General features: G+C 39.2%; 1 protein-coding gene across 4 annotated transcripts; it reads right to left on the reverse strand.

The window, feature by feature from the left end:
- Positions 1 to 31323: 31323 nt before the first annotated feature.
- mlxip (MLX interacting protein) lies at positions 31324 to 58140 on the reverse strand. 4 transcript variants are annotated; one of them, XM_060884392.1, is made up of 17 exons: positions 57570 to 58140; positions 56101 to 56207; positions 55920 to 56005; positions 55475 to 55564; positions 55204 to 55239; positions 54305 to 54551; positions 54103 to 54192; positions 53154 to 53254; positions 52290 to 52770; positions 42084 to 42184; positions 41894 to 42002; positions 40464 to 40579; positions 40037 to 40144; positions 38495 to 38622; positions 34509 to 34632; positions 33643 to 33772; positions 31324 to 32414 (listed from the first exon to the last, which is right to left on the reverse strand). In XM_060884392.1, exons 1-17 carry the CDS (start codon positions 57875 to 57877, stop codon positions 32293 to 32295), a joined length of 2484 nt encoding a protein of 827 aa, XP_060740375.1. In that variant the 5' UTR covers positions 57878 to 58140; the 3' UTR covers positions 31324 to 32292. The 4 variants fall into 4 exon arrangements, with proteins under 4 accessions (XP_060740375.1, XP_060740374.1, XP_060740372.1 ...); XM_060884391.1 differs by having other exon boundaries at positions 42090 to 42184; positions 55204 to 55245; positions 57570 to 58139; XM_060884389.1 differs by having other exon boundaries at positions 55204 to 55245; positions 57570 to 58139.
- Positions 58141 to 60948: the final 2808 nt, after the last annotated feature.

Here is a 60948-nt window from a genome sequence, read left to right on the forward strand (position 1 = left end):
CGCAGTAGTGTGTAATATATACAGATGATTTGATGACTGACAGTCCTGATAATGCAGTACTTATGATAAGAAGCAGGGAATATAATTATGGTGGGTTGTTGATCAGGGTGATTGCTTGTGAAAAGAAACTGTTCCTGTGTCTGGCAGTTTTGGTTAACAAAGTTCTGTAGCGCCTGCAAGAAGCGAGGAGCTGAAAGAGGTTATGTCCAGGGTGTGAAGGGTCAGTAGTAATTTTCCCTGCCCGGTTTCTGGTTCTTGTGTCGTACAAGTCCTGGAGAGTGGGCAGGGCGACGCCAATTATTTTTTCTGCTGTTCTGACCGTGCGTTGCAGTCTGTTTCTGTCCTGTTTTGTTGCTGCAGCAAACCAGATGGTGATGGATGTGCACAGGACAGATCCTATGACTGCAGTGTAGAACAGCATCAACAGCTCCTGTGGCAGACCATAATTCCTTAATTGACGTAGAAAGTACATCCTCTGCTGGGCCTTTTTGATGATATTTTGTCTCTTTTGAAAATCAAATATCTTTTGATTTTTGATATTTTGATGTATTGTCTCTTGTATTGCACTCCCATTTCAGGTCTTGGGAAATGGTAGTGCCCAGAAACTTGAAGGCCTCCACAGATGACACCGGCCTGTTGGATATTGTGAGGGGGAGTAGTGTTGAGGGGTCTTTCCTAAAGTCCACTATCATATCCACAGTTTTGCAGGTGTTTAGATCCAGACTGTTCTGACTGCACCATAGCACCAGTCACTTCACCTCCTGTCGGTATGCAGATTCATCGCCATCTTGGATGAGACCAGTGAGACCCATCTTGGATCTGCAAATTTCAGGAGTTTAACAGTTTGGTCACTTGAAGTGCAGTCATTAGTGTAGAGGGAGAAGGACACATCCCTGTGGAGCGCCATTGCTGATTGTCCGAATGCTGGAGGTGACACCTCCCAGTCTCACCTGTTGTTTTCTGTCTGTCAGGAAGCTGGTGATCCACTGACAAATGGAAGGGGGTATAGTGAGCCTTAGGAGTTTGGAGTGGAGAATTTCCGGAATTGTATTAAAAGCCGAATTAAAGTCAACAAAGAGAATCCGGGCGTATGTTCCTGGGCAGTCCAGGTGTTGCAGAATGTAGTGCAGTCCAATGTTGACTGCGTCGTCCACTGATCTGTTTGCACGGTAGGCAAACTGTAGGGGATCCAGCATCTGTTCTGTGACAGACTTTAGGTGAAGAGGAGAGTTTTTTTTTGTGGAGAGTTTAAAGCAGGAGGGGACTTCACACAGCTCCAGAGATCTGTTGAAGATATGGGTGAAAATAGGAGCCAGTTGATCAGCACATGCTTTGAGACAGGAGGGGGCTTTCCTTGTCTTCTGTCTCTGAAAGAGCCGATTCACATCCTCTTCACAAATCGTGAGTGCAACTTGAGTGCTGGGAGGAGTTGTTAATGGGGTTCCCAAAGGTGTGATGTCAGTCAGTGTGCTGGGTTGGATGGGAGGTGTGAAGGCGCTGTTCTCAAACCTGCAGTAGAAGGTGTTGAGGTCATCAGCCAGGTCTTTATTTGCTTCAGAGGGAGATGGGGGGTGACTCTTGTAGTTTGTGATGTCTTGCAGGCCTTTCCACACTGACGCAGGGTTGTTTTCTGAAAACCTGCTTTTAAGCTTTTCAGAGTAGCTTCTTTTGGCTACTCTAATCTCCTTTGTCAATAGGTTCCTGGCCTTCTAATTCAGAATTTTGTTTCCCCCTCTGTAGGCATCTTCTCTTTTCTCTTTTTAAGTGGAAAATGTAATTCAATATAAGAATAAATCGTTAATATATTTATTTTGCTTCAATAGATTTTCTATTGTTAAAGTTTCTATACAAATCATGTATAATGTTTGCCTTTTTCTTTTGAAAGGTGCCAATATTTTTTTTCTTGCTCATTGGTTGATCACAGTACACAGTACTGAATACACTGTACTGAATACACAGTACTGAATATTGAATACACAGTACTAAATACACAGTACTGAATACACAGTACTGAATACTGAATACACACTACTGAATACATGGTACTGAATATTGAATACACAGTACATTAAATGTTGAATAAAACTGGCTGTATTAGGCTATTAAACACATAACACCAATGAGAAAATGACTGAATATATTTATTTAGGATTTGTCCATATGTTCACTGTGTATACAGGGGAAATAATTTCATGAGTTTATGACTTCATAAATTTTGAATTGTAGCAGTTTTCCAATCTTTTGTACTTCAGGGCAGGATGTGATGGATTTGGATGTTGCATCAAGAGAGTAACATGAGCAGTAACCTAACTGCTGATTGCACATTTTACTTGTCAGCTTTTTGTGTGCAACTGTGTTAATATGGTTTTTATGACTGATTTTATGTGGAGGACCAACTTTGGTCACCTGGGTTGATGAGGATGAACATGTAACATAATATGGACTTTTATAGGCTAAACACATGGAGTGGTCATGACTCTTTTATTTGTACAGCCAGGGACAAATGTTTTGAGAGTGACACAAATATGAATTTATACAGTCTGCTGTTTTAGTGTTTTTAGATATTTTTGTCTTTTTGTTGCTATGTTATATTGAAGTATAATTACATCCATTTCCTAAGTGTTAAATTCTTTTATTGACAATTAAATTTAGCTTATGCAACGAGTCAATATTTGCAGTGTTGACTCTTTCAAGACCTCTGCAGTTCGGCCTGGCAGGCTGACAATCAACCTCTGGGCGACATCCTGCCTGATTGCAGCCCATTCTGTCAGCAAAGTGGGTGTCTTTGGGGATAAAACCAGGCCCAAATTCAGGGAAAACAGAAATACAATTTATTAACAAAAACCATAGGAAACTGAGAAGAAAAGATGAGGACCAAATGCAATGTGGAGGAAATAAATAGGCAATAAATAAATAAATAAATAAATAAATAGGCAAGTTAATAAGTCAAGTAGAAATAAGAGATTAGTGACAAGGACATTTGACACACAACACGCTGCCGGAACGAACCCTAATGTTCTGGCAGAGAATGTCCAAGAAAAGTTCTTGACATATTCTTGTATATTCTTGTATAATCAATATTTGGATTTGTCAGAATTTGTGGGTTTTTGTTTGTACACCCGCCTCTTGGGGAGTTTCCAGGCAAAATTTTGTTTTGTTCCCAGAGCAACTTGGTTATCACTTTTGCCTTATACTGGAAAAGGCATTGTTCATCACCAAACTGTTCTTGGATGGTTGGGAGAAATTGCTCTTGGAGGATGTTTTTGAACCATTCTTTATTCATGGCTGTGTTTTTAGGCAAAATTGTGAGTGAGCCCATTCCCTTGGCTGAGAAGCAACCCCACGCATGAATGGCCTCAGATGCTTTACTGTTGGGATGACACATCACAGCGCTCACCTTTTCTTCTCTAGACAAGCTTTTTTCCGGGTGCCCCAAACAATCGGAAAGGGGATTCATTCAACACTCTGGAATATATGTCAATTGCCATCATAAAAACTGAAGCAGCAGACTTTGTAAAAATTAATATTTGTGTCATTTTCAAAATATTAGGCCACGGCTATTCTAGGTTAGGAGTTGAGCACACAGAAGAAAGCTTTACTTAGAACCACATTTACATACTGCAAGAAATTTCCCTTTTCCTCACACTGCAAATGAACAAATGTGACATTTCAGATCTGCTGTTAAACACATTCATATATCAGGTTTGTTAACATGATGTGGTGAAGCTGTCTCAGGAACATTAGGATACTCAACATACAGCACACCATTATTTTACAAATCATTATTTTGATTTGATACATAGCTTTTATAATGAGCATGCCTTTGTGTATTTCAGTTCAAATTATGTTACTGATGATTCATTCAGTCTTTTTTCCTGCAAGTCTGGATCAGCGGTAGATTATATTTCCTCAGTAATCTAACATTGAATACATTAATGCTGGCTCACTAAGTTACATACTTAAGATACCATGAGTTTAAAACATTTGTTCAAAGTTACAATGAAAAAGTGTCAAAGGTGTTTTTTTTTGTTTGTTTTTTTTTAAATGCAAAAGATAAGGAAAGAAGTGCTAGTTGAAGTGTTCCCTGAATAAGTAGGTCTTCAACCGCCGCTTGAAAATAGCCAGTGACTCAGCTGTCCGGACCTCTAGGGGAAGTTCATTCCACCACCTTGGTGCCAGTACAGAGAAGAGTCTTGCCTCTTACCCTGAGAGATGGTGGAACCAATCAAGCAGTGCTGGTAGATCAGAGTGTGCGGGGTGCAGTGCGAGGAGTGATGAGGGCTTTGAGGTAAGAGGGAGCTGGTCCATTTTTGGCTTTGTAGGCCAGCATCAGTGTTTTGAATCTGATGCGTGCAGTTACCGGAAGCCAGTGGAGGGATTGCAGCAGCGGGGTGGTATGCGAAAACTTTGGCAGGTTGAAAACAAGCCGGGCAGCTGCATTTTGGATCATTTGCAGAGGACGGATTGCGTTCATAGGTAGACCTGCCAGCAGTGCATTGCAGTAATCCAGTCTAGAAATGACAAGAGACTGAACAAGTACCTGAGCAGCCTGTGTGGACAGAAATGGCCGAATCCTTCTAATGTTGTAGAGAAGAAACTGACATGAGCGAGTCACATTAGCTACATGAGAGGAAAAGGACAGTTGATTGTCCATGGTTACCCCAAGGTTACGAGCTGTGGCTGAAGGGGAGATCAGATCGTTGTGCAAGGATATAGCAAGATCATGACCTGGGGATGAATCACCTGGGATGAACAGCAGTTCAGTTTTGCTAGGATTGAGCTTTAACTGATGAGCAGTCATCCATGATGAAATTTCTGCCAGACATGCTGAGATCTGGTCAGAAGCTGTGGCATCTGAGGTTGGGAAAGAGTAGATAAGTTGTGTATCATCAGCATAGCAGTGGTAAGAGAACCCATGTGAGGAAATATCTTCACCAAGAGAGTGAGTATACAGGGAGAAAAGAAGATGACCAAGTACTGAGCCCTGTGGGACGCCAGTGGAGAGCCTGCGTGGAGCAGATGTCACTCCCCTCCATGTTACCTGATATGAGCGTCCTTCCAGGTAGGAAGCGAACCATTCCCAAGCTGATCCGCAAATCCCAAGACTCCTGAGGGTGGATAAGAGAGTCTTGTGGTTGGAACTTACAGGAACTTAGTGCCCGTCTCCAAGTCGGCACATATCAGGGTGAATTATACTGATATACTTTATAATGCTTTTATACTATATAATTGTTACTTAAACTTAATTTACTGATAGCACTAACATTAATACGAATTAAAACAATGGGAAAGCTCCTCAGACCTCAATGAGAATGAGCAAACTTCTTTATTGTGGTCAATCAGCTAACAATTCTCTAAGAGAAATTGCCAATTTGAAAGTAACAAAAGAAATCCCAAAAACCCAAAAAGAGCATCTTCATGAAGAGCATTGGCATGCAAAAACAAAAACCCTCAGGACGGTCCTGCAAAGTAACGGTTTTTTTATACATACACATTTGGCCCCAAATATTCTCCCCTATATATACGCTTCTAAGCGCCTCCTTATTGGTTCCCCTCCTCACAGGCCCGTTTTCATATCACCTTATCATTATGTCACCTTATTTACTGGAATCATCTCATATGTTTTTGTAACGTCCTGTTCCTTACAATCCCCTTGTTTTTCCTTCACCTTTCGCCCATATGCCCATTTATGGATTTTCCTCCCCTTAGTTCCCCGGGGCCCAGGTCCGGGAGCCCAGGCCTGTGACCCTGGGTCTTCGTTCACATAACAATTATGTCTAAACAACAATTTTTGTTATTGAAAAGTGTGCTCAAAAAGAGCTTCACTCCCAGGTCAAAGTTACATTTGCCTCTCAGTTTTTCCATGCCAGACATCCTGAAGATTAATCCTTCATTCAACTACAATGGGTAAGTTTCTCCTTTGCTATTTTCTTCTATACATGATTTTTAATAATTATAAGTCACTCTATGAGTCTGATTTATGTCAAAAGTTATTATGTTAAAAGAAAGCTCTTATCTATTTGTCATCTTATATTGTCACTATTGCTAAACTCTTGCTAAACTATTGCTACTATACTGTTGTCATTATTGTTAAGCTATTGCTGCTATAATGTTACTTGTGTAAAAAAACCAATGGAGTTCTTTGATGACTCCCCTAATCTGCTAACTGCTTGAATTTTGATATGATCTCATGTTATGATCTCAGCCTGTCCTTGCTCAGGCTGGGCTTGTTTACACTTATCTCAAGCTCCCGTTCCTCTATCTCCTCTAACTCCCCTTATCTCTCCTCAGATCCTTCGCGTCAGCCAGCTCATCCTGGTCGCCCCATCATGTCCTCACCTCACCATCCTCGTCCGTCTCCCTACCCAAGGCCAGTGCCCGCTGATGTCATGGCGAGCTATCGCCGCTTCCAGCTACTTCATATCACCCATGAGCTCATTACGTGTCTGGAACAGTTCTATTCTATGGCCCTGAGTCCCCTGTTTACACTCTTTCTTCTCCTGTCTGCTGAGTTACTATAATAAAGAGTGCCTCTTTTATTCATCCTCTGACTTCTGGTTAATAATATATAATATAATAATAATATAATATAATAATATAAATATATTCTCTTAAGGCCCCAGGATTTTTCACAACATCTCTCCCCCTCTGAGACTGCAAAGTCTCAGCAAAACCCAAGTTGCAGTGTTCTGGGCTACCTTGTTATCTAACCAGGACGACCACCACCCTAACACCATACTCGACAAACAAACGAAAAACAAAAACTAAAACAGAACATAAAACACATAGAACATAAATCCAAAATAAATAAAATAAAACAAAACCAAAATAAATAAAATAAAACATAAAATAAAACAAAACATAAAATCCAAAAAAACGTACCAAAGACATAAAACATCTCAGAACATAAAAACATACCCAAAAACATATAACCATCTCTCCCCCCAACAAAAGCAATGAGCACAGTAGACCACAACTCACACGTGCCCCTTCTCAAATGACATCATAAGACATGACATCTTATGGTTAATGCACAATGCTTGCGCAAGGAACTCAATTACTTTATTTACAAAATGAGGTCCATTATCTGAACTCAACTGATCTGGAATACCAAACCATACCGATAACAGGATCCATCCACAAAGAAGATTCGTTGTGCCCCTAAAAGAGGTTGGGACTCTAAATCTGGTCACGCTTTCAGGAACTTTTCAGATTCCTCTGTACAATTGTGTGGAGTCCCTTCACTCGGCAGCACCATTCTTTCGGCTGGGTTTACTGTGTTGCACCTTGCCGACAGTATTACATCATATCCTGTGCGCCTTGCATTGGTTATTACAAACGTTTGATTTGTCAATAATGCATGCAGTGCATGTGCTGTGTACCGGGTCACGGGGTGACCCATCGTAATTGTAGAAGCTTTTTGATATGCAAATGCTGCTGCTGATATAGCACGATAACATGGCGGTATGCCCTTCTCAACATTATCTAACGCTGTGCTGAAGTAGGCAATGGGCTGCTTTCCTACCCCTTGCTGTTGCTGCATTAGTACTGCCGATACAAAACCTTGTCTTTCTGACACGTATAGGTGAAATGGTTTGCTGTAATCTGGACTAGACAGCGCTAGGGCTCAGGCTAGTGTGCACTTCAACATCTCGAATGCTGCTAGTGCTTCTGGTGTCCGTGTCAGCTGTGCATTGGGTTTAGCCTGATCTGTAGCTTTTATTATGTCTCTAAGTGGTTGTACTTTTAAGGCAAAGTCGCATATCCATGGTCTACTAAACCCTGCCAAATGTGTTACGATCCCAGAAGGTATCTATGGGTATGGATGGGATGCAACAACATGAAATGATAAGGTTGGATTTTCTTTGGTGTGTACTGTATGTGGCAATCAATACAGGGGGGAGAGGGACACGAGCTGTGCCAAAACAAAGAAATAAGCAAAACAAAACCACTCTACCTTGAAATTAACCCTCTAACCTAAACTACAAAAGGAAAAGTAATGAGACAGAGCTTCAGTGTCGAACGACGCCCTAACTAACCTACACTACCTGCCCCAAACAAAACGTACAGAGGGTGGCACACGCTCCTAACCTAATGTGTCTAATACAGGAATGAGTACCTACGTGTTGCACAATGTATGTCACTTGACGTACTTACCTGTCCACTTTCCCCAATATACACAATGTCACACACAGGGCGAATGACCACTAACATACATACGCACGGTTTGAGGTCGTGGTGCATCACGTATAGCTTGTACATGAGCCGGTAATATCTTTCGTGTTGTTCATTCTAGAACTCGTCCTAAATATTCCACCTTTCTCTGGCAGAATTGTTGCTTCTCTTTACTAACCTTGTGCCCATTGTTTGCTAGGGCCTTCAGTACTGTTATTGAATCCTGTACACATTGTTCCTTTGTTTGGCTACAGATCAGTAAGTCATCAAAATACTGGACTATGAGGCTATCCATTTTTAAATTCACCAGATCTCTGGCCAGTACTTGGTTGAATATCGATGGACTTTCACAATATCCTTGGGGCAGCCTCATATAAGTATACTGTTGCCCACGATAAGTGACCACAAACAAACAAGTGCTGAGAGTCAGGGTGCAATGGAACACTGAAAAAGGCTGAACATAGATCAATTACTGTGTACCATTTTGTTCCCCCTGGAATATTTGATAACAAAGTGTGTGGATCTGGGACTACTGGAGTCTCGGCCACCACTATCTGATTGACTGGTCTCAAATCGTGGACCAATCTCCATTTGTCTGATTTAGGCTTTCTGACCGGAAAAATTGGAGTGTTGCACTGACTCCTAGTGGGGATTAAAACCCCTGCTTCTACTAACCCTTTAATAGTTGGCCCTATCCCTTCTTCCGCTTGTTTGGATAACTGGTATTGTCTTTGATTGGGTAGTGGAGCGTTGGGTCTGATTTGTATTTTTGCTAGCCCTGCTGATTTGACTAGTCTTACATCTGTTGCGTGCTTAATCCATAGTTGTTCCGGAACTTCACCTAGTGCTTTTACTACATCTTTTTCTGTTAACTCTTCCTCATCTGCTATTTGTGGCATCTGTACCTCTACTCCTACTCTTACTTGTATCTTTGTTTGCTGACTTACTAACATAGTGGTAGCTACTACCTGCTCTGTCCCTTTATAATCTATCTTTAGAAACGTTTTGTCTTCTGACATATATACCCTAGAATTTCTTGTCGTGTTCCATTTCTCTACCCTTCCTGCTTCTCTCATCATAGGCCCTAAATCTTTTGATTCAAAACCTTGCCCAATCATCAGGGAGATGTGGGAGACTGCGTCTCCAACTTGATACCATTCGTGAATCTGTTCAGGGAGTACGGCATATGTAGCTACTCCTTGCCGACCAAGTATTATGCTGTCCGTGCTGATGACATATTTTCTTCCTTCTAGTCGTTCTTCCCATAACTATGCGTATTCTTCATCTTTTCCCCCTTCATCATATTTCAGGGTACAATGCCACGGTCCTCTAGCCTCCCGGCAATCTGAGCGTATGTAGTTTAACCATGGTTTCCATTCTGAATATTCTTTCCATATTTGCGATGTATTTTTGTCTTTGACTTCCATCCAATACACTTTGTCCAGCTCTATCATTTCCTCTTCTTGGCTTACTACTAGGTATTGTCGAGCTAACATTTCTGGAAGTGTTATCCACACTCCTGTTGGCCCATAGTGTATTTTGGCTCCTAGTTTGCAGAGCACATCTCTTCCAAGAAGATTAGCTGGAGTGTCTGGGGAATAAAGTAGAGGTGCTTGCACTACTATTCCTTCTACAGTAATCCATAGTGGCTCAGTAAATCGTAGAGTCTGAGTTTTTCCTGAGAAGCCCACTGTCTTTATTGCTCTACGTGTCAGGGGAAGCTTTGCACCTTCTTTTCCAATGCTTGTAAATGTTGCTCCTGTATCAATCAGGAATGGGGCCTGTACTTCATTTCCAATTCCCACCATAATTGTTGGTTCTTGTGCAGGGTGCAGTGAGGTGGTACACTGTACCAGCTCCCCCTCTGGCTTCTCTAGGCCTCTTCACATTCCTCCTGGAGCTGGGCCCAGTGGGCTCCCTCCAGGTGGTACTGGGGCTTGTCCTTGAAACCCTGGGCCCATCCATTGGCCTGCCCAATTTCCAGCTCCTTGTGGTGTTGCTGCAGGTGCTTGTTGCATCCCTGACTGCCCTGCTCCTTGTTGAAACATTGGAGCAGGCATCTGTGCCGGCATCAGTTGTCTTCCTTGGTTTCCCACGACCCGTCCTAGTGCTCCATACTGTAAGTAGGGACAATTATATCTTATGTGACCTAGGTTATTGCAATTCCAGCAGGTTTTTCCCTGTCCTACTGCTCCCCAGGCCGGTCTCTGTGGAGGCTGTCTTCCTTGTCCTCCTCTTCCTCGACCTCTGGTTGGTCCCCATCCACGTTGTAGAGGTGCATACTGAGGATTCACAGGATAACTTATTGGGTATCCCATGGGATACTGTATCATAGTTGGGGGCAACGGCTGTGTCTGTGTCACCACCTGTGGTGCTCCTCCATCTTGGGGTGGTGCTACCTGAACTGCAGCTGGGGCGACCATTACTGCCGCCTGTTTGGTGTATTCTTTATCCTCCTTCTTCTTCTTATCGTGGCTTTCTTGTTTGTTTCTCGTCAGTTCCCCCAGTTGTGCCTTGTGCAGTTGCACCAGCAAGTTCTCTTCAGCCTTCTTTGCCTCCCTTTTCTTTTTCCTGTGAAGTTCTGTATAGTGTATCACATTTGCCTCGAAGGTGGCCCATGGCATAGTGTTCAAACCCACTACCGTCTCCAGCTGGTCTTGAACTTCTGCTGGAAGTGCCCTTTTCAACATGAGCTTGAACAGAGTCATACTTGCGGGCGTTTCATCCCACGAGGCTCCCATTTCCTCCCTCCAAGACTCCTGGAGTTTCAATATAAACTGGGCAACTCCCTCTTCTTCATCCAGCTTTAGTTTCTCCACTTTGCCCGGATCGGCTTTAGTTGGGTATGCTTCCCTTAGCTGGTCCCACAGACGGTTTCTGAATGGGCCAAAGGTTATTCCATCTGCTCTTAAGTCATTCGCTTCTTTTCCTAGCCCAGCAAGGCCGAACATTTCTATCATTTTTGCCTTCCCAACTGTCTGGCATAGGATTACCTTCAGGTCACCCAAGGCCAGACTCTGTCCCATTGTCTGTTCCTCGAACTTTGTGATCCATTTCTGTGCCCCTTCACACACACTTGGCAGTCTTTTTACTAGTCCAGTCACATCCATGAAGGTCCATGGCACATAATGTATTTGCTGCCCTTTGACTATTAGAGGATACTGTGCTGCCATCTTTGGCATTGTATATTCGTCCGGCTCGGCTGCTGCTGCTCCATGCGACTCAGGCTCATCTATCTCCCCCTCTTCGTCGCTGGAGGTTTCAGTTTCTTCTATGTCCACCTCCCTTTGTTGACTTTGAGCCTGTGACCGTGTGATCACATGTCTTCGGTCCTGTAGTAGTTTCCACTTTGCTTCATCTCTTTTGTCTCTCATGGTGGCTTGGCCCTCTTTCCTCGTTTTACTCTTTCGGTTGCTTTTGCTATCTTTTCTTCTTGTTCTTGCAACCTTTTCTCCAAGCCTTTGCATATTGCTGCTGTGGTTTCTTCTTTTTCATATTGTAGGCCTCTTATCCTTTGCTCGGCACGCTTCTGTTCTTCCTTTAGGTCTCCTCTCAACTCCTCCACCCGCATTTCCAGGTGAGATGTATGTTCTTTCAATTCCTGCACTGTCTCATCTGCCATACAACTTTGTTTCAGAGCTGCTTTAATTGCTTCGCCTTGTTCTTTGTCTGGCCATAGGTTTACCTGCTCTAGTGAGGGTAATTGCACTTCTCCATCTATCCTCACTTTCATGCTTCTGTTGCCAGGCTGAGATTTCTCGTCTTCTGGGCCCATCCCTTGGGATACTTCCTCCTCGTTTTCTGTAGCCAGGGAGGTCTGTGACTGCTGTCCAGCAGATCTTTTCACCCTTTCGTCCACCGTTTCCGCTCCTCCTTTTTCTTCCTTCTCTCGGTGGTGCTCTCCTTGTCCTCCCTGGCTTGCCCTGAGGGCCTTATTGGTGCGACTTTCCAGCTTTTTTAGGGATTCGTGCATTTTATCCATCAGTGCACTCTGTTCTTCCCACTGTATGTCCTGCATTCGCCTTCTACTTGCCCAGTAGGCCTCATCCATCCTCCTCATCCGATATTCTCTTGAGGCTGGTGTGCTGTGTGCTCGCATATATTGTGATTGGGGATGTCCTGCCAGCCATTCTGTGTTAATAGCTTCTGTCTGTTGGTGAGATAGGTGAGGATGTTCTCTCCCCCACTGGGTATTAATATCTTATATCTGATCATCCCAGTGCAACTGGTATCCACCGCCTTCGTCCATTTCCTGTTGATTTTCTTTTCCTTCTTCTTTTGTAGTCCTTCTTGGGTTTTCTGAGCCCCCCTTTTGCTCATCTTTGTGTCTTAGAGTCTCATTCTCCTCCCTCTGGCTACCTTCTTCTGAGGAAGGATGATAGGGCCCTTCATACTTGTTCTTAATATCTCCTTTTTCTGCTGAAATTTGTAATTGTAATTGTAACAGCTGGAGTAATCAGACTTTTTCCCTTCTCCATCATGCACCCCTATCTCGCCCTTGTGGCACTGTCACGTGGTACTGGATTTCTGTGTACTATTGACTATTTCAGCTGAACGTTTATTCTCTTTCTGGTAAACGTGGTTGTGCAGGAGTCCTTCTAGTATGGCTCTCAAGAGGAACAAGGCAGATATTAGGATCTCAAAGTATACGTACAAAAAGTACAACTTTTAATTCAATAGTTATACTTAAAAATGGATTAAAATCAATCAGCTACATAATCAACCAAGTATTGACCCATCCCATAATTTAATTCACTAATCAATCAGATAAATACCAGTTACTCAATTAATTAATTAATCCAATCCAGATTAAAATTAAATTGTTTCAGTCACTCGGTAATTTCTCCCAACTGGTTTATTATTCCTCATCTAACGCCTCATTTATAACATCATGTAATAGTGTGTCCTCTAGTCGGTTAGACAATGCCCCAGATTGGAAAGAAAACAATCTCTTGTTTTGGTTACACGTATCAGGGCGATTCAAGGCCTTACTGGCACAGAGTTACAGAGGCTAGAATGGAGGTTTCATTTCCACCAAAATAAGTTTGCTGTAATAAAACACTACAGTAAACATTTACATTTACATTTACAGCATTTGGCAGACGCCCTTATCCAGAGTGACGTACATAAGTGCTTAAATCTCTAACATTGAATACATTAATGCTGGCTTACTAAGTTATATACTTAAGATACCATGAGTTTAAAACATTTGTTCAAAGTTACAATGAAAGTGTCAAAGGTGTTTTTTTTTTTTTGTTTTTTTTTTGTTTTTTGTTTTTTTTTAAATGCAAAAGATAATGAAAGAAGTGCTAGTGGAAGTGTTTCCTGAATAAGTAGGTCTTCAACCGCCGCTTGAAAATAGCCAGTGACTCAGCTGTCCGGACCTCTAGGGGAAGTTCGTTCCACCACCTTGGTGCCAGTACAGAGAAGAGTTTTGTAGTATACTTGCCTCTTACCCTGAGAGATGGTGGAACCAGTCGAGCAGTGCTGGTAAATTGGAGGGTGCGGGGTGCAGTGCGAGGAGTGATGAGGGCTTTGAGGTAAGAGGGAGCTGGTCCATTTTTGGCTTTGTAGGCCAGCATCAGTGTTTTGAATCTGATACGTGCAGCTACCGGAAGCCAGTGGAGGGATTGCAGCAGCGGTGGTATGCGAGAACTTTGGCAGGTTGAAAACAAGCCGGGAAGCTGCATTTTGGATCATTTGCAGAGGAAGGATTGCGTTCATAGGTAGACCTACCAGCAGTGCATTGCAGTAATCCAGTCTAGAAATGACAAGAGACTGAACAAGTACCTGAGCAGCCTGTGTGGACAGAAATGGTCGAATCCTTCCAATGTTGTAGAGAAGAAACCGACATGAGCGAGTCACATTAGCAACATGAGAGGAAAAGGACAGTTGATTGTCCATGGTTACCCCAAGGTTGCGAGCTGTGGCTGAAGGGGAAATCAGATCGTTGTGCAAGGATATAGCAAGATCATGACCTGGGGATGAATCACCTGGGATGAAGAGTTTTGCTAGGATTAAGCTTTAACTGATGAGCAGTCATCCATGATGAAATTTCTGCCAGACATGCAGAGATCCGGTCAGAAGCTGTGGCATCTGCGGGTGGGAAAGAGAAGATAAGTTTTGTATCATCAGCATAGCAGTGGTAAGAGAACCCATGTGAGGAAATAACTTCACCAAGAGAGTGAGTATACAGGGAGAAAAGAAGAGGACCAAGTACTGAGCCTTGTGGGACGCCAGTGGAGAGTCTGCGTGGAGCAGATGTCACTCCCCTCCATGTTACCTGATATGAGCGTCCTTCCAGGTAGGAAGCGAACCATTCCCAAGCTGATCCGCAAATCCCAAGACTCCTGAGGGTGGCTAAGAGAGTCTTATGGTTGACCGTATCAAACGCTGCTGAAAGGTCAAGAAGGATAAGGATGGATGAGAGATTGGCTGATCTAGCAGCATGTAGTTTCTCAGAGACATCTAAAAGGGCTGTCTCTGTGGAATGAGCTGCTTTAAAGCCAGACTGGTTGGGGTCTTGGAGGTTGTTCTGTGAGAGATAGACAGATAGTTGATTAAAGACAATGCGTTCAAGAATTTTTGAAAGAAACGAGAGAAGTGATACCGGTCTGTAGTTACTGATGTCTGATGGATCCAGAGCAGGTTTCTTCAGGATGGGAATAACCCTTGCTCTCTTGAAGGTAGTTGGTACCTGACCAGATGCTATGGATCTATTGGCGATAGTTGTAATGAAGGGCAGAAGGTCTTGCGAGATGGTCTGGAGCAAAGTGGAAGGGAGTGGATCCAATGGGCAGGTGGTAGGATTGCAAGACTGGATGAGTTTTAGAATCTCTTCTGCTGTTACAGTTGAGAAATGTGACAACAAAGGTGTAGGGGAGTCCATACTCTGACACAAGTCATGAGCTAATGAAGAACTCAAGATCATAGCCACACGTCTTAGCTTCCAAAAAACATTTTTTTCTAAAGTCAAAGAGACCCAAGAGTGGATTTTATATGAATATTTTACACTAAGCAGTAGTATTTGCTCAAGAAAAACACGGGAAAGCTATTCTGTGTGTGTGTTCTAGGATTGCGTAATACACCTTAAGAATTGTTATCACTGGCAGCCCCCCCTGCCAGATGGCCCTTATCGCACCTCAACTGCCACACACACACAACTGCCAAACAAACGGAAGGTGTTCTGAATACAATGGAGAACCATCATTGGCCTTTATGCTGTCTATCTCTACTCTACGGGCACCTATTGGCTCATGTGGGGCCTTGTTTGATTCCTAGGAGTCTGGACTACAAATCTGACACCGAATTGTAGTTTTCTAATCCTCCAATAAAAAGTGGGAGATGAACTTCTACTTACGGTTTTCGGTCAGAACAGTGATGATTGTGAGGCGAGCAAAGTGATGTGGATAATACGGCTGAGATATTCCAATTCCCATGGATTCTTGGGAATCTATGAATATGAAAATCTATAATATTTGTTATGAAAGAAATCACTCCAGTGAGGAAAAAGGAAGAACTTAAAGGCAAGTTAACTAACTGAACTGGCGCCGCCAATTCAGGTAACGATCAACTTGATTACACTTGTACGACCACTATAAATCATATTATGCTTTGTGTGTGGGCTTAATAAATAAAACATGACCGTGTATTTAGAGGATCTAATGCTCAAAAGTTGAATCTAATGCTCAAAAGCACAATGAATTTAATGCAGCCTCATCCCCTAGCTGTGCTCGTAATACTGGGCGAAGCTGTGCGTGTCCGTGACGTTGTTACTAAGAGGAATTATAACTCAAACGCAGGATGATGATGACTGTTCTTGAATATAAAATGCAACAAAATAATTCTCTTTTCTCGTTTTACTCAGGATATTAACTGCTCTTCATGCAATCCTTTGTGTGTAGCCGTATGTGCTGAATCGTGCGTATCGTGCCATGTTCTACTGTAACAGAGTACAAGAACTTCTTTACATACGTCCGAATTTTTGAACTTACCCTTTCCACTTTTACTCCGTTATATTTCCACTAAGCATCTTCGTTACTCGTTACTACAGACTAAAACCAGACAAATGCCATAAGGGAGATTACACTGCTCCTAGACTGGATTGCATTACGCACGTCCGCACGCTCCATGGAAAAGCACAAGCGCACGCAGTGTGCACGCGCTGTCAGAGCTGGAAAGAGCGCAAAAACACCCAATCGCGGTGAAATGTCACAATTCTTGTTCCTACAGTTACAGCACAAACAAAACTTTAATGCAAACACTCCATGCAATACTTCATAAACATAATAATCATTACTCTGGTCTTTGTCTTGTCGATATTATTATTTGTTCATTTTATTTATTTATTCATTTATTTATTTATTTATTTTTTTTGATGACTACATACTGGACACACTGTGGAGACTGCACACATACATGAACTGATCTATTCAAATTTGTCTATTCTGCCCTTTTACATAATACCATAATTTTTTCTGACTATGTAGTCATATAATATAAACCTCTTACTTTAATTTCACACTGAGGCCTAAACCCTGCTCCTAGCTTGCCTAAAATCACTCTCAATCACAATCAAATTCACAATCACTGAATTTTACTTCTTATTTCTACTTCAGCTTTTTAAGTACAGTATATTTCAGATACTTTGAGACGTTTTGCTTAATTATCATTATAAAAGGTGTTATATGGTAAAATATTCTACCAAAATCTTTTTCTAGTATGATACTTGCACTTTTATTCAAGTAATGTTTTCTACTACTTTATACAATACTGGTGTCGTGCTTGCTTACCTCTGTTCTTTACTTACCCACACACCACACTTTTACTACATCAAACAGCAATCCGAATCGTCATTCGGTTCAACAATGCACATGAACGATCCATACACAGTTTACACATTACCGTGTACTCATTACGTACACTTATCACGTGTGTACTTGTTTGTTCATCGTACACTTATCACGTGTGTACTTGTTTGTTCATTTGTGCTTGTGTGTTCACGTACACTTATCACGTGTGTACTTATTTTGTGTACTTATCTATGTACACACGTACACTTATCACCGTGTACTTATATTGTGTACTTATATTGTGTACTTATATTGTGTACTTATCTATGTACACACGTACACTTATCACATACACTTATTATCCACTTATTATCATACTCAGATTATCATACGCGGATTATCATATACAGATTCTCATACACAGATTATCATACACTTAATACCGGGGGCCCCCCTTTTTTTTTTTTTTTCCCACCGTCCCTACCAAGCAGACCTGTCTCAACCAACAGCGGTATCTAGGGACTAACGCGTTTTCACCACCTGCTGTCCTGCCCCGGTCCGTGAGTTTAATAGCACTCACACCGGAGGTACGCTCCAGGAATTTTACCGTGCACTTTACCACCTGCCGTCCTGTCCCGGTCCGTGAGTTTAATAGCACTCACACCGGCGGTACGCTCCAGGAATTTTATCCAGGCCTAACCACAACATAGTACACTCATGAGATTTTTCACACACACACACACAGTCACACATCAAAACCTTATCTAGTTATGGGGCTTTCCCTTTGCTTTTTCTCATCCAGCTCTTTATCTCACCCTTAGGAGTTCTTATCTCGAGGGCGGCTGGCTGCTCTCCTTCCCAGGGCCACCCCTCCCCGCTCAGGCCACAGATTCACTATACACAGACATTTGAGTTTAACAGGCGTCTGCTTACCTTGTTATTTATGGCCGGCCTCTGTAGCCTGTCAGAGAGAGCGGTCCCGGTTCTGGAGGCAGTTCACACCATCCCTACAGAGGTCCCTTCGTGGTCACCATTAAATATGTGGGAACTTAGAGCCCGTCTCCAAGTCGGCACATATCAGGGTGAATTATACTGATATACTTTATAATGCTTTTATACTATATAATTGTTACTTAAACTTAATTTACTGATAGCACTAACATTAATACGAATTAAAACAATGGGAAAGCTCCTCAGACCTGGATGAGAATGAGCAAACTTCTTTATTGTGGTCAATCAGCTAACAATTCTCTAAGAGAAATTGCCAATTTGAAAGTAACAAAAGAAATCCCAAAAACCCAAAAAGAGCATCTTCATGAAGAGCATTGGCATGCAAAAACAAAAACCCTCAGGACGGTCCTGCAAAGTAACGTTTTTTTACACATACACATTTGGCCCCAAATATTCTCCCCTATATATACGCTTCCAAGCGCCTCCTTATTGGTTCCCCTCCTCACAGGCCCGTTTTCATATCACCTTATCATTATGTCACCTTATTTACTGGAATCATCTCATATGTTTTTCTAACGTCCTGTTCCTTACAATCCCCTTGTTTTTCCTTCACCTTTCACCCATATGCCCATTTATGGATTTTCCTCCCCTTAGTTCCCCGGGGCCCAGGTCCGGGAGCCCAGGCCTGTGACCCTGGGTCTTCGTTCACATAACAATTATGTCTAAACAACAATTTTTGTTATTGAAAAGTGTGCTCAAAAAGAGCTTCACTCCCAGGTCAAAGTTACATTTGCCTCTCAGTTTTTCCATGCCAGACGTCCTGAAGATTAATCCTTCATTCAACTACAATGGGTAAGTTTCTCCTTTGCTATTTTCTTCTATACATGATTTTTAATAATTATAAGTCACTCTATGAGTCTGATTTATGTCAAAAGTTATTAAGTTAAAAGAAAGCTCTTATCTATTTGTCATCTTATATTGTCACTATTGCTAAACTCTTGCTAAACTATTGCTGCTATACTGTTGTCATTATTGTTAAGCTATTGCTGCTATAATGTTACCTGTGTAAAAAAACCAATGGAGTTCTTTGATGACTCCCCTAATCTGCTAACTGCTTGAATTTTGATATGATCTCATGTTATGATCTCAGCCTGTCCTTGCTCAGGCTGGGCTTGTTTACACTTAACTCAAGCTCCCGTTCCTCTATCTCCTCTAACTCCCCTTATCTCCCCTCAGATCCTTCGCGTCAGCCAGCTCATCCTGGTCGCCCCATCATGTCCTCACCTCACCATCCTCGTCCGTCTCCCTACCCAAGGCCAGTGCCCGCTGATGTCATGGCGAGCTATCGCCGCTTCCAGCTACTTCATATCACCCATGAACCCATGAGTCCCCTGTTTACACTCTTTCTTCTCCTGTCTGCTGAGTTTCTATAATAAAGAGTGCCTCTTTTATTCACCCTCTGACTTCTGGTTAATAATATATAATATAATAATAATATAATATAATAATATAAATATATTCTCTTAAGGCCCCAGGATTTTTCACAACAACCGTATCAAACGCTGCTGAAAGGTCAAGGAGGATAAGGACGGATGACAGTTTGGCTGATCTAGCAGCATGTAGTTTCTCAGAGAGGGGCTGTCTCTGTGGAATGAGCTGCTTTAAAGCCAGACTGGTTGGGATCTTGGAGGTTGTTCTGTGAGAGATAGACAGACAGTTGATTATAGACAATGTGTTCAAGAATTTTTGAAAGAAACGAGAGAAGTGATACCGGTCTGTAGTTACTGATGTCTGATGGATCCAGAGCAGGTTTCTTTAGGATGGGAATAACCCTTGCTCTCGTGAAAGTAGTTGGTACCTGACCAGATGCTATGGATCTATTGACGATAGTGGAAATGAAGGGCAGAAGGTCTTGCGACATGGTCTGGAAGGGAGTGGATCCAATGGGCAGGTGGTAGGATTGCAAGACTGGATGAGCTGTAAAATCTCTTCTGCTGCTACAGTTGAGAAATGCGACAACAAAGGTGTAGGGGAATCCATACTCTGAGATGTAAGTGCAGTCAGGGCTGAAGTGAAGGTCCAGGAGATTTCCTCAATCTTCTCCTGGTAGAAAGAAGCAAAGTCTTCTGCAGTCAGGGAGGATGAAGAAGGTGGAGCCGGGGGGTTGAGCAGAGAAGAGATGATGTTGTGGAATTTCCGAGGGTCATGTGAGGAAGCTTCAAGCTTTTCCTTGTAGAAGGAAGTCTTGGCAGAAGTCACATCTGAGGAGAACTTGGCAAGAAGTGTTCGGTAAGAATCAAGATCTCCATCAAGTTGTGATTTCTTCCACTTTCTCTCTGATGATCTTAGCTCTCTTCGATTGTTGCGCAGCACATATGAAAGCCAAGGAGCAGAACAAGAAGTTTTCTTGGATTTAGTGAACATAGGGCAGAGGAAGTCCATAGTTGAGGAAAGAGATGATAGGAAAGTATCTGTGGCCGAGTCCAAGGGTAGTGAGGAAAAAGACTCAGGATCAGGAAGGGAAGAAAGAGTGCCAGAAGCTACAGAAGAAGGGGAGACAGAGTGAAGGTTGTGGCGGGTATGAGTGAGGGGGTGAGAGGTAGTTTTAGGTAGGGTAGGGAGAGTGATGGTGAAGGATACCAGGTGATGATCAGAGACGTGTAGTGGGGTAGCAGCCACCACCCCTGCCTGTTTCTCGTGGTGAGTGAGAGAAAGCATAGGCAGAGGACAAAGCAGCTGGTGTAGCAGTGTTCTGTGGGGATATCCAGGTTTCTGTTAGCGCAAGAAAATCAAAGGAGTAATGGGAAGTTAAAGCAGAGATAAAATCAGCTTTCTTTACAGCAGACTGGCAATTCCAGAGCCCACCGACCACCACTGTTTGAGACTTACACAACAGAGGAGGGTAGATGAGGTTTCTGGGATTGTGACCTCTGCTCTGTGGACGAGAGCGTCTGCAAGAGTCGGAATTGAGTACAGAGATGGGCTTGAGGCACATATTTGCAGTCAAACAAGAGTGAGAATTAAGGTATGGTACAATTCACACCTTAAGGGTAGACTGAAATTACTCCTGATTAATCAGCTGAGAGAACAACAAAGACCAACACTATAAAATCAACAATGGTATAGAATATAACAATTCAAATCACACTACTCTAGAACAAAGTGAGTTAAGCAGATACTATACAAAAGTCAGGAACCTACTTTACCAGAAGACAATATATTCAAATGAAGAGAGTTAAATCACACTTAAGACATAGAAGATTCATTTCCATCTCATCTACTTAAAATCTAAGATATTTTTAGTTTATTAAAGCTATTCAAATGTGACACATTAATTTTAAAGAAATGTTTCGATTCAGAAATGAGAATTTTAGTCCATCACTCAAATTTCTGGACTTAAAGCCAAATTGTAAAATGCCTAACAAAGCTGTTTCTTAAATTAAGAAGTGCCTGTGGTTCCTATATGTTTAAGCACAATGCTTCTGTTACACTGGCTGTAACATTTCTGCTCATATTTTCAGTGGATGTTAAAAGGGCTGGGTTCAGCCCTATCAGCGCTGCTGCTTCCTCTCCTAACATTGCGACATTGTTCAGAGTGATGAACTGTGCTAAAAAGTTCATGCAGAGGCCAGATAAGGAAAGCATCTTGAATGACGGGTTTTTTTTTGTCAGTCTAATATATCATGTAATCTTGAAATTTAAATGATTGCGTTTGCTTAATTTTTCAGATGAGTCAGGATTAGTCATTATTTTTTATTCCAATTCCAAAGAAAAAGAAAAAATCTGTACACGTCTGTGAAATGACATTGAAGATTTTATCAAGGATTTCATTCATTTACATGTTGACTTTCCCATTATTAATACTTTTAAAGTATGTACACATCATGTTGTGTGTCTAAACATTTCAGCTCAGTCAGGTAGCGCTTTACTTTTGCTTTTTCTTCCTCAGGCAATTAATTTTTTCTAGTGTTTTCATTATATACCAACTCCTAGTGTCTTGTTAACATAGTATTATCTTAGAATACAAGCTTATTAGCAATAAAGAACATGAAATTAACACAATATTATCTAACAAACATTTGTCAAATTCTTGAAAAACATCTAGCTAAGAGTATCTAAAATATTTAGTGCACATCCAAACCATGAATGATATTCAGATAGATGCGTTAGAAATAGTGAGAGACATTGTCTTAACCTTGTCCGGGAGTCTGGTGGTATACTTTTTCAGGTAAAAAACATCCTTAACCGACATTTTCAACAGTTCTGAGATCACCATTAATGACTGAGCTCAACCCTGATCACATTTTAATTGTTAATAAAGAACATTGTGGGTGGATGAGTTGAACGTTTAAATCTGTTCAAGACTTTCCTATAAGCTTTCTGCAATGTTTGGGAGTGATTTTCTCTATTCTTACCATCAGATTTGCTCCAACCTCTTTAAATTGATTGGATGTTGACTGCAGGTTTACATGGCCACAGATATTTAATGGGATTCAGATCTGTACATTGCCTTGGCCACTGTAGAATATTCCTCTTTTTGTTTGTAACTACGTTTGTGTTGCTTTGGTCATGGTGCTTTGTGTTGCTTTGGAATGGTGAAGTTTCTATTAAGCTTGAGAGTTTTTTATCAGACTACAGCAGGTACTGTAGAGTCCCTCTATATTTTGCTACAGCTGTTCTTTTTTAAATTTAAACAAGAAGCACAGCTTCTAAAGATTAAAAATAAACAGCATTTTTTTTACAATTACAGAGTTCAGCTTTCTGTTCAGGTCTTCATAAGTAATTTCTAGACTTCGAGAGGAAGGATTTAGTGTTAAGTCTATAATAAACTGAAATTACACTGACATAGCTCAAAAAGCTCTTGGTTACACAATTCCACTTGTCTATAAACAGTTGTAGAAATAACATTATTTATATGTTCACATGTTTACATTTTATTTACTGTCCAGTGTCACCCAAATGAGGATGGCTTGCCTTCTGAGACTGGTTCCTCTCGTTCTTTCTTCGTGTTTTTCTTGACACCGTCAACTCAGGTTTGCTTTTTAGGGATAAATGTTAGAGACAAATGGTAACTTAATTTTAAACTTTATCATTTTTTTCTATGTTTATATATTTCTGTAAAGCTGTTTTGAGACAATATCCAGTGTTTAAAGCACTATACAAATAAACTGAATTGAATGCATTGTATATAATCCAAGGATATTTATTTTTGGTCTATGGAACTTTCCGCCCCTAAAGTTTATTCATATGCTGATGTCAAATATCTCCAGCTACACATTGCATCACACACAAAAAGAGGAACTCATTAGTGTCCGGTGGCTTCTCAAAGCTGCCCTTAAAGTCATCCTCAGATTTTCCATGATAGCTGGCTTGTTTTATGAATGGTCAGTGTTTTCCCGAGCATGGCATACTCATAAGATGATGTTTTACAATGTGATGATGAATACAATGCTCAGAAAATCTTAATTTTTTTGTTTTATATTTTTTATAATATTAATCTTTTGTATTGTAATGTTTCTTATGTTCTGTAAAGCTGCTTTGAGACAATGTCCATTGTTAAAAGCGCTGTGCATTTGAATTGCATTGAACTGAATGAACTTCTTGTTAAATTAGGTGTAGCTTGCTTTTATTTGACACTGGATTTGACAGATGGATATTGGCAGATCCCTTTAATTTCAATATATCTGGAAAAAAGGCCTTTTCCACTCCATTTGTGTTACACCAATTTGTGACCCTTCCTTTGTTGTTAGGGTTATTATGAACGCCAGTGACATTCCAGAGACTCACAAACAGAACCTCAGAATGTCATTGCCTACCTGGATAACATTATTATCTATAGTATATCTATAGATTGGCGCATTCAGCATCTGAGGTCTGTCCTGAGACCTAATGTTGAACCCAAAGAACTGTTAGATTGGACGGCTGGAAATATTTGGGATTACATTTGGGGCATTGGCAGGTGCATCCCCAAATTTATAAGACAGCAGTCATTGCAGCCTGCCTGTAACCTAAGGCCGAAAGGAATGTGAGACAGTTCCTGGTGATGGCTAGTTATTATTTTAAGTGGATGGAGGTGGGCGGCTCCCAATGGATGGAACGGTGGAAATAGGTTTTATTCATGTAAAGGCCCACTCTGTGGTGGCGGTCCACACTTTCATTCCCATAACTTCTCTTTCTTTTGTTTTGTAGATGGATCCATCAGAGAGGGGGAGTCCCAGGCCATGGAAGGGAAAGATCCCTCATCCCAAGCTCTTGGTGCAAATGCAATAGAGAAGGAGAGTCTGGTTATCAAATTGGTGGTCATCACCCACCCTTCACTATCTGTTGGGATGAACCTTCACCCTTTGTGGCAAATGCAAATTACCTCATACATATTTTTTGTTGTGATGAGGTTGACAGTGGTGGAGAGAAAATCATAAACTAGGAATGTTGGGGAATAAGAAAAGGAATTTGTGTTGGAGATTAAGACAATAGGACATAATTACCTTACCTTATTTAAACCTTGATAAATAAACTAATGAAAAAAATAAAAAAAAAGAAATAATAATAATAATAATAATAAAGGGATTATGAAAACCTTAGTAAAATACTTATATTTATATAAGTATATATTATTATAATTTATATTGAAAGGAAATTTAGTTTCCTTTCACTGTGTAAATGCGTCAGCTATATATGGTTGAAATGACTAAAAGCATCTTGACTTGACTTGACTTGATTCAGTCATCTGTAACTTAATAACACCTCTGTCCACAATTTGAAATAAAACTGTGTACTGTGAGTGGTAGGCTGTAATAAATAGACAAAATGCCATTGTACATATTTAAATTATACGTACAAATAATAAAGCTAATATTCAAACCCTTTCAGGTTTCTGGGTCTGTGAAATTTATTTTTATTTATTAAGGCTGCAAAACATTTTAGAACTCTCATTTTTTTTGTTTTTGTGGACAAAAATAAATTGAGGAGATTATGGATGGTTGTAACACTTAATAGTTGTAAGACTTATAAGATTTCTCAACGGTCATACATCATACACCTTTTCAATTTAGTTCTTATTCCACATTTTTTTTTTCATGATCTTGGTCATGAAATAAATGAAATTGAAATAATAAATGATGATTCTATGTAAATGGAATTCATGCAAGTTCTAATTGTTAATTATAACAGTTTCATTGATCGTATTTAACTTATGTTCAAAACTCATTTCTCTCTTCTCACAGACACACTAACACACAAACACACAGTTTAAATGTTGAATATTTGGAAGAGTTGTATAAAATACAAATATGTTTCATATAAAAAATTGGCATAAAAATATTTGATCTAGCCTAATTATTAGTAATGATGTTTTTTTTAATATTTGGGATTTTAGGCAGTTTCTTAGTGGTGGGTTTTCTTAATCTTATAAGAGTTCATTTAAGGCCAGGCTCCTGCCATCCATAATGCTGAGCCAGCCTTTTCATACAACACACATGGGGGACTTGAACTGAGAAATGTTGAGAAATAGCACTTCAGAATTTCATTGTCATGATGGAATTGAATGTAAATGTGCAACCTGCTCATTTACTGCTTTTCATTGGTGAGATAAAGAACATTACAAGTAAGTACATTGAAGTGTATTTTACAAAGAAATTATCAAATTTCTTGCAGGATTGTAGACTTTTTCCTGCATATGCCACTTCTAAAAAAAAAGGAGAAATGTGTTTCAATGTAACAAGGCTGTTTTTGTGTGTTTTTGCATATAAAATAAGGTGTGTAATTTCCCCCAAACTGATTTTGATTAGAGTGCTGATAAAAACCATATTGCGTAACGTTAATACTAATCCCGCCATGCCTAACAGATCATTCTTATCTCACTGTGATGCTTGATTGTAAATGGGGGAAGTTTTAGCTTGTATGCAAGATCTGTTCCTTTCCACGTTATGAATCAGTGAGTTAAAAATATTACATATATTCTTCATCTTATACCCATCATCTAAAATGACAATGATAAAAGTCAACTGAATATTGCTGCTCTGTTCAAACAGAGAAAACATATATCTGTGATTTGACACAATCCTAGTCGGTATCTTTAGCATCATATTATGGAGGTGAATAATTATTCATTAATTAATTGTTAGATGAGAAAAAATGGTCTTTAAACACTTAAATCAACCAAGCACATTTTTCTAACTTGGTAAAATTATCAATTTTCTGAATCTTACTTAGTCACACACTGAATTTGTGGGTTATATCTCTATTTAAATCAGTTTTTTTTATCACCTATCCACTGTTTTTGTCACTTTTCAAGAGATATCAGTTAAAATTGAGACCTTTTTTGACACCTGAACTTAGTATGGCATGCTGTGTATCCAAAAATAAACTTATAATAAACTGATTATAAAATTACTTTAAACTTGATTCTGAACAGAGCATCATAAAGATGACTTAAAAAGCTTTTTTTTCTTCTTCTTTAATTTGTTGGTCTTTAAAATTGTCAAAAAACAACCCTGCATCACTATTTAGATGTTGTGGCAAATGCAAAATACCTCATACATATTTTTTGTTGTGATGAGGTTGACAGTGGTGGAGAGAAAATCATAAATTAGGAATGTTGGGGAATATGAAAAGGAATTTGTGTTGGAGATTAAGACAATAGGACATAATTACCTTACCTTATTTAAGCCTTGATAAATAAACTAATGAAAAAAATAAAATAAATAAATAAATAAATAAATAAATAAATTAATAATAATAATAATAATAATAATAATAATAATAATAATAATAATAATAATAATAATAAAGGGATTATGAAAACCTTAGTAAAATACTTATATTTATATTTGTATAAATACCTTTCACTAGTCTCAGAAATTCACAATCAACACATGACATTCTCATGTAGTCTTCCATCTTAAAGATTACAAGAAGATTTTTTTTTTGGTTAATTGGTGAATTGGTTAATCAGGTTGTTGGTTAAGAAGATGAGGGAAAGTCTATTCTTGTCTGTCATGTTTGCAGCACATCACATATAAATCCTATATAAAGACCTATAAATCCATCACCATTTAAGAATAACAATACACATACAATATGTATATAGTAATATGAGTGCAGTCATTCGCTATGATTACATTTGGGACAACTGACCAAAAGTTGCACTTCAATGTTGGCTTCAATGTCATCTACCTTGTAAGAAACTAACTGGTTAATATAATCATGCTAAACAGTTAAGAAAAAGAACGGTTTATCAAAACTGCTGCTACATTTTTAATTCTTACAATGTCTTTCACTTGAATCCTGTGACTGATGAATATAGTTTGAATATGTTTACAATTGCTCTCTTTGCACAACAATATACAGTATGCACACTGGTCAGTGCTATTTCGTGTATTTTGTGTAATGTCTTGTAGTCTTTTGTATTGTCTGTTTGCAATGTCTTCTGTCTTGCACTGTTGCTCTAGGTTGCACATTGCACTTTATGTGGGTAGGACTTAAGCCCTTATCTCTGTGTTTGTTCTGTGTAACACCATAGTCCTGGAGAAATGTTGTTTCCTTTCACTGTGTAAATGCGTCAGCTATATATGGTTGAAATGACTAAAAGCATCTTGACTTGACTTGACTTGATTCAGTCATCTGTAACTTAATAACACCTCTGTCCATAAATACTGTCAACTTGAATCTAATGACAATTTGAAATAAAACTGTGTACTGTGAGTGGTAGGCTGTAATAAATAGACAAAATGCCATTGTACATATTTAAATTATACGTACAAATAATAAAGCTAATATTCAAACCCTTTCAGGTTTCTGGGTCTGTGAAATTTATATTTATTTATTAAGGCTGCAAAACATTTTAGAACTCTCATTTTTTTGTTTTTGTGGACAAAAATAAATTGAGGAGATTATGGATGGTTGTAACACTTAATTGTTGTAAGACTTATAAGGTTTCTCAACGGTCATACATCATACACCTTTTCAGTTTAGTTCTTATTCCACATTTTTTTTCATGATCTTGGTCATGAAATAAATGAAATTGAAATAATAAATGATGTATCTATGTAAATGGAATTCATGCAAGTTCTAATTGTTAATTATAACAGTTTCATCGATCGTATATTTAACTTATGATGTTCAAAACTCATTTCTCTCTTCTCAGGTCTTGCAACCTGCTCATTTACTGCTTTTCATTGGTGAGATAAAGAACATTACAAGTAAGTACATTGAAGTGTATTTTACAAAGAAATTATCAAATTTCTTGGAGGATTGTAGACTTTTTCCTGCATATGCCACTTCTAAAAAAAAAAAAAAAACAAGCAGAAATGTGTTTTAAGGCTGTTTTTGTGTGTTTTTGCATATAAAATAAGGTGTGTAATTTCCCCCAAACTGATTTTGAATAGAGTGCTGATAAAAACCATATTGCGTAACGTTAATACTAATCCCGCCATGCCTAACAGATCATTCTTATCTCACTGTGATGCTTGATTGTAAATGGGGGAAGTTTTAGCTTGTATGCAAGATCTGTTCCTTTCCACGTTATGAATCAGTGAGTTAAAAATATTACATATATTCTTCATCTTATACCCATCATCTAAAATGACAATGATAAAAGTCAACTGAATATTGCTGCTCTGTTCAAACAGAGAAAACATATATCTGTGATTTGACACAATCCTAGTCAGTATCTTTAGCATCATATTATGGAGGCGAATAATTATATAACAATATATATTAAAATGTGAACAGCATATATATAAAAATATATAAATGGAAAACTATAAATAGAAATAGAAATAGAAAAATATACTCTGACAAACACATGCTAATTTTTTCAATTTTCCAAAATAATGATTTTGTGATAATCATTATATAATGAATAATGATTAATGCATTAGCGTCAATGTAGGCAAAGAAATAAAATCATATAAAATCGTCATGAATGCGAGTTCTAGTTTTTTTGGTTGTTCCAAAGGTCAGACATGTATTTATCATTGAGTCCAGATAAAATTTAAGATTTTGATATTAAGATAATCTACTTTTTCACAATATAATGCATAGTGCTAGTAGGTGTAAGTTTATTACTTACATTCTTCCACTTGAGTAAACTTCAAATGAACAATCACTACTTACCTTATAGCCTACTGCATGCAACACTGCTACAATGGTGTGACTATACATGTTCATTTAAACATTTAAATTGTATGGGTTTATTAAATATGATACACAAAACAATTTTCAGGTGGAAGCAAATCACAAATTTGAGAACATAATGTGAAAGTTAGATAGTTGAGGTGCCAAAGACTGTTCTATCTTTTATTTATTCTTTTCCCCACAATATGTTTGCAACATTATGTTTTTTTATTAACATATGATAAAAAAATCCAAACCCTTTTCAGACATAATGTCATTAATTATGTCTTTAAGTGAAGTGTATATATCTATGCATACTGTCTAAGATATCAAATCCCTTTTAGTTTTATTAGTCATGACTTCCAAGTAATAGTTGATAGTGATTAAATAGAGAGATTAAAAATGTTTTCTAACATCTATAATGCTCTTATGACAGTTTATATTAATATCCCACATTTAAATGTAAAGTTTGGTGCTTTACAATTCTTATTCAATGTAACTACTGGTACAGCAACACTTGACCTGTAATATTGGGCCTGGCACAATGTCCTAGAGAAATATGACAGATTTGCAACTCTGACTTTTACAGAATAACCCAGAACAACCCACAATTTCTGCAGTGTGGTTCATAGGTGTGAAAATTTTAATGCGGAATCCCCAAAAAGATAAAAAAAAATCCATCACGTTGTTGATGTTATCAATTGTTGAGCAAGAAAACAGCTTATATACTGCAGAGACCCCGTTAAAGTGAACCAAACAAATTAAAGCACATCTGCGTTGTGTCTTAAAATGACTGACAGAATTCATCTCCTAGCTGCTGGTAAGTATACGAAGATGTACTTTGTTTGGGTCATGATTTTTACAGCAATCTGACACATTTGACAGAATATCTGAAAAGATTTCTCACAAACTTGTCATATATTTGTAAAATAGTTTTTTGGTTATCCTGTACAGATCCTGTAAAGATATTTTGAGGTTTATTTGTCAAGAAACATTCACTGGCATTATTATTTGCCTCTCTTATAGCTTTCTTCACACTACTTCTCATAACTGAAGCCATGAACCTTTGTCCACCTTTGAAAGCAACAAAACGTGAACTGAAATTCATGGCTCGGGAACTGCTCCAAGACTTGGTGAGCAATAAATTAATCAGCTCTTAACAGATTGTGTATAAAAAAACTGACATTACAGTTAAGGGTTTGATCACAAATTTTCCCAATCAACTGCTGATTCTAGATTAAAAAAAACAACAATGAATTTACCATCACCATGTTTTTAAACAGAAAAATGAATCCATTTGTACACACGAGGACCCAGCGAGCGTCCGCACCGTCGGGTGTCTCATCGAAATGAAAGACAATCTCTCCGACTGTGAGCTCATCTCCATCTTTGGCACTTACATTACCGAGGCAACCAACTTGGACATTCATACTCTTGTGACTGAACGACTTCAAGCAATCAACCAGTACCTTCAGAGCATTCAAAAGTTGAATGCAAGCAATCTCTGCAAGTCAGAAGTGAAGAACTGTGATGTGGCCTTTAAGGAAAGTGATGGAGATTACGAGAAGATCTGCAAGGTGATGAGTCTTTTGGAATTTCTCACACAGTGGCTGTCCAGAGTGCACTGTTAACTTACTGTATCTGCTCATAATGAATTTATAATATTTATATTATTTATTTATTTTGGTAGATGGATTTTAATTGGCATATCTGTTAAAAAACCATGAATATTCCTGTTTTAACAAATAAAACCATTTTTAACTGCATGTGCATATGAAACAATATTTCTTTCTCTCTTTTGTTTAAATATATCTTAAACATAATATTCAGTGAAATATTATGTTTAAGAAATTTGTATAATATACAGTGGCAAAATAAATCTAAAATATGATTGCTAAAAAAAGTATCTTTATAGCTTTTGAAATGAATAAGCTAAACAATGACTTTATCTAAGAGATTGAAACTATTATTTAAGATTGCTGTCTTTCTTTTGTATATTTGAAGAAACATCTAGGTCCTGTTCAGCCAGTATAGGCAGTTTACTTCTTTGACTTTTATTTGCATATTAAAACACTAACAGTATGAAGCAATACATCATCAATCCGATCTGAATGTACAGGCATCTGTTGGATCTATGAACTCACTGCCAGGTCAATTTGGTGGTTATTTTTGACTTTCATAACTTTATTCCAAGAAATCCATTAGGAAAAACCTGCAAACCACATACCAGACAAATTCCGGGTTCACACACACCTCAAGCAAACTTTTTTTTTGCTCAGAATGAAATCAGTTTGTTCATGCGTACATTTTATTTAACAGTTCAGATAGTTCTGGAAACACCTGAGGAGCAAATGCAACTCAATGCTGCTACACGATACAGAAAACTCCAACACACTCAATTCAGCAGTAAACAGCATCAGAGCTTTGTTGTTGTTTTTTTTCAGAACCCAATATTCTTGGAATTGTGACTACAAAAAAATAATAAAAAATAAAAGATATTATGTTAGCAAGTTTATTCGTAGCCCTGTTCTATATAAAGGCTTATCTTTAGTGAACAGGCAAATCTAAATAAACCTTACATAACTGATGCTCTAAAATAAGAATAAGACACGAGGGAGCTTAATCACAGGATTAATCTCACAGCCGGGAAGACAGAAAAGGCTTTATGTCCAGAAATAAAAAACAAAACAAAACAAACAAAAAAACAACTTACATTTGTTACTAGTGCTTAAAAAGAGTCTCTATAAGGCTTAAAATGAACAAACTCATGTAAGGGTATAGTGCAAGAAACACTTTGATTGAACTGCAAGGTCAGCAATCACAAGATCCTCAGATTGGAAGACTGCCTCTGATGGAGCTCGACACCCTCAAACTGCTTGTATTAAAGTCACTTTGGAAAGTCATTTAAAAAACATCGCTGTTAGGATTACAAGCCGAAGATGATATCCGTATCAACCGGTGAACTCTGTTAAGTCTATTCCCTTTTGAACCTTTTATACCGTTAGCACTTTACTTCTGTTTCCCTTTACATCAAACGTAGGTTATGTCTATAGCAGCCCTTTTAACACTGTTAAAAAAAGGTTCCCTCGTATTGAGGATGACACGGAAGAACACTCCTCTAGTGTTGTTTATTAAGATTTACCTAACTGCACAGAAATATCACTGTTCAGGATGTATCCCAATGTTCTGTCTGAACAAAACTGCTGAGGCTTGGTGAGAAATATCCAAGTTCGATCATGATCTGAAAGCAGGTAAGAGGCTAGGACTTTGTGGAGTGCTGTCTGGAGTTAACAACGGCCTGCTTAGCTTCTTCTGGAAGGAGTGTTGGGTCAGTCAGGATGGACGTGGTGGTGCTTAGCTGTCTCAGTGTCCCTAAAACCACTGTTAAGGAAGAAAGAGAGAAGAATAGAAAAAAGTGAAATAAGCTTTACCTAGCTCAGCAGTTAACAGTTACTCAGTTATTCCTACTGTAGGTACACTTACTTATTACACAACCAAGGAAGTGGCTGATGCAAACTTCTTGTAAATGATAACAGTTTATTGCTCCACTTATTGTGCCCTTTAGATGCCGTGTTAATTGTTGCTTATTATCTTTATTAGCAAAGAACCACCTTCAAAACTGAGCAGTTAATTTTTTCCTGAGTAGATACATAATTGCTGTATTGGTTATAAACGACAAGTAACTATTTTGTTTAATTACTTACAGATATACAGTATATCACAAAAGTGAGTACACCCCTCACATTTCAGCAACTATTTTATTACATGTTTTAAAGGGACAAAACTATGGAAATAAAAATTGGATAAACTTTAGAGTAGCCAATGTGCTGCATGTATAGCAGTATAGATTTACTCTCCTCTACAAATAACTTAACATAAAGCAATTGTTGTCTAAATAACTGGCAACAAAAGTGAACATGTCAAAACTGTGTCCAAAGGCTCAATATTGTGTGTGAGCAGCATTGTTGTCAACCACTGCCTTAATCCTCCTGGGCATGGAATTCACCAGAGGTGCATAGGATATTGCTGAGATCCTCTTTCACTCCTCCATAATGACATCACAGAGCTGCTAGATGTTAGATAGACACATGGTGCTTCTTCCACATGAAGATGCCACACAGGCTGAGTGTTTTTTGACATGTTCAACATGCAGTGTTGACATTATGGAAGAATTGTACTCAAAACACCAAATTTGAACTGCTTTAATACAAGTTACACAAATTTGTATGGTCCTGTTAGGCAGAAAAAGACATGAACATGAAGAATAGGACACATGGCTTTGCATGGGTAAATAATGTACAGCTGTTATCACTTAGGGTGAACTCATTTTTGTTGCCAGCTATTTTGACAATAATGGCTGTATATTAAGTTATTTTCAGACAACAGTAAATCTATACCACTTTACAAGTAGCACTTTGACTACTCTGAAAAATATCTAAATTTAATTTCTATAGTATTGTCTCTTGAGAAGATATACTAAAATGGTTGCTGAAATGTGAGGGGTGTACTCACTTTTGTGAGATTCTGTATGTAATCCTCACTGGATGCCTTGAACAAAACACATCCATACATGCCACGACGCTGAGTTATGATCACCATGGGAACTTACTGGGTCTGAGGACAGGCAGCGCACAGTCTCGGTCCAGCCACTGCATGGTAGTCTCACACAACTTGCTCTTGTTGGTGGTTGACACTTTCACATTGAAGGACTCAAACAGAGGCTTAATGATGATGCTAAACTGGAGGGGTGCTGTTAAAGAAAATACTTCAAAATATACTTGAGTTTAAAGTTCTCTTAGTTACTTTGTCTGTTATGATTTATTCAGATGTGTTTGCTGATTTCTTTAGATACATGCTTTGCCCAAATGTGCAGCATTCACGAGCATTCAGGAGATCAGACTCAACCCCACTGTGTTCAAGTCAGAGTCAGGGCTCTGTGCTGGATACGGGATCTTCCACTCCAGCCTTCACACACTGTGTCTTCATGGAGTTTGCTTTGCTCTGTGCACAGCTGCATTGTCAGGCTGGAGCAGGTTTCAGCCTCTTAGTTCCAGTGAAGGGAAATCTCAATGCTACAGCACACAAAGACATTCAGTACAATTTAGTTTCTTCAATCATATGAATCTATGTTGAGAGGAAGTGATGCACTTTGCCGACATGTTGGCCAGCACTGGCAGTGAGTGAGACAAGGGGAAAATCCGACTCCACTGATCAGTGGGAAATTTGGAATACTAAGCAGATGGCAAACCTGACAAGGAGATTCAGGGCAGAATGGCAGGAAACCTGATACAGTGACTAAGTGGCAATTAATGCATTAGCATGTCATACACAGCTTTGTGATTTTACGGCATAGGTTTTACTCACATTCCCATTCTAAAACTATTTCAAAACTTAAAACCCCAGCATTTCACTTCAGAAGCACATCAAATAGATTTCATACACAAATTTCTTTTCAGGGTGCAAAAAAAAGGATACTATCCAAAACTTCCAGTTCTGCAGAGTTCTATTCTTTACATACTCATCAAACTTCTCCTTCATGTGATCAAATCGATGGCGTGTAATGGGGACCCCTGTGGCTGGAAGTTGTTCCTGGCACAAACTAGATAGACAAAAAAAGGGGGAAAAACAAAAAAAGTGAGAAAGTAAGACTCCCCGGTCGTCTCGGGGAGTTTTCAGATACTCACCTGTGTTATGATCATTAGGAGTCGAAATCTGCACCTGGATTTCTGTAAAGCTGCTTCCTGCTCATTAGGGCCTGAGCACCAAAAGGTGCGAAGCCCTATTGTTTTTGCTCGGGTTTATTATTATTATTATTCATTTTATTTTATTATTTTTTTTTTTCCCCACACATTGGCCAATTGGGGTCCCTTAACAAGCTCGAAAACTCTTGAAATTTGGCACACATGTCAGAGTCGTGCGACACAAGGCTCGGGCAAAGGCTGGAATACGGGCGTGGCAGGGGGGCTCTGTAGTGCCCCCCTGGAATGCAAAAACAAACATTGGTGCACAGATCGGGCAATTATGTACGCACATGTACGAGAGTTGGTACGCATATAGATCTCATCGACCTGAACAACTTTCGCCCTCTAAACTATGAGCTCCGCCCAAGGGGAAGTCGGCCATTTTGGATTGTTTTATAAGTGCATGCGGTGAACTTTTAAATACTCCACCTAGGGAATTCATGCGATTGACATCAAACATGGTGAACATGATGCCGAGACATTGCATTTGCTAAACTGCGAAGGGATTTTTGATATCTCGAACGGTGCTGCCATGGCGAGGCGACTAAGTTATGGCGAATTCAGAGAAATAGGAAGTGTCTATCTAAAGCAAAAAATGTCTTATTGGGATGACACGCGGTGTGTATGTTCGGCCAATCGCATCCGATCGCATCGATGTGCCTATTGTGAATCTCGGATATAGTGCCACCAACAGGCCCCAGGAAGGGTGTCAGTCACAAAGGTGGATTTTTTCACAGTTGCATGCAATAAACTTTTAAATACTCCTCCTAGAGGATTCATGCAATTGAGATCAGACTTGGCCACCATGACGCAGAGATATTGGAGATGTGAAATTGCGAACGTATTTTTGATATCTCAAACACCATGCCATGGCATCGTGTCAAAATTTACTTTTATTTCAGGCATATTTAAGGCTTTTGGCATGCTTAGATTAACTTGAATTTTTACACATACATCACATTTGTCGGCTGTTAAGTGTGGACAAAAAGGTCAGACAAAGGTGTGTCTCTTAAGTGGCTCACTAGCGCCCCCGTTTGTCTAAAATGTGGGGTTTCATTTACCTACAGTCCCCAAAAGGGTCAGTAACAACATAAAATAGTCCACTGATATTTACCCACTTGATGCACTTGCACCAACTCGCCCGCCATCGCTGCTATATTTGTATTTGTGTCTTTAATGGAAATTCTAGAAATAGCATTAATAGCATCTGCTGTTCATGTGTCATATTTTCTAATATCATGTGCTATTTTTGACACTGTGTATGACATTATGTTATGCATTATGTTGCATGTTCAAGAACTTCAGAACTGTCGCTGTGATTATCAGTGTGTTTCCAATCAGTTAAGTAACACACCCTGTAGGAAGTCCTAACAGCACCTAGTTTTTGTTTAAGAACATTTTGTTGCCAGGTATAAGGTCTGATCACACGCTGTGCTTTGGGTTAAGATCTAAAAGAAGTCTTTGCTACACGAATATACACTGCTCAAAAAAATAAAGGGAACACTTAAACAACACAATGTAACTCCAAGTCAATCACACTTCTGTGAAATCAAACTGCCCACTTAGGAAGCAACACTGATTGACAATCAATTTCACATGTTGTTGTGCAAATGGAATAGACAACAGGTGGAAATTAAAGGCAATTAGCAAGACACCCCAATAAAGGAGTGGCTCTGCAGGTGGTGACCACAGACCACTTCTCAGTTCCTATGCTTTCTAGCTGAAGTTTTGGTCACTTTTGAATGCTGGCGGTGCTTTCACTCTAATGGTAGCATGAGACGGAGTCTACAACCCACACAAGTGGCTCAGGTAGTGGAGCTCACTAGTGATGGCAAAGTGAAGCTTTCTTGAAGCAGTGAAGCTTTCAACCCAATTGTATTGGAAAAAGGTTCATTGCTCGAAGCTTTTCAAATCAGAGCTCGATGAGGACCTCTGCTGGTGAAAGCGCTATCACAGAAAGTTCCACAACCAAACAACGTATTAATTTTAGAAGAAAAAATTAATGGATTGACAAATTAAGGATAGATTAATAGATAAATCAATCAATATATTAAATACATGACCAAAGCATGTTCCATTGCATACGTATGGTAACTGCAAAAATGCAATAAAGATAACTTTTTGTATGGTGAATGTGGACATTTTGACTGTTTTTAGAAAAAAAAAATCAAACTCATGAATGTTGAAGGTAAATAAGTGCAGACACACTTTTACACGATTATAAATCTGCCTTACAGACTACTGTACTGTAGGCTAAATGGATGCTTTGTGTTTAATTATGTTTTATTAACAATCAGAAGTCAGCAATCAGGTGTCTACCTGTTCAGCATGACTATATAGTCACACAGTCTTATTTGTAAGTGTGAACTCGTGAAATGGACAGTGTCAGTGTTCTTGATTGAGTGACATGGATGATGTATTATTATTATTATAGGCCAGCTGCTGGGAGCAAATCAAACACTGGACATAAAAACAGATCAAGGATAGACACTTTAAGGACAATATTTATAAACCATACACATTTATGTATATGTATATTTATGCATATGTATATACATTATTTCTCCTTTTATATTTTCATATTTTTTATATAGTTTTTAATATAATTTTCTTATATAGTTTATACTTTATTATTTTTTTTTTGCTTTTTTTAATACTTTTTATTCTAATACCGGACAGTTGCATAAAGCATTTCACTGCATGTCGTACCCTGTATGTATGTGTATGTGACAAATAAAATTTGATTTGATTTTGATTTGATTTGACCTTGTCTCAAAAGTATAAAGTGTGAACCATTTAAAAAAAGATCATGGTATTAAGCGGTGCAGAAAAGTCTTTTCTTGCATTCCTATATTTTTAAACTTATTACTACTATCCAATAAATATATATATGACAAAATATACGACATGAAATGTTACATTGAATCGTATAATTGCCCAATGATGAGTTAGATTTAAGTTATAAATTTAGGCTTCACAACAAAACCATATATAATCCACCTTATTGGGCGAAATCAAATGAAAGTGTTCCCACAATACAGAACGCGATCTTTTTGTAACAGGCTCCATTGACAATTCGCAACAATAAACTCTCCAAAACTCGCTATACAGTAATAGATTAGATTGATAAGATAGATTAATCAGTGTAATACTCAAATACAACACACGAGGGCGCGCCGCGTACGATTTTAAAACTCAATCAGATAACGAAGCAGTCACGTGGGTGTGTGAGAAACGAAGCTTCGGACGTCATTGGTCACGTGATTTTGCCAGAACGAATCAAGCTTCGATACAAAGCTTCGATGAAAATCGGTTAATTTTTTTGACACACGCCTCGGAGCTTCGGTGTCACTGGTAACATCACTACAGCTTACTGTGTGCAGTAAAATCAGCACACAGGCCTGAGTTTAACATTTCAAACTTGGGAAGAATAATTGTGGACAGAGGCCATGACTAAAAAGGGATAAACACAAAAACAAGCTGGTACACAACTGTGTTTGGTCAGATCATCTGCAGGAATCTCAGCTTTGTTGGTTCTCAAAAAAGTCTGCCTTTTTGCCATCCTAAATTCTGTCTTTTTGTTTTGATTTTTACCATTGGTCTGCTTGAGATCTTTCAATACTATGATTAGTCTCATTTCTCAGAAAAGAAAAATTCTGGTATTTCCTTTTTTAATGACACATTATGATCTTGATCATTAAAACAGATTGACACACAGACCTGATGGATGCGTTGAGCTCCTCGATTTCCTCCCGCAGTCTCCTCGTCTCCTCCTGCATTTGGTGTCTCTCCTGTTGCAGCTTTCCGATGTAATCCACCGTCTTCTGAAGGGTTGTAGCATTGCTGATCTGGTACAAAGAGGACTGAGTGTTTACAACCCTGTTACTGATATAATATTCATTAAACACTCAACATCCTTAATTTGCATGAATGAGAAACCTTTCACAACATCAGTTTTATATGAAACACTTTGAATTAATGGGTTATGAGTAATATAATAATATTTAATAAAAATTTGTATTCATTATGCACAAACTGGGAGGAGATGATGGTAAAATGCATTGTCTCTGGTATCTCACCAAACATGAATAAAAACGATTTGTGTATAAAAAACACATTGCAGGTCCCCCCATTTTCCTGCATAACGTAAATCCTTTTGTATTCTTTTTTTTATTTTGCTGTCAGGTGTGAAGGAACTGGGGGCACGGTGGCTTAATGGTTAGCACGTTCGCCTCACACCTCCAGGGTCGGGGTTCGATTCCCGCCTCTGCCTTGTGTGTGTGGAGTTTGCATGTTCTCCCCGTGCCTCGGGGGTTTCCGCCGGGTACTCCGGTTTCCTCCCCCGGTCCAAAGACATGCATAGTAGGTTGGAAAATTGTCCATATTGTGTGAGTGAATGAGAGTGTGTGTGCCCTGCGATGGGTTGGCACTCCGTCCAGGGTGTATCCTGCCTTGATGCCCGATGACGCCTGAGATAGGCACAGGCTCCCCGTGACCCGAGGTAGTTCGGATAAGTGGTAGAAAATGAGTGAGAGAGTGTGAAGGAACCTATACACTGTGACGGATATTTTGTATCTTAGGGATGTCTTTGAGACTGGTGATGGATTTAAGTCACAGAGCAGATCTCTACCATACTCCATGCTCACACATTCTTATTTCCCGACTTCACGTAAAACAAGAATAATTCATAAATAATAGCAGACCTGTCAAGCTGCAGTCTGCACCATGGTGGGTGTTTGAGGTATAACCCTACAGTCAGGAACACCCCAGTACTTAAGGAAGCCCAGGTCAGTTCCTGTGTTACACTGAGGTGATAAAAACCATGACAATGTGAAACCTGAGGAGATCCAGATGAAACGACTACTTAAGTATTTAGTACAGGCCTGCATTCAAAGCCCAATAAATATGGATGAGCAGAGACCTAATAATAGACAGGTTTCACTATACTGGTAAACGACCTACAAAGCTTTAATTACACTGTTTTCCTCGTCCCTACTGCAGGAGAGCTGTGTTCAAGTGTATTCGATTCTTTAGCCAACATGTTTAACACTGTGTGTGTGTAAATATCACAGAGGATTTCTTTATTTATTTTTACAGACTTTTGAATGAAATGAAGAAAAGCCTATTTAGGCCTATTTAAATTAGCAGGTCATTCATCAAGTATCAGTATCTGATGATCAGTGTTATTACAGGTCAAATCAGGTCCAAATATCCACTTGCATGCAATTCTAAACAAATAAGCTAAGAGTAATTTTTTTTTACATTGGATTGTGATTTGAGAGAGGGAACCAGGCTGCACAGCGTCTTGAAGCCAATGTTGATGTTGGATCTGCGTTTCTGCTCAGCCGATTTGTGTTTCACACGATGATTCTGAATTAAGAGACAGAAAAACAGACGTACAAATAAACGCTTAAGCTCCTTATCAGCAAGGATAAAAAGTATAAATAAATAATAAAAAAAGATACTGATTAAACTAAGGCTGCTTTCACGTGATCTCATTCCACTTCCATGTGAACTTGTGTGTTAGACTGCAGTAAGAAAGTGATTCGATCCTGAATCAACCAAACTGCAGTAAACTAAACCCCGCATTCATTTTAATTCATGTGCAGCATTTATGTCATATTACAAATGACTGTCAGTGTAGGATAATACACATTTAATCTAAATAAGGTCTATAAGCAAAATGTACCGGATTGGGTTCATTCTTTGCCAGGACTGAAGTGCAGCTGCTGAGAGGAGACTGTGGGCTCGGGACCTGCTCTGCCCCTAAAGGTGAACCTTGTCCAGAGGTTCGTCCATCTAATGCTTAAAGACAGCATGAACACAGCATAAAAATACTTATTTGATTTTTTCATATTTATTTGATTTAAAAGAGAATTCGGGTCCCAGATCTTCTGAAAGAATTACGTAATCTTAAGAAGATTACAGCACATCCGAAAAGCATTCACAGACCTTACTTTTTGTTTTTTACATTTTTAATGTTACAGCCTTATTCCAAAATAGATTCTACAAACAATACCCCATAATGACAACGTGAACGAAGTTTGTTTGAAATCTTTGCAAATTTATTATAAATAAAAGATGAAAAAGAATCATCATCTTTGGCATGACACTCAAAATTGAGCTCAGATACATCCTGTTTCCACTGATCATCCATGAGATGTTTCTACAACTTGATTGGAATATAGTTAAAAATATTAAATATAGTTAATTGGACATGATTTGGAAAGGCACCTGTGTATATAAGGCCCTACAGTTAACAGGACATGTCAGAGCACAAACCAAGCCAAGAAGTCTAAGGAATTGTCTGTAGACAGGATTGTATCAAGGCACAGATCTGGGGAAATGTAAAGAAAAATTTTCTGTAGCACTGAAGGTCCCAAATGAGCACAGTGGGCTCCATCATCCGTAAATCGAAGAAGTTTGAAACCACCAGAACTCTTTCTACAGTGGGCTGCCCGGCCAAACTGAGCGATCGAGAGAGAAAGGCCTTAGTCAGGGAGGTGACCAAAAACCCGATAGTCAGTCTGACAGTCTCCCAGGTTTCTCTGTGGAGAGAAGAGAAAATTCCAGAAGAACAACCATCTCTGCAGCACTCCACCAATCAGGCCTGTATGGTAGAGAGCGGCCCATAGAGTTGCGACCTGCTCCAGAGCAGTCTGGACCTCAAACAATGTGAAGATTCATCTTCTAACAGGACAATGGCCCTGAGCACACAGCCTGATAACAAAGGAGTGGCTACGGGACAACTCTGTGAATGTCCTTGAGTGGTACAGCCAGAGACCAGACTTAAGCCCGATTGAACATCTCTAGAGAGATCTGAAAATGGCTGTGCATCATACAAGACTTGAGGCTGTAATTGCTGCCAAAGGTGCTTCAACAAAGTATTGAGCAAAGGCTGTGAATACTTATGTACATGTGATTTTTTTTTTTTTTTTTCATTTTTTATTTTAAACCAGTTGCAAAGATTTCAGACAAATTTTTCATGTTGTCATTATGGGGTACTGTTTGTAGAATTTTGAGAAAATAATGAATTTAATCCATTTTGAAATAAGGCTGTAACATAACAAAAAGTGAAGCATTATGGATACTTTCCAGATGCACGGTATTAGCTCTTACCTGCACAAGCTACAGGAACAGAGCCCTTATTACTGGATAAGGTCGTTTCCTCTTTAGGCACAATGTGCTGAGCAGAGTTCTGACTTGGGAGAATGTGGAAGCCAGATCCCTGTGAAAAGAACACGTCCCTTTAACGTCTGTAACAACTCACTTTACGATCATTTCATTTAAAAGTAAGAATGAAAGATACGGTTACGTGTGGAATACTGGCGGAGGTGATGACCACACCAGCAGTAGAGGGCACATCGGTTTTAAGAGGCGACTGAGTGACAAGAACAGCACCAGCAGTTCCTAAAAAAATGTAAAAAAAATTAAAGCTGCAAGCAGCATTTCCCGGGTTCAAGCGTTTAAGGCCTAACTGAAAAAAAAAGTCATATCCATTAGAGATGAGCCGGATACTCGGCTGAAACGAGTATCAGGTACGGATAAAGCACTTCTGCCGAGTACGAGTATTATACGAGTAATACGAGTCAATATCTGTGCTCGGATCGAATGAAAATCATCATTGGGAAGCTGATTGTGTCAGCGTTCTGTGATAGGCTAGTCACAGCACCCCTCCCCTACAGTGAGGCTAGTCACAGCGCCCCTCCCCTACAGTGATAGGCTAGTCACAGCGCCCCTCCCCTACAGTGATAGGGTTTACAGCGGTTTTTGAACTGTGACCTCAGTTTGACCTCTGACACATGTGAAAGAGCAAACTGAAGTCACAGTTCAAAAACTGCAGCAGTTCTCAGAATCAGAATCTTAAGAATTCGATTCTTCACAATATTGGGTTTTTGGACTGTTGGTGGCGCTAAAGGGCTTTTTTAAAAATGGCTGTTTTTAGTGATTTTTTCGTATATATAGCCCACCAAGTGACCAATCGCCACGGTTTTTGAACTGTGACCTCACTTTGACCTCTTTCACATGTGTCCCAAGTTTGGTGTTGATAGCTCATTTAGTTCTTGAGTTATTGACATTTTAGTAAAACTGGCTCCCCACAGTCCAAACGTTTTGGGGCCGCTTAAGGACCCTGAATCAGAATTTCGACCTTTTTTCGATGGCACGTTAATAGACCATGTATATATAAAAGATATTGAGTTTGATAAAATAAAGATTGATATCATGCCTACATACTTTAGTTATGTATGTAGTTATGCTGAAGTGCCTGATTTAAAACAACGTCTATCTAACGGGGGGATACAGAGTCCATTAGATGATTAGACCACACCCACACTACTATCATTGAGGATTTCATACCAACTTGGTCAGATGGTAGTACTGGTCACTGGCTGAAGCGCCCCTCAACGCGTTTGTGCCCATAACCCCTAAATTTTGCTACACAATGTTCAAGGACTCATTCCACATATTTTAGATATTCACCAAGATAATTGACAGGAGATGTCAATCTTCATTATCCTGTGACATCACAGTCCGAACACAGTTCTAGAATCAGAGTTTACCATGTTGTCATAGCAACATGGTAAACTCTAGAATCAGAGTTTACCATGTTGCTATGGCAACATGTTGCAACTGTGTTCGGACTGTGATGTCACACAGGATAATGAAGATTGACATCTCCTGTCAATTATCTTGATGTCCAATGGTAGGGATCTGAAAAGATGCATAGTGGAGCAAAGAGAGAGAGAGAACAAGAACAAACAATCGCCGCGGTTTTTGAACTGTAACCTCAGTTTGACCTCTTTCACATGTCCAAACAAGCAGCAGATATAATTTATGTAACAGAGACATGGCTAAAGCCAAACTATTTTGAGAATGATATCAGTCTTACTGGATACTATTTTCATGATAAACCACGAAGTTTTGCTTATGATACAACAGAGGATGTTTTTGGTAAACTAAAGGAAGAAAACCATGGTGGTGTTGGTATTTATCACAGAGAAAATGTCAAAGCTTCTTTAGTTGATTTACCTTGTGTTAAATCAACTAAAGAAGCTTTGACGTTTTCCCAAGTCACATACACAAAATGTGTATTTGACCCGCAAGTGTATTTGACCCGCAAGTCACATACACAAAATAACTAAGAAATTGGGATACATGAACAGTCTGACATACTAAAAGCGAATGAACAACAATAGAGCCCTTTAATTGAAGCTGAATGTGCTTGGGGGAGAGAATCAGAATCTTAAGAATTTTTGCCTTAAGAGGGTTTTTGGGTTTTTGGACTGTTGGTGGCGCTAGAGGGCTTTTTTTTTTAAAAAATGGCTGTTTTTAGTGATTTTTTCATTATAGCGCCACCAAGTGACCAATCGCCGCGGTTTTTGAACTGTGACCTCACTTTGACCTCTTTCACATGTGTCCCAAATTTGGTGTTGATAGCTCATTTAGTTCTTGAGTTATTGACATTTTAGTAAAACTGGCTCCTCACAGTCCAAACGTTTTGGGGCCGCTTAAGGACCCTGAATCAGAATTTCGACTTTTTTTCGATAATTATTGACAATGAGACTCCAGAGAATATTACTGCACTAGATTGGTCTCGATCAGGCGAAAAATCTAGGACTAGTTCACAAAAGTAGGTTTTGGACAAAATGCGCGATAGCGAAAAAATTTAATGGCGGAAATGAAATTGGAGATATACGTTTTTTAAGTCATGAGCCAAGGATTCCAATGATATAAAGCACTTGAGATTTGGACACAGGGGTTTTAGGGGTTATGGGGACAAACACATTTTGGGGCGCATCATTTTTTCTGTAAAATGTCTTTGAAATGATATGTATGGAAAGTTCTATACAAATAAACATTAAATGAATGAATAACTAGAAGTTATAAAGGCCACATACTGGATTTTTTTCAGTCAGAATGGTAAGAAAAAAGAGAGTGAAACCTGATCAGGATGCAAAAGAAACAATCATATCAGGCAAAGACAAAGCCTTCATTGAGGGACGAGAAATTGACACATTTAAAGGTAAGTTGTGTGTCACAAATAGTACTTTGACATTCACACATCTTACCCCAGGATGAGCCGCATATTTTGCATACATGTTGTCGTATTTAATTTATAGTTTACACAGAGAATAGTGTAACCAAAACCATAGGGTTGAAATAATGGTGAATGCTTGACTGTTTTTCAATTCCCTGTTTTTTTATCCTCATTTACTGCACCTCATAACTATCCATTCTTTTACAGGATTTGAAAGAATAAGTTGGTTAATTGTATAACAAATGGGTAAACTTGATATTTTTTTCCATTGTTAGGGAGGGGTGTGTTTGCTCTGGAACATATTGAACTATCCACTTTTGTAGTTGAATACCGTGGGATTCTCTCTCAAAGTAAACATGTTAAAGATTTTCAAAGCAACTACTTGTTTGACTTTACATGGAATGGAACATCTTATTGGTAAGTTGGCTGTTGTTTGGGTTCTATTTTTAATTTTTTTTGTTTCTATTTAAATTATTTTTTTTATATATAAAATATATATTGTTTTTATCTTTTGTTTGCTGCACAATTTTTCTCTCAGCGTTGATGCTTCCAAAGAGGACGGAACACTTGGACGACTGGTGAGTGATGATCACAGAAATCCAAACTGTAAAGTAAAGACAATAATTGTAAATGGAACACCACACCTGTGCCTGTTTAGTATTAGAGATATCTTTCCAGGTGAGGAGGTAACTTACAACTATGGGGATTCTTCTTGGCCATGGCGTTCAAGGGTGAGTATGTGTGCTTTAACATAACTTTTAATTTAAATAATCCATGTTGTAGTGTTTTATGCATTAAATTTATTTCTTCAGTTTTTAGTGAAGCACATAACTCCATGTATGCTGTGTGCACTACAAAGCTGTTAATGGCAGTAGATATTTACACTGGTTATTATTGTGAATGCTAAAATGAGTTGTGTTGACTACTTGGCTAATATTATTCTCACTGTTGTACCTCTCTTTCTCACGTTTACAGGAATTATGTGACGAGACATCGGTGGAATTGAGCAAATGCAGTGTGCAAACATCCACACCAGAGAAAGAGAACGTAAGTCAGCATATTTTCCTTCTTGACCCTGACTGTGTTGGATGTGGGAGGGTTGAGCATCATAATAGACTGTTTTAAAGACGTTGTTGTGACGACTCACACTTTGAGTTAAATTATACCTCTCTCTGTTCATTCACTTCCATAACTTGTGTGTCGGGGGATGGGCGTGACGCTGACATGAAATGTAAGGACAGTTTACACTATGAGGACCGTTATACTTTATACACTTGATGAAAACCTGCCGGGTTGGTTGTGGCGGCTTTTTAGGCTTCGTTTACACCTGGTATTAAGATGTGTTTTGTCAGTCTTATCAGCAGTGGATAAAGCTAAATACAGGCGTAAACAAGGTCTAAAATGCTTTGAGCCTGTCCACTTTCAACTACTTCCAGAGGAAGTAGAAAACGCATTCGATTGGATTGTATTTCAAAGTGTAAACACTCATGCATTCCAACAACCACTAAAGACCAGCTACTCTCTGCCTATTGACCCAACACGTGATCCTAATGGGACGTCTTGAGAGAACGTGCACCAATGCAAGATACTCATATTTTGCAGCATAGTACTAAAACATACAGATTGCAATACAAATCGTAGTTGCTATCCATGTCCTTTTCAGTTGCTTGCTTTTCTCTAACCCTAGCCTGCTTGTGATCAGCCATGTAACGATGGTTAATTCATTCATTAGAACTTGTGCATCACACTGAGCACTAGAATTAGTTGTGTTGACTACTTGGCTAATATTATTCTCACTGTTGTACCTCTCTTTCTCACATTTACAGGAATTATGTGACGAGACATCGGTGGAATTGCGCAAATGCAGAGTGAAAACATCCACACCAGAGAAAGAGAACGTAAGTCAGCATATTTTGCACCAAAGCAAGATACTCATACTTTGCTGCATAGTACCAAAACATACAATGCACCAAAACAAGCATTCGATTGGATTGTATTTCAAAGTGTAAACACTCATGCAGTCGAATGCATTCCAACAGCCACTAAAGACCAGCTACTCTCTGCCTATTGACCCAACACGTGATCCTAATGGGACGTCTTGAGAGAACGTGCACCAATGCAAGATACACGTACTTTGCAGCATAGTACTAAAACATACAGATTGCAATACAAATTGTAGTTGCTATCCATGTCCTTTTCAGTTGCTTGCTTTTCTCTAACCCTAGCCTGCTTGTGAACAGCCATGTAACGATGGTTAATTCATTCATTAGAACTTGTGCATCACACTGAGCACTAGAATTAGTTGTGTTGACTTGACTACAGCAATGTTTGTAAAATTTTGACTGTATAGAAAATTTCCACAAAAGAAAGTCACTGTGTGAAGTTTACATATAAAGTTGATATAATAAACCAACTTTTTTTGTTTAATTTTTTTTATTTTATCTTTCTATGCATAATAGTCCCTGGTATTGGTATTAGCTGTATTGTTCAAAATTCAACTTTTTTCACTGTCCATTCTATTGCTTTGTCATATTTTCATTTAAAGCTAGGGTGAGCAATGGGTTTTTAAACATTTTTGTTAAAGTTGGGTTCTGAAGTTCCAATTGTGTACCATAAACTTTTTTTACATTTAGGAAACAAAACAAGGATGGAGTTGACCCAGGATGAGGCAGAGAGTTCCAACGGTATACAATATATATATATAAATTTTATTTACATGTACAGTATTGTACGTGTGTGCCATCCTGATCATGTTGCTCAGCATACAGGTGAAAACTAGTCTCAGTTCCTGTCTACCGATATATTTCAAACAGTTTGGATGTAGAGCTGGAGTACATTTTAAGTATTTCTTTTTACCTTAGGAAAAAGAAAAATGGATGAAGCGGAGAACTCCAGAGGTATATCAACATTTGACCATATTAAAAGTTCATTCCAAGAAAAAAAAAAAAATGCTGTGTGTGTGTATATATACACATATGTATCTATTTGTTTATTTATAATATTTTTATTTATATATTTATATTTTAAATACATTTTAATTTATTTATTCATATTTTTTGTCCAGAGGCCAAATCAAGGAGAACTGTGAAAAGGCCATGGAGCCCAAATGAAGTGAATGCTGTCATGAAGTATTTCAAAGCACATATTTTAAAGGGAAGCCTCGAAACAAAGGCAGAGTGTGAGCAGTGCAAAACTGCAGAGGACCCTGTTCTTAGAGAAAGAACGGTACAGAATATAAGGGATTTCGTGAGGAACCGAGGTTTGCAGTTTAAAAAGTAAAATTCTTAGATCCGGATTGGTGTCACCATCCATCAATGTGTATATGGCTTTTGCTGTTTTTTGTTGATCCATTGAATTCACAAGTTGACACTGTTAGCAGTTTTACACATTTACAGGTAAACAAATAAAAGCATTTTTTTGTATAGACAGTTCAGCAATTTGGCTTTATTTCCACTGGTACTGTGGTGTTGATGTAGTTTTAAAGCACATTCAATGATCCATCTTATTCAGATAAACTTCAGTCTCATCGATGAGGCATTTTTATTTTACCTTTTACCTTTTATTAATTCATCTATTTAGACTTCAATTGGTCTACTTTGAAGTATACATTTTTGCTGATTTTTGACCTTGTTCGAAAAGGTTCGTTTTCATAATTCGCATTTTGCAGCAGCACACTAGCAGTGTCCTTAAATCTCTTCACTGTAGATGATTTGGTTTAATGTTGTATTAAGTTTGACTCTAGTTCAAATTTTGTGTTTTCTTCAACATTTGAAGCAAAAGAATTAGCATACGTTGGAAGCATTAAAGAAAGGCCTGTTCTTAAGAATCTAGGAGACAAATGCGTGTTTTATGGCCTTGCATACCAATGTTGTACTGCTTTCTGGGTTAGCTAGATGTGTACGCATGGGGTAAACATAGCAATGTCCAGTTTAACCCAGATTGTCCTCTTAACTACAGGTTAGTTAAGTGTGTGTGATGTCCTGTAAAACCCAGATTGTTCTCATAGCTATGGGTTAGGGGTGTATATTCAATTCAATTCATTTGTATAGCACTTTTAACAATTTCCCATTGTCTCAAAGCAGCTTTACAGAAGTATAGAAACAGACGAGAGAGAGAGAAAAAATAAATGTATAAGAAGAAAATGTAAGAATAAAAATAAGTGAGTATTTACAGTACAATTAAAGATTAAAATTAATTTAAAATAGATCAACTTAAAATTTAAAATACTATATATCTATCCCTAATGAGCAAGCCGGAGGCCATCCTCATTTGGGTGACACTCTACAGTTAATAGTGTAAATGTAAATAATGTCCTTTCTACAACAGTTTATAATAGTGCAGCCAAGAGCTCCTGAGGAACGAATGGGTCATCGTAAACTCTGAGTTCAGCACAGACCTGATTGCTGATAAAGACCAGACCATACAGCTGACTGACACAACATTGTTTCAAAATGGTGTACGTGTGATCTGTTAAACCCAGATTGTCCTCATAACTATGGGTTAGTTAGGGGGTGTATGTGTATATTGTCCTGTTAAACCCAGATTGTCCTCATAACTATGGGTTATTTAGGGGGTGTATGTGTGTGTGTATTGTCCTGTTAAACCCAGATTGTCCTCATAACTATGGGATAGTTAGGGGGTGTATGTGTGTGTGTATTGTCCTGTTAAACCCAGATTGTCCTCATAACTATGGGTTAGTTAGGGTGTGTGTGTGTGTGTGTGTGTGTGTGTGTGTGTGTGTATTGTCCTGTTAAACCCAGATTGTCCTCATAACTATGGGTTAGTTAGCGTGCGTGTGTGTGTGTGTATGTAATGTCCTGTTAAACCCAGATTGTCCTCATAACTATGGGTTAGTAAGGGTGTGTGTGTATATGTGTGTGTGTGACTGTGTGTGTATGTGAGTGTGTGTGAGTGTGCGAGTGTGTGTGTAAATGTGTGTGTAAGTGTGTGTGTTCCTTGTCTGTGTGTGTGTGTGTCTGTGTGTGTGTGAGAGGGTGTGTGTGTGTGAGAGGGTGTGTGTGAGTGTCTGTGTGTGTGTGCGAGTGTGAGTAAGTGTGTGTGTGTAAATGTGTGTGTAAGTGTGTGTGTGTTCCTCATAAAGACCTTTCTGATTCTGGTTCTGATTCTGCAAGAATTTTGCCTAAAAATACTTGGCAATAAAGACCTTTGTGATTCTGATTCTGATGTTGCAAGAATTTTGCCTCTAGGCCTTACGATTCAGCACAAAATTTGGTTTTTGGACTGTTGGTGGCGCTAGACGGTTTGAGCTAGACACACCAAAGTTGCTACAGTAACTTCTAAGACTGGCCTCTACATGTGTGCCAAATTTCATAACTTTCCTACGTACGGTTCTATGGGCTGCCATTGACTTCAATGGCGGAAGACGGAATAATAATAATAATAATAATAATAATAATAATAATAATAATAAAACTAACGATAACAATAGGTGTCTACGCCCCTTCGGGGCTTGACCCCTAATTAAAGCTGCAAGCAGCATTTCCCGGGTTCAAGCGTTTAAGGCCTTTGGATTGACATGACAATATATGTCATGTCATGCTACATATGTCATGCTACAGAGGGTGCCACAACATATGTCATGTGAAGTACTCACCCGTCCAGTTTTCCCTAAAATAAACAAAGTCATATATATTAGAGATGAGCCGGATACTCGACTGAAACGAGTATCCGGTACGGATAAAGCACTTCTGCCGAGTACGAGTATTATACGAGTAATACGAGTCAATATCTGTGCTCGGATTGTATGAAAATCATCATTGGCTAGCTGATTGTGTCAGCGTTCTGTGATAGGCTAGTCACAGCACCCCTCCCCTACAGTGATAGGCTAGTCACAGCACCCCTCCCCTACAGTGATAGGCTAGTCACAGCGCCCCTCCCCTACACACATACAGATGTATTGTGTTGCTGTGTCTCGCTCTGCTCACTCAGTCACACACAGAACAGCTCTCTGTCTCTCCCTCAGTCACTCGGGTTCGCAGGTATTTTCCGTTAACGTTTAGGGTTTCTTCAGCTTTTTACTTCGGGTTGTAACGTTAATAATACGTACTTACTAACCAGTAGAGTTCTGGTAAACGTGGGTTCGTCCAGACGTGGTGCTTGCTTGGTAGAATGCGACTCGCATTGCGTCTCTGCCTGTCGGAGATTTTTTTTCTTTTTTAAACCTTCAGCTGTCTCTAACCAGTAACCAGACACTTAGTGTCTGACATGTTTTTGCTGTATTTCATAAAAACATAAAAGGTAGTAAGCTAGTATTATAAATATTACAAATTAATTATTACCGGTTAAAGCCCCGCCCATTTCAAGACAAGCCCCACCCACTCCGAGTCAGAACCAGAATCAGAATCTTTGCCTTACAAGTCAGCACAAAATTGGGTTTTTGGACTGTTGGGGGCACTAGAGAGCTTTTTTTTTTTAAAAATGGCTGTTTTTAGTGATTTTTCCGTTATAGCGCCATGAAGTGGCCAATCACCATGGTTTTTGAACTGTGACCTCAGTTTGACCTCTTTCACATGTGTCCCAAGTTTGGTGTTGATAGCTCATTTAGTTCTTGAGTTATTGACATTTTATTAAAACTGGCTCCTCACAGTCCAAACTTTTTGGGGCCCCTTAAGGACCCTGAATCAAAATTTCGACTTTTTTTTGAAAATTATTGTCTTTGAGACTCCAGAGAATATTACTGCACTGGATTGGTCTTGATCAGGCGAAAAACCTAGGACTAGTTAGCAAAAGTAGGTTTCGGATAAAATGCGCGTAAGCGAAAAAATTTAATGGCACAAATGAAATTGGAGATGTACGTTTTTTAAGTCATGAGCCAAGGATTCCAATGATATAAAGCACTTGAGATTTGGACATATGGGTTTTAGGGGTTATGGGGACAAACAAATTGTCCGATTCCGTTGAGATTTTGGCCCTGAGTAACTGTGACTAGTACTACCATCTGACCAAGTTTGAGCTCTCTAGGCCTTACGGTTTGGGCTGCATGACCGTTTCTAGGGCGGAATAATAATAATAATAATAATAATAATAATAATAATAATAATAATAATAATAAAAATCCTAACAAAAACAATAGGTTTCCAGCGCTTCGTGCTTGAACCCTAATAAAAAATCTAATCCAATATTACAGATATACAAGCTACCAGGCTCTGTGAAGCTCCTTTACTGATTTAAGAATCAACCCATTGTTTGGCTACTGAAGATTTTGTGGAGTTTCCAAAGAGAACAAATTCAGTATTATCTATACACCATTTCAGCACAACTATTGTACAAAACTAATAAATGGTAGTTTATATATAATCATGGATGAACTCTTCTATCCATTTCTATGTGACACACAATTTTCCCTTTCTCTCCCTGAAATATACACACACACACACACACACACACACACGTGTGAGAGAGAGAGAGAGAGAGAGAGAGAGAGAGAGAGAACGTGGTGCAGAGAAAGGCACTGACCTGTCAGTATGAGGCGAGGTGATTGAACTGGAGCAGCAGGGACTATGGGCACGTGGCGGCTCTTTTTAGCAGAGCCAACGGGCTGGATGGGTCTTGGCAGGGCAAAGCTCTGTGGCTGTGGGGGCAAAGAGATACACGGGATAGCCTGGTCTTGGCGAGGAGGTCTGGGTGAAAGGGTGAAGGTTGACCTGGATGTCACTGAGGATGAGCCAGTGTGTTTGCCCATGGATGGAGAGAGGCTCCTGGGTGTGGTCTGGCACTGCAGTGAGTGGGAGGGTGGAGGAGGCAGTGGGGCCGGTGGTGGCATGATGGAGGCTGCAGCAGATGAGGGCACTATTTGTTCTGTAAAAAGAGGCATGTAGTCCTGTTGGAAGGCACGGCCTACAGAGCTTATGTTGTCCCGACTGGGTAATGAAGGATGACTTGGGGTCAGAGAGATGGACAGTTCTGTGGGCAAGTTAATCGGAGACAACAACGAAGTCTGGAAGAAAAATACAGAGTCAACAATGTGAGCAAAAATGCAGCAAACACAACACTCGACTTTGTAGCTGATCTTTCTGGATGGCTTATATTAAGAGTAATAATTATATGTGAACTGTACACACATCCATGATGCAAACAGGGTGGATCATGCACTATAAATGTCATGCTCATCTTTCATATAATGGGAGAATGTAGAGTGTTATAAGTATGAGGTTATTTAGGTATTTACGTTGTTTTCATTTGTAGAACAAGACACAAGTTGTTAAAAAAACTTCAACCAGTTTAATCACATTTTAGTCTGTATATTTGTCCCCCTGCTATTTTCAAATACACTGGTGTCAAGTTTTAATCCGGTGAAGGAAATTAATGTAGCGTCGGTACCTGTGTTTGAGTGCTGCTACTGCTGCTGGATAAGGGAGTGGTGGTTGGGGCAGTGGGTGAGGTAGTGGGGTAGGAGGGCTGACGCAAGGAGTGAAACAGATCTGGTTAAGAGGAAAAAATCAATGAAGTACTCAGTGAGATAATGTAGACCTAATGCACCTATAATCATAAACTTCACTACCCAGACGTTGTGATTTAATTAGACGTCTGTAAAGGTAAGTAAGTTGAAGTAATTTTAAGTTGGTGATTTAGTAAGAAAGCAGGAGATAATTATTATATTTAGCACAAACCACTGATTTATAGTGTAAAGTCAGATCAGACAGTCGATCCAGGAGCCTTTCTGTGACTGTTGTGGCCAAAAAAAAGGTTAAATTTTTCTAAATGTGCTGCGTTTTTTTTTTCATGACTACTACAAAACTATTACAATTACTATTGGCATAATTCAGTATATTTCTAGCAGCGAAGAGACGTAATGCATTACTCTTTTATCATAACTGTTCTCAGGTTTCAACGCATGCTTCGTAGTGCAATTCAAATCTGTAATAAATTAGTAAAATCTGAAAATTTGTAATAACAAAAAGTGAGTTTTTTTTTTTTTTTTTAAATGCTGTGTATCTAAATATTAAACTACAGACCACAAAGCAACCACCTGGATATTAGCTGTGATCAGAAGAATCCCAATGCAATCACAACACATCTACAACCACAGTGATCACCCTCGGGTTGGAGCTGTGACATCACTCAACATTTAACAACGTCATGTCGAACGCCGAGAAGCAGCTCATAAAAAACCCAGCTCTGGCTCATAGAAATCAAAGTTAAATTTTGTGTTCAATAAACTATATATAGTTCTTGCTGGGCAGATAAAGAAAAAACAAGCCTATAAACTCCATCCTGGTCAATCATCTACCAGCGGCTAGTGAGCAAGATTAATGTGATATGATTAAACCTTGAAGAGGCTCGAAAGTGTCCATGAAGTCCAAGTTGGGCTGCAGTGGGATGAGTCCAGGCTGGATCATGTCTGCATTACCTGCATGTGCTGGGAGGAACAATAACTGGTCATTAAAACTTTATTTATATTATTATATCCAATATTCATAATGCGAATACATCAAGAGAAGCTCAGCAGGTCGTGTGAACTCGTTACTTACCGATCTCTCTAGGATTAGGCCAAGCAATAGGCTGGTGAGAAGAAAGCGTAGAGAAGAGCGTGTCAGAGAACTCGGACATGAGTACATCCATGTCAAAGATGGGGTCCATCTCCATGGGCGCAGGAGAATCCTGGCTTCTGCGCGAGCTGCGGCGGAAAAACCCTTCTGCCTCATCTTCCTGACAGGAGGGCATACGAAGGATGTCGGGATGCACTTCGCCAAAAAGCAAGAACTGCTCCTCTGCCCCCTTTAGAAGGGTAAAAGAAATGCAACAGTGCAGGCCAGGTTAGTGGACAAGCGAGGTTAGTGCAGGCACAATGCATACGGCTGACACCAAGACTGTGACAAATTTGACCTGAAAGAGTTTACACTTCAGATGATGTCAGTGATAGAATTATTCTGCCTGTATTCAGCCTGTATGCATTACCACTCTGTTAGACACTAGATATTAAAAACACAAGCAAAATTAGTATAAACAGCATATAAACGTATTAATCATCTATGACCATTTCAAATCCATCATGCCATCATAGATTTTGGGTTTAATAAACTCTATATAGTTCTTGCTGTGCAGATAAAGAAAAAACAAGCCTAAACTCTATCCTTTACGCTTGCAAAATCTAAACACAAATGCCGAAGAAGGAGATTATGCAAATGATGTTACCACACAAGACGCACACAATGCCAGCAACATCACTACTTGTTCTACTGTGATGATAAAGTGTTCCTATAATTTTTGGAGCAGTGTATATACAGTGAATAATAATGCAGAGAAAACCTGCATAAATCACATACAACATTAACAAGGAGCCTGCTAGTGTGCAATGCATTAAGTACAGCACACAGTACCAGGCATGTCGGCAATGCAAAGCTGCTGAATTTCCAAATGCACAAATTACCTTGAGAAGGCTGGAAAGATCATCGTCTTTGTGCTTCTGTAACTGGGAAATAATACAGTGAATTAGTTGTGACTAAATACTCAGGTAATCAGAAGGCAATACTTTATACTACAATGCAAATTATATTATACTGTAAATATTTTTAAACATTGGAGGAAGAATTTTATTTGTCCAAGACATCATATCTGTGTCTACAGCTTATTTTGGGTTTGGACAACAAATCCAAAATTTCACATACACCAAAGATTCAGGGTCCTAACTAGAAACCTACCCTTTTTTTGAAGTATGTCCTCCATTTATGGTACTCTCGGAGAACGATTTCGATTCGTCTCTTCCAGTATTTTCCTTCTGTAGCTATTGCCTAAGAAGATATGTGATAATAAGGACATGTTGCCTCCTAGTGTTGAAAATCTGTCCTCTACACCAACCACATGTACTAGGCTCCATTTGCTTATAGAATTATCAAGCATGGTTTTAACCCTAACGCAGGGCAAACCTATAATATGATTCATAGAAATGTTGTGATATTCATGATTCATGATATTTTTGTCATATCGGCAGCCCTCTAAGGGATCTTCATACACAAGGCAACACCAAATACAGAAAAGCCTTCTTGCTATGCATAAGATCCCCATCTGAGGATAAACACAACATTGCACCTGTCTCCATTCCTAACCAGCTCCCTGCTCTCCACTCCCTCACTTCGACCCTCTCACCTCTGCAGGTCGATGGACTCCTGAATCCATTGTCCCATCCAAAGGTGTAACAAAATGGCAGACTGGATTCTCTCGTTTCTCCACATCTGCACAAGACAAATTCATGAGCAGCAATGATAATAGCGACCATGAACAAGGAGACAAAGCTAAAAATGTGTAATGTGTGGTCACTCGTCCTTACACTGAATGTACCAAGCTCTCCAGATGGCATTGTTCAGGCGAATCTTGTCCCTCCAGAGAAGTTTCAGGCCCTTGAAGTTTTTCCATTTTGGGGATACCAATCTACCACTGAAGGTGAAAACAACAAGAAGCAACATGGTGTTAAAACCTTTTTTTTTTTTTTGGACAATTCTAATGTGCTACTTTAGAAGCATATTATCTGTTATTTTCTGAGGAAATCTGACTTTTTTTACTGAAGTTACTTGTGCAGTGAATGTAAAAAAAGAATATTAGACAATATTATGAATATTAATATCTATTTATGTCTACTTCTATATGCTGAATTAAAAAAAAAAATCCACTAACTAGTGTATGTTGCTTTTTCTCCCTTAACTCTTCTTCCAGTCTTAAATGGTTTCCTTGCCATGCATCTCCTGTCACATGATAAACTGTGTGTGTGTGCGCGCATATGTTTCCTCTACAGCACCAACAGCCAATTTTCCATTCTTTTATAATGACTATTAAACGATGTCATAACATAATCCGAAGACCTTATTTTTTTCAGCACACACACAAACCTGTCTCAAAACTCAACACATTGACTTTTAAAACACAAATGTTACTTGTTCATTATAAATTCTATTTCAAAAAAGCAACAACAACTAAAATTTGCTTATAAACAATGAATCCCTCCACTCACAGAAATAAATACAGCTCAGTGTTTAAATCATTTTCTAATGATTCTGTGACTCTGTCCCAGCTCCCAGGATATAAGTAAATAAAACTACAAGCGTGGAGCAAGTCAATAAACACCAGAGAGAAGAGAAGAGCACAAGCACAGACACACACAGAGAGACCCAGACACACACAGAGAGACCCAGACACACACAGAGAGACCCAGACACACACAGAGAGACCCAGACACACACAGAGAGACCCAGACACACACAGAGAGACCCAGACACACACACACACACACTCACAAACACAGTGTTTATATCATCACATGCTCATATGCTAAGGAAATTAGCTAGCCGTCTGTCTCGGACAGCTCAGTAAGTGTGTAATAAATAACTAGTTATACAGTCACTTCTGTGCTAAAGGTATATAGTGGAAACACTGCACCATTCACTGCATATATTTATCTGTGGTTAATTAAGCATTAGCACATTATCGTGGTGCGAGTGCGTCACTGTTAAAGATGAAGTCAGGTGTTAGCATTAATGCTAGTTAGCCATGACAGCTAGCTTTAAACAGAAAACTGAGATAGAAAAAGGGAACAAACACAAAACATAGGCACACTCTGGGTTATTAGACATCGCAGTGTCAGGGGCGAAGCCAAAGATAGTTTTGTTTATCATCTGTTTGTGGTTAAATTTAATATCCTGTGTGTGGAGACTCTTAAACCCCGGAATCATAACTTATTACGTCTTATTACCGTGACATGGAGTCAGGAGCTGTTTGTAATGTAATGTTCTGGTGTAAACTGGCCTGTACGCGAGGGTCATGCACTCGAACAGTTTGGTGAGAGACGCGTCTATGGAGAGATGCGACGCGCTCGACTTCCCGAAGTGATAAGTCTGACAAGTTTGTTTATTAACCGTGTCGAAGTCGTAGCCTTTCTTCGGCGGATGCTCGATGTGAGGGGTTGAAACCATAAAATGACCGCTGTGGATGATCTGCGGCTCTCGTCCGTCTGATTTCTTCAGTCCGAGGTGTGTGTCCTCGGTGTCGGAGTCGTCGTCGTGCTGCTCCGGAGTCATGTTCGAATCGACTCGTCTGTGTGAGCGGGTCGCCATTACACCTCCTCCTCCTCCTCTCCGCTCTTTGTTCAGCAACTCTTCAGCCGATCTGTCTGACTGATACGCGATATTTCATACTACTGACTTCCCGGTTCTTGTAAAGTCCTTCGGAAACGAATAACACGCTTCCGGCTCATTTTCGCGGAGCAGAGCTTTACTTTATAAACCCACCCGTTTTCTTCAGTTCTCTAACCGACACTCACACGCGCACAGTCCTGCAGGGCTTTAGCGATGAGAGCCTCGAGACTTCTGGGTTGCTGCTGGTTGCCAGAGTTAATTAATCCCTCTAAGTAAACGGTTACTAGTCCCTGTTACTGCTACACCTACACTGCAACGCCAGTAGGTTATTTCCGGTAGATTAGAGTGTGGAGGGGGGCACGGTGGCTTAGTGGTTAGCACGTTCGCCTCACACCTCCAGGGTTAGGGGTTCGATTCCCGCCTCCGCCTTGTGTGTGTAGAGTTTGCATGTTCTCTCCGTGCCCTGGGGGTTTCCTCCCCCGGTCCAAAGACATGAATGGTAGGTTGATTGGCATCTCTGGAAGTGTGTGTGTGTGTGTGTGTGTGTGTCTCCTGCGATGGGTTGGCACTCCGTCCAGGGTGCCTCATCAAACCATGTCTTCATGGAGCTTTGTGCACAGAAGCTTTGACACACTGAAGAGTTCCAGTGAAGAGAAACTATAATGCTACAGCATACAAAGACATTCTGTACAGATGTGAAGTCCATCCAGCCATTTAGCTAAGATGCTCATATGCGAGTGGTTGGATGTTTGTAGGATTTATCTGGGATTGTCGTTGTAACCTACACGTGAACTGATTTCAGTGTTGATTCCAAAGGTTTAGAGGTCATAGCAAGGTCTTCGGTAGTTTCCTTCCAGTGTGAAGTACATTTTGAAGGCATCTCCATCAAGATGTTGGAATTCTGGCCTGTTTCTCTTTATTATTTAAAGATACATGTCACTCGTTTAAAATCGGTTTCTCGTTATATGTAATGTGAAACAAGTTTCTTCCTATTATTACTTACATTATAGCCAGTGGTGTAGTCCTAAAAAAAGTGGTATACTACTACCCCAGCCCACCTCTTAAACCCCCTGTTCCCTGCCACGCTGCCAAAACAAGAAAAGCAAAAACAACACACAGAAGTCAATGTTTGCATTTACATGACATTAACATTAATGTCATGTAGGATGTCAGGACTCCTAAAGCAAATATTTAATAGATATAATTTACACATTTCCACCTTATAGATTCAGTGTGGAACCTGCGCAAAATGGTTCCACATAAAATGCCTTGAGATGACAGAAGCACAAATACCGAGCGGACATATCTCTTGGTATTGTGCATTGAGCTAAAGCAAGTACAGAGACCATAGAGTTTAATATCTGTAATAGCTCTTATATAAGCAGCAGGATTACATATGTTTGACAAAAGTTGATTTACACATTGAAGTTTACATCACAGTGAAATGTATATTGTATATTGTTTATAATGCAAAAATTTAAAAATAATCAAAAAGCAAGGTTTCTCAAAATAAGTGTTGTAGTATAACTATCAGGACATCAGTGATGTGTGAGCTGAATTTGGTGACAGTACAGTGTATTACAGTGAAGTTATTGACTGTTTTTTAGTATTCGCTTTTCGGGTTTTGCACTTTGCAGACGGTCCCTTGGAATCTGTCTCTCAGCCGTCTGCATATAGAGACTTGTGTATTTTGTCCAACGCGGAGGAAAGCTGATTTTGAGGACAATTAGGTTGTAGCTGCCTCTCTACATTACTACGATAGAAAAGAGGTGTTATTTGTGTAAAAAGAGCTTTTAGTTCAGGAGTTATTGACTCGGGAAACTCGAATCTGTAAATATGCGGCCAACTTTACTTAAGTCTGCTTCAGCATGACACCAGCTTCTGTTGATGAAGTAAACTCTCCTCCCTGTAAACGCTCGGTGAAGTTGGTACAGGACAGCTGTCGGGGGCGGGGAAAGGGGGCGGAATTCAAATAAAAATGAACCAAGTATACGTGCGTATGGCCCAGACTACACCACTGATTATAGCAGCTCTAAACAGTTTCTCCCTCTCATTGTTTTTCTCCCTTATGAATCATCAAAGAGAAACTGTACAGGTTTTCAGTCCATAAGATATAAATATTAAATTAATGTCTCCTCAGAGATATTCACCATTCAACTTCAGCACCAATGTCCCTGTCCCAGCGTAGGTTGTTACAAAAGAAACAATAACACAATGAAGAATATACATGAATATAAATATGTAGTCTTGCATACAGTACTGTCAGAGTTGCTGTTGTAGAAAGATAATCAACACCAATTGAAATAGAGAATTCAACAGCACTGTCTTATAAATTGAAATATACCTTAGAAAAAATAGTATTTGTGGATCTTGCTAGATTTTTCTGCTCCAGAAATTAGTTGAACAGAACTATGCAAGAGCTGGGAAACTTTTGCATAAAGCTCAAAGTAAATGGTCTCTGAGTAGGGGCAAAAGCTGTTGCTTAAATATAAGAGAAGCTCTCAATCAGGGCAGATAAATGTACCAAGATGATCTGGCAAACTATTCTGCGCTTGTCCAGAGAGGAGGACATTCTCAAAGCTCTCTGTGAGTGTGCTCTGTAATCTCACTTAATGGTGAGTGTATGTCAACATGACTCTATAATTCTTACAGTCACTTCACACTCACAAGCATGAGGTGAAAATGGACATAGGAATATCTAATAGTAGATTATTTATCATATTACGACTATGAATTTGGAAGAAATCACAGCTCAGTTAAAGATTAGATTAGAGGGCTTTATTGTCATTCTAGCCAGATATGTATATCAAAATGCAGCAAACTTTACAGTAAGGACAATACAATAATATAAGACAATAAATTAATAACTAATAATTGGTATTAGTTCTATTAGATTGAGATACATTTGAATTGTAACAAAAATAAGATTAGGTTGGTAATAGTACTCAAAAAATACACAGTCAACAACTGTACACAAATATTTACCAGCAAAAACAGTGCAACTAGATTTCTATGAAGAGGGATTTCACTCACGCTGGCAACACCCCAGA

Source organism: Tachysurus vachellii, chromosome 12, assembly GCF_030014155.1.
Source record: "Tachysurus vachellii isolate PV-2020 chromosome 12, HZAU_Pvac_v1, whole genome shotgun sequence".
Taxonomy (NCBI): Eukaryota; Metazoa; Chordata; class Actinopteri; order Siluriformes; family Bagridae; genus Tachysurus; species Tachysurus vachellii.

Excerpts from the sequence above, each read along its gene's own strand:
- mlxip (XM_060884389.1), bottom strand. The coding sequence starts at position 57,877 with ATGGCGACCCGCTCACACAGACGAGTCGATTCGAACATGACTCCGGAG. Across the intron at positions 56,208-57,569 it reads TGCATGACCCTCGCGTACAG|TGGTAGATTGGTATCCCCAA; the intron begins GCCAGTTTACAC and ends TTTCACCTTCAG. Across the intron at positions 55,565-55,919 it reads GAGTCCATCGACCTGCAGAG|GCAATAGCTACAGAAGGAAA; the intron begins GTGAGAGGGTCG and ends ATATCTTCTTAG.